Source organism: Homo sapiens, chromosome 16 (assembly GCF_000001405.40).
Source record: "Homo sapiens chromosome 16, GRCh38.p14 Primary Assembly".
NCBI lineage: Eukaryota > Metazoa > Chordata > Mammalia > Primates > Hominidae > Homo > Homo sapiens.
This window is the reverse complement of record NC_000016.10, coordinates 27,118,203-27,190,291: the sequence shown is the minus strand read 5'-3', so window position 1 is coordinate 27,190,291 and position 72,089 is coordinate 27,118,203. Positions and strand designations below refer to the sequence as shown.

General features: G+C 45.9%; 2 long non-coding RNA genes and 1 pseudogene across 2 annotated transcripts; all 3 read left to right on the top strand.

Annotated features, from left to right (window-relative positions):
- The first annotated feature begins 13,704 nt into the window (after positions 1-13,704).
- On the top strand, positions 13,705-31,681 carry LINC02129 (long intergenic non-protein coding RNA 2129). The gene is made up of 4 exons (NR_170200.1): positions 13,705-13,729; positions 18,313-18,462; positions 28,620-28,894; positions 31,600-31,681. It is a non-coding gene; the product is annotated as a long intergenic non-protein coding RNA 2129 (long non-coding RNA).
- Positions 31,682-36,160: 4,479 nt separating this feature from the next.
- On the top strand, positions 36,161-38,982 carry LOC105371155 (uncharacterized). The gene is made up of 3 exons (XR_950956.2): positions 36,161-36,772; positions 36,877-37,062; positions 37,589-38,982. It is a non-coding gene; the product is annotated as an uncharacterized LOC105371155 (long non-coding RNA).
- Positions 55,052-56,988, top strand: EEF1A1P38 (eukaryotic translation elongation factor 1 alpha 1 pseudogene 38; annotated as a pseudogene).

The following is a 72,089-nucleotide window of genomic DNA, read 5'->3' as shown; positions in this document are numbered from 1 at the left end:
ACGGGGGCATGTTTCAACCCTGTTTGTGTTACAGCTCTTTCAGTCCTGCCATTTGCTGGGTCCTGAGTTCTTGTCCTGCGTCCAGGAAGAATGAGGTACGAGGACAACTGGAGGGTGAGCAAGGTGAAGAGGTGCTTTATTGAGCGACAGTACAGCTCTCAGGAGACCAGAAGTGGGTAGCGCCTATCCACAGGCAGGTTGTCCTGACATCTCTGCGAGTCCGGGGTTTTTAACGGGCTTCAGAAGGGAGGAAGTGTGTTCCTCCCATGGATGGGCCCAGAAAAAGCCCATAAGTTCTCACTCTGGGCTGCAGACTCCACCTGGAACTGACAGCCCAGCCCCCAGGTTTCAGGCCAGCCTGTCCCTGGCTTGAAGGTGGGGCTTCACTGGAGACCCACCCCTTTCTGCCCGGGAGCCTGTCTGCCTCCTGCTGCCACCTGTTTAATACATGTCATCCACGGTGCCCAGGCTGTTTATGCAAAGGGGCTCCTGCAGGCCTGTGCCAAGCTGCCCTCAGCTCCCCCTTGGCCTCCCTCCCATGTTTGTCAGTGACCAAAGTCTGGAGGGGCTGAGATGGCAGGAGGCTGGTATGTCAGCACTGCTCTGCGTGTGCAACACCTGGCCGGGTTGAGACAGTCCCCAGGCTTGGCCACAGCTTTGCTCTGAAATCGAAGTGAGTGCTGGGAGCAGGGAGAGGCCAGACAGTTGGAGCAGGAACTTCTGAGCCTGTCGTGGCGGGGGCTTCCCCGACCCCTGAGAACTTAGGGATGCCCTGGTCTGGAGCCATGGCTGGGCAGCTGCAGCTGTACCGGAAGAGCACGGGGCTCCCACTCCACCAACTCACAACAGGGCAGGCAGGAGCCCTGCCTGTTCCTGGCTCCCACCAGCTCCGTGGAGTGCACAGCCCTGGCTGCTTCTCCCCCACTGCAGCCAGCGTCTTCACAGCGGCTGCTCCAAACGGGCGCCACTGGCATCAGTATCCCCAGGATCCCCTAGAGCCATCCACTCATTTCTCCGTCTCTGAAGTGCTGTATTGATCCCTGTAATCCAGTATTGTCATTGTTTGCCGTCACTGTCATGGCACTCGATTTCTTCTACTTGAATGTGAGTTCTTCAAGGGCAGGGACCATATCCTGTGAATCTTGTGTCGCCAGTGCCCAGCACGTAGCAGAAGTCAGTACAGAAGACACATCAACCACTGAAGTCGGTTTGCAGACCAGTTGTCCCATGTATCTAATGCTGAGTAACAACCATAAAATTTGGTGGCTTAAAACACCATTTATTTTGAGCAATAATCTATAATGTGAACAGGGATTGGTGGAGACAGCTTGTCTGTGTTCCACTTGGTATCAACTGGGGAGCTAGAAGTCCAGGGGCTGAAGTTATCTGAAAGGCCCCCATCACATGCATGTCTGGCACCTGGGCTGGGAAGACTCAAATATCTGGGGGCTGGAACAGCTGGGGGTCCTTGTGCATTTGTTTCCCTCCCCTTCCCTCCCCTCCCCCGTCCCTTCTCCTTCCCTTCCCTTCCTTCCCTCCCCTTCCCTCCCCTCCCCTCCCCTCCCGCTTCCCTTCCCCTTCCCTTCCCTTCCCTTCCCTTCCCTTCCCTTCCCCTCCCTTCCCCTCCACTCCCCTCCACTCCCCTCCCCTTCCCTTCCCTTCCCTTCCCCTCCCTTCCCCTCCACTCCCCTCCACTCCCCTCCCCTCCCCTTCCCTCCCCTTTCCTTTCTTTTCTTTTTGAAAACAGGGTCTCACTCTGTTGCCCAGGCTGGAGTGCACTGGCGTGAACAAGGCTCACTACAGCCTTGACCTCCTGGGCTCAAGCCATCCTCTCACCTTAGCCTCCTGAGTAACTGGGACCACAGGGCCACGCCACCACACCCAGCTAATTTTTTTTCTATTTTGTAGAAACGGTGTCTCTCTATGTTGCCCAGGCTGGTCTCAAACTCCTGGACTCAAGCGATCCTCCTGCCTCAGTCTCCCAAGTAGCTGGGATTACAGGCATGAGCCACCATGCCCAGCTAATTAATTTTTTTTTTTTTTGTAAAGAAAAGGTCTTGCTGTGTTGCCCAGGCTGGTCTCGAACTCCTGGGCTCAGGCGATCCTCCCACCCCAGCCTCCCAAAGTGTTGGGATTACAGGTGTGAGCCATCACACCCAGCGGGGCATCTCTGTTTCCACTGTGTTCTCTCTGTGTGGTCTGTTCAACAGGATGGCTTCAGACTGTATGACTTTTTTAAATTAAAAAATTAATTTCAGAATACATTTAGATTGACAGAAAAATCAGAAAGCTAGTACAGAAATTTCCCATATATCCTGCATCCAGTTTTCCCTATGATTACTATCTTAGATGGTATAGTGCATCTCCCACCATTAATGAACCAATATTGATACTTTTTTAAAATAACTAAAGCTCATACTTTATTCAAATTTCCTGAGTTGTTATCTCATGTCCTTTCTGTCTTCTGGGATCCCATCCAGAACACCACATTACCTTGGTGGCCATGTCTCCTTAGACTTCTCTTGGCAGTGAGAGTTTCTCAGACTTTCCTTGGTTTTCATACCTTGATGGTCTTGAGTACTAGGCAGGTATTTTGTAGCGAGTCCCTTGGCTGGGTTTTTCTGATGTTCTAATGGTTAGGCTGGGGTTATGCATTTTGGGGTGAAGTACCCTTCTCATCACATCATATCAAGGGTACATACTATCTGGCTGGGTGCAGTGGCTCACGCCTGTAATCCCAGCACTTTGGGAGGCCGAGGTGGGCAGATTACTTGAGGCCAGGAGTTCAAGACTCGCCCGGCCAACATGGTGAAACCCCATCTCTACTAAAAATACAAAAATCAGCCAGATGTGATGATGCACACCTGTAATCCCAGCTACTCAGGAGGCTGAGGCAGGGGAATCACTCGAAGCCAGGAGACAGAGGTTGCAGTGAGCCGAGATCATACCACTGCACTCCATCCTGGGCAACAGAGCGAGACTCCGTCTCAAAAAAAAAAAAAAGGGTACATACTATCAACATGACTTACCACTGTTGATGTTAGCCTTTTTAAAATTATTTTATTTTTAATTAAATTCTTTTTAACTTTTAAGTTTAGGTGTACATATGCAGGTTTGTTATATAGGTAAACGTGTGACGGGGATTTGTTGTGCAGATTATTTCATCACCCAGGTATTAAGCTTGGTACTCACTAGTTATTTTCTCTGATCTTCTCTCTCTTCCCCCTTTCCTCCCTCCAATAGGCTCCAGTGTGTGTTGTTTCCCTCTATGTATCCATGTGTTCTCATTATTTAGCTGACATAAAATTTTTTTTTAGTAGAGACAGGGTCTTACTATGTTGCCCAGGCTGGTCTTCCAACTCCTTGGCTCAAGTGTTCCTCCTGCCTCAGCCTCCTAAAGCGCTGAGGTTATAGGTGTGAGCCACTGCACCTGACTGATGTTATTTTCAGTCTCCTCAGGGGTGGAGGGTGGGGTATCTAAAAAATTACTTGGAATTATTCAGCATGGAAGATTTCTCCATTCTCTTTCCCATTTATTTATTTACGTAATCATTTATTAATGCCTGTATTGACTCATGGTTATTTATTTTACACTCTGGGTTATAATCCAAGACTACTTCTTTTTTTTTTTTTTCTTTGAGACAGTCTCGCGCTGTTGCCCAGGCTGGTGTGCAGTGGTGTGATCTCAGCTCACTGAAACCTCTGCCTCCCGGGTTCAAGTGATTCTTGTGCCTCAGCCCCCCTAGTAGCTGGGATTACAGGCATGCACCATCATGCCTGGCTAATTTTTATATTTTTGGTAGAGATGGGGTTTCACCTTGTTGGCCAGGCTGGTCTTGAACTCCTGACCTCAAGTGATCTCCCTGCCTTGGCCTTCCAAAGTGCTGGGATTACAGGCATGAGCCACCACGCCCAGCCAAGACTTATAATTTTGTTGTTTGAATTGTTCTAGCTTTGGCCATTGGAAGCTTCTTCACACTGGCACCTGTGGTGTGTGTGTGCATGTATGTGTGTACTTCCTTACTTTTTGATGCTACAATATGCTCCAGGCTCATCATGTATATTTCCTGCCCCAGTCCTGGAATCAGCCATTTTTTTCAAGAAGTCTGGTTTCTTTTATTGGAGAATGGTATCAGAAATCAAGATCTAGGCTTTAGGTGTGTTCATTACTCTTGGGGTATACTCTTGGGGTATATGACCTTTTAAAACATTGCCTTGAAAGTTATGGGGTTCTCTTCTGCCATAATCTCAGGCCCACTCAGAATCAAGGGGAGAGGATGCAGACTGCTCCTTCCCTTTTGAAGGAGGCCTGTCATTGTCACATTGCAAGAGCTTGTGAGATGGGATAGGTTGGTGTTGTCATCTTTGGATAATACCATCTGTCACACCAGTGATGTTGTTGTCCACCCAAGAATTCTTACTTTACGTAACACATCTTTCCTCCCTGTCTGGTTTCTGTTTTGCCTCAGAGACTTTCTTTCCATGGTTTAGTTTTTCCTGCAGGTAATTTTAGTTGATACAGGGACATACATTAAATAACATTGAGTCATATTGTGAAAGTAATTTCCTTTTCAATTCTCTCCTAATCCCTTCGCTGGAGTCAAGGAGAAGGTCTCAGCTTGGTGCTACAAATGTCTTTACCATGTTTATAACTCTTGCTAATTTCTTTTTTAATGTTCTGGCTCAGAGCAGTCTTACAGCACAGCATCCTAGGTGGAATTTAATTATATGGCTTTATGTGCTTTTGCAGTTACACTCTGCAGCAGAGACGTTTGCCACTTCCCAGGATGCATGTGCACCCCCACATCTCCCAGTCACCTGGGAGTTAGGCAGGGCCACGTGACGACTATTCTTGGCCCGTGGACTCTGGGTGGAAGATTTAAACGTCAGCGAGTGGCCCTCCAGCTCTGTCATCTCCTGTTCAGTGACCAAGGAGTCCAGGCGTTCTGAGAGGGCATTGCTTCCTGATGGCTTGGGTCTGTGTCCCCGCCCAGATCTCATGTCAAGTTGTAATCCCCAGTGCTGGAAGTGAGGCCTGGTGGAAGATGATTGGCTCATGGGGGCGGATTTCCCCCTTCTCTACTGTTCTCGTGATAGAGTTCTCACGAGAGCTGGTTGTTTAAAGGGTGTGGCACCTCCCCCTGCCGCTTCCTCCTGCTCTGGCTACGTAAGACCTGCTTGTTTCCAGGCCGGGCGCGGTGGCTCATGCCTGTAATCCCAGCACTTTGGGAGGCTGAGGCAGGTGGATCACTTGATGTCAGGAGTTCGAGACCAGCCTGGCCAACATGGTGAAACCCCGTCTCTACTAAAAAAATACAAAAATTAGCCAGGCACGGTGGCATGCGCCTGTAATCCCAGTTGCTCAGGAGGCTGAGGTGAGAGAATAGCTTGAACTCAGGAGGCAGCAGTTACAGTGAGCCGAGATCACGCCATTGCACTCCAGCCTGGGACAAAGTGAGACTCTGTCTCAAAATAAAAAAAAGAAAAAGAAAAAAATGGCATGCCTGTTTTCCCTTCACTTTCTGCCATGATTGAAAGTTTCCTGAGGCCTCTCCAGAAGCTGTCATGCTTCCTGTATGTCCTGTGGAACCATGAGCCAATTAAACCTCTTTTCCTTATAAATTACCCAGTCTCAGGACATCTCCCTCTGCCCGAGTCTCTGAGTGAAGCAGAGCCTTCCGTCAGCCCATGCTGGATGCACAACATTTGCTATGTTAAACCTTTGAACTCTTGGGATCATTTTTTATTTCATTTTTTAGAGTTGGGGGTCTCACTCTGCTGTCCAGGCTGGAGTGCATGGCTTGATTATAGCTTGCTGCGGCCTTGAACTCCTGGACTCAAGCAATCCTCCCGCCTCAGCTTCCCAATTAGGTGAGACTACAGGCATGCACCACCATGCCCTGCTAATTTTTAAATTGTTTTGTAGAGTCAGGCTCTTGCTGTTTTGCCTAGGCTGGAGTGAAGTGGTGTGATCCACAGCTCACTGCACCCTCAAACTCCTGGTCTCAAGCAGCCCTCTCGCCATGGCCTCCCCAAATGTTGGGATTATATTTATGAGCCACCACACCTGGCTGGGGTCAGTGGTCTTTGTTGCATTGACTAAACTTTCCTAATATATATATACATTTTTTTGACAGGATCTCACTCTGTCGCCCAGGCTGGAGTGCAGTGGTGAGATTTCAGCTCACTGCAACCTCCACCTCCTGGGCTTAAGTGATCCTCGTACCTCAGCCTCCTATGTATGTGGGACTACATGCATGAGCCACCACACGTGGCTAATTTTTGTACTTTTTGTAGAGTTGGGGTTTCGCCATGTTGGCCAGGCTGGTTTCGAACTTCTGACCTGAAGTGATCCGCCCGCCTCAGCCTCCCAAAGTGCTGGGATTACAGGCATGAGCCACCGTGCCTGGCCACTAATATACCTTCTAAACAGGGCAAGTGATACTGAATTCATATTTACATAATAACGCAAAATTTACCAAAAATAAACATAAAGGGAGTTGGTTCAAAGAGAAATATCAGGTGCATAATTTGCTCGGTGATACTTAGACATGGTAAGAATCCTGGGGGCAAAAATCCAAATGATCAACCAAGAGCCAAATGACCAGTGTTTTTGGAAAATACTGCTCTTGTATTCTCATCTTGCGCTCTGCAGGGGAACACGGGCCTTTATGGAAATTGGCCAGAAAATCAATCTCTATTAATTCCCATTTGTTCACTCTATGTCCTGTGGCTTAAACAACATCACCAAAATCTTTACATTAACGTTGATTAGGTCAGAGATTACATTAAAAGATCTGAATTTTACATTTGATTTTAGAACCAAATAGCTTGCCTTTGCTCATAGTATTCCCCAAACACTAATCCAGGGTATAACCTGGTGAGAAGGAGGGTTTTCAAGTCTTTCTGTTCTTAGGGTGCTATTTAAAGGCAGAAGCAAATGATAAGTGACTCAGGATTAGAAGCCACCCAGACACTGCAGCCAGTGGGGAAAGGATGGAGTGTTGTTCCAGTCCAGGGCACCAAAAGCCGGGCACGTGCCGATTAACGAGTAATTGGGTCCTGGCATGGTGATTTGCATGCTGGAAACTGCTGAAATATTCATGTACTTGACTGTGTCTCTTCCAATTAGATATAATAAATGCAGATTTGGTGGCCATATGTTTTATTTTGATGTAATGGTTTTAACCTTTATGGAGCACGTGCGTGTGTGTGTGTGTGTATGTAGTTCTCCAGTTCTCTAAGGCTGGCCTGATTTGAAACACGCTGGTATTTTTGAGATGCAATTTGATTAGATTATTATTAGAGACTCCTTCTTGGGATTGGAAGAACAAGCAGTATTAGCTTTCTGTTTTGACTTCTGCATTTATTTATTCCTTCCTTCTCTCCTGTGTCCCCCTTTTCTTTCTGCCCCCTTTCTGCCCTCCTTCTCTTGCCTTCCCTCCCTTTCTCCCTCCCTACCCCCATCTCTTGAGCAACTGGATTAATCTCTCTAAGCCTCAGTTTCCCTACCTGTAAAATGGGGATGACAATACCTTTTTATGAGGAGTAAAGAAGATACTGTATATGAAGCATTTAGCACAGTATTTGGCACATAGTAAATGCTCAGTAAGTGGCAGGTGTTGTGATTAGTTATCAGCAGCATAAATCTCAGCAGGTTACCTAACCTTTCTGAACCTCAGTTTCTCCATCTGAAAAATAGGCTCATGCTATTCGTTTCCCCAGATTGTTGTGATGTCTGCTATTTTTATCAGATGCTCAGAGTGAATAAAGAACAAATGAATGAATTTTGGAACTAATTGTGTATTAGAGTAGAAACCCCACAGTAACAGATTATTCCAAAATTTCAGTGGCCTGACATATTACATTTATTTCTCCCTCCCATCACATCCTGATGTGGATGGAAAGGAGGCTCTGCTCCATGCAGTCATTCAGGGATCTGCACTTTTTCCATCTGAGGGTTTAACCCCTGCAGAAGTCTCCAAGTCCTCTTCCTTCAGCCCATGATTGAGGTAAGACAATGGCAGATCTCATGTGGGAGGTTATTATGCGACAGACCAGGCAATGGTGACTTCTGTTCCCATTCCATTTGTCTCTCAGTACATTGCTGACCACAAGCAAGGCTGGGAGCTGTGTGCCTAGGACAGCAAGGAGGACAAGCAGGACTTCATTCTGGATTTAGGTTTCTAGAAACCATAAGGTGGGCAAAAACTTTGCCACCTGCTTCTGAGACTCACAAAAAAGATAACAAATGAGTCTGATTTGATGTCATAAACAGGTTGAAGAGGCAAAGGAAGGCTGAACAAGGGAGAAAGTGAGAAGCAGGTAGGGGACAGAGAGGGAAACTTGCCTGTCTTCTATGGCCTGGGGTCCTGGCCATCGGAGCCACACAGTGTGTCTGTACTTCTTCTCTCTCTCTGTCCTTGTCCATTTTCTCTTTTGGAATCTATTGTTAGTGAGCTCTGCCATTGTTTTTTCTGATTTCATTAAAATGCCACCAAGACACATGCTCTGCAGTATGCCACTTCAGTCTTAAGTGGGGCATTTTTGCTAGATGGATTGATTTTTTTAAATGACAGCATCTGTTTGCTTATACACATTTATTTATAATTCTTCCCCTGACAATCAGAGCAGGGGAATCGGTGAGCAGTAACCAGCTGTTGGGATTAGTGGGGAAGGGAGGCGGTGATTTGATCTGTGAAGGAGTACCAAAGCCCCGGCCAAAAGCAGTAAAAATGGAGCAGATGCCCCCAAATACACTAGCTCGGGGAGGGACGAGTAAATCACATGCGCTGCCAGCTGCAGCCCCACAGAGACACCAGATGAGCTGGGTGAGCTGGAGAAGCTCCTGAGAGTCAGGGGCTGTGTCTGGCCCTCCCTGGGACTTGAGGGGCTTGGTAGATGGGATGGAGGGCAGTGGAGTAGCGGAGAGTAGTGGACCTTGGTGAGCTGGACCCTCTGATGAGTCCCCATGTCGCTCAGGATGAAATCCAGAGAGCTCACCATGGTCTACAAGGCAATACCAATGTGGCCTCTGTTATTCCTCCACCCTCTATCCCTGCTCTCTGCTGCCTCTCCAGGTGTGCACCAGCAGCTCCACCTCCAGCTGCTTCTGGAACATGCCAGGTGCTCCCCCTCCTTGGGGTCCCTCAGGCTCTTCTCTCCTCATCCATCTTCCATTTCCATGGGGCTCACTCTTCAAATCCATGCTCAAATGTCACTTCTTAGAACTATTTCTTATAACCTCCCTCTCCAACCCACTGCCCTCTGGTCTCAATCTGTTTGTGCTGCTGTAACAAAATACCCCTGGCTGGGCAATTTATAAAGAATAGAAGTTTATTTTTCATGGTTCTGGAGGCTGGGAAGTCCAAGATCAAGGCGCTGGCAGATTCAGTGCCTGGTGAAGGCTCACTCTGATTCTAGACGGTGCCTTCTTACTATGTTCTTACATGGTGGAAGGGGACAAAAGGGGACGAATGCTCTGTCCTCACATAGCAAGAGAGGTGGGAGAGCCAGGCAGCTGTCTGAAGCCTCTTTTATGAGGGTATTACGGTAGCCCCCGCCTTATCCTAGGGGGATACTTTCCAAGACCCCCAGTGGATACCTAAAACCACGGATAGCACTGAAGCCTATATATACTACATTTTTTCCTATACATACATACTTGTGATGAAGTTTAATTTATAAATTAGGCACAGTAAAAGATTAACAACAATAACTAATAATAAGATAGAACAATTATAACACTATAGTGTAATAAAAATCCGATGAATATTTATTTCTGGAATTTTCCATTTAATATTTTGGGATGGTGGTTGACCACAGGGAGCTGAAACCGTGGATGGGGGCATTCACTACTGTAATCCCGTGCAAGAGGGTGGGACCCTCCTGATGTAATCCCCTCCTCCAGACCCTACCTTCTAATGCCATTACCTTGGGGGTTAGGTGTCAACATAGGAAGTTTGGGGGAACACATACATTCAAACCCTAGCACCTCCTCTCTTGTTTTCTTTTTCTCCCTAACAGAACCCTTCTAACAAAACACATAGATATTTTAAATGTTTGTTTTCTGTCTGTTCCATAGGAGCTTCATGATGGCAGGGGCCTTGTCTGTCTCGTTTGCCCCTGAACTGTACTTGCTGCATAGTAGATGCTCAGTAAATGTTTGCTGAATCAATGCAGAATTTTTCATTTGAGGGAACAAGTTGTCCCTTTTGACTCTCCCTATATGCAGCTCGGGGGTCACAGAAAGCCCAGGTCACTGAAGGGTTGCTCTCTGGGGCCATCAACCCTGTATTCCTGATCTCTGTAGCTCCCCAGGATCCAGCCCAATGCCTCATACGTAGTAGGCATTCAATAAATATTTGCTGAATAAAGAGATGAGTGAATGACACAAGTTGACACTCTACAATATTCAAGGCAAGAAACAAGGACTCGTCGCTGAATCCTTTTTTTCCATGCCCTCCATCAGCGGGTCCAACCAGCAGCATTTCCAAAATACGCCTTACAACTGAGCACTAGGCTCCAGTTCCTGCTTTAGTGTCAGGGTCTGAACCAACGCCACCTCCCGCCCAGACAACTCCCACAGCTCCTAACTGGGTCCCAGCTGCCGCTCTCGCGCCCCCTACAGTATACTCTCCACACTGCAGCCAGCATGATCTCATAAAACTATGAAATAATCAGTTCATGCCCTTTGCAGGCTCACCACCCTCCAAATGGCATTACATCAAAACCCAAACCCCCTACCATGACTGGCTGCTCCCTGCCTCACCTGCCGTCCCTCTCCCGTCTCGTGCTGGGCCTCCTTGCTCCCTTTGAAAATGCCTTGGGATCTTTGCACTTTCTGTTCCTGGAAGAGAGTCTGGGGTCCCAGGTGAGCTCTCAGAGCAGCAGAGAGCGTCTGCTTGGGAAGGAAGCAGAGGAACGGGCCTTCTCCCGGGTTGGTTGCATGGCTGGCTCCTTTATCCTTCAGGTTTCGGCTCAAATGTCACTTCCCAACCATCCCATCTAACCCAGTTCTCCCTCCATCTTCCCATCTCCACAGAGAGCCCCAGGACTCGGAGGAATGGCCTCAATCCTATCTGTGGTCCCGTGACCTAACTTCCCTGTGCTCTGTCCCCCTCCCTCCCCTCCTCCTATCTGCTTTTGTGCACAAAGCATCATAATGCTTTGATATATTATTTTATCTTTTTCGGTTGTTTTTCTTTCCTCTTGTTCTTCCTTTTCCTTCTCATCAAAACAGGCAGCTGTTGCCTCAGGGGAGGGATATAGCAGAAGGGGAACAAGAAATAGCTCATACATCTTTCTGGCTTTTCTTCTCTTTTAGGAGAATTTAGAGAGTCCTCAGAAGAACTAAGGGGTTGGAGGGGATTTGAGGTACCACCAAGGGTTTTGGAGCCACAGTGGGGAGAACAGAACTCCTCTCCCAGTTGCAGAGAGACTTCCTGTGGCTGGGGGAGAGAGAAGAGAGAGAGGGAGTAGTGGGATCCTGGGCTGTGGGTCTTGGGGTTGTGCTTCCTGGCACCTCCCTGGGGAGGAAGCAGGACCCTGGAGAAGAGGCTGCCTCCAAGCCCGGAAACCCTAACTCATCCCCACTTGAGCTGAATCCTGCTCACAGCCGTTTGGTTTGGCCCATGTAGTGTTTTAATTTTTTCTGATGGATTTCCAAAATTTAAAAGACTGAGGCTGGGTGTGGTGGCTCACACCTGTAATCCCAGCACTTTGGGAGGCTGAGGTGGGAGGATTGCTTGAGGCCAGGTGTTTGAGGCTAGCCTGGACAGCATAGCAAGACCCCCATCTCTACGAAAATAAAAAATTAGCCAGGCGTGGTGGCACTCATCTGTAGTCCCAGCTACTTAGGAGGCTGAGGCGGGAGAATCACTTGAGCCCAGTGAGCTATGATCATGCCACTGCACTCCAGCCTGGGCAACAGAGAAAGACCCTGTCTCAGAAAACCAAAACAACAACAACAACAACATCGAAAATAAAAGATAGATTATTTCAAATTTCTCTTGAAAGTTCAGATTTAGATTTGCAGCTTGTCTGGATAAAGAGATCTGGTAGCGCTAGGCCTGTGTTTCCAGAGGCACGCCTGTGAGCCTGGCACAAACATGATACGTCCCCACAGTCCCCACCTCTTGCTGCTGGGTCACAGCCAGTCCACTTTGTTTGTTTTTGAGATGGAGTCTCGCTCTGTCACCCAGGCTGGAGTGCAGTGGCGCGATCTCAGCTCACTGCAGTCTCCACCTCCCGGGTTCATTCTCCTGCCTCGGCCTCCTGAGTAGCTGGGACTACAGCCGCGCGCCACCGTGCCTGGCTAATTTTTGTAGTAGAGACGGGGTTTCACCATGTTAGCCATGCGAGTCTTGAACTCCTGGCCTCAGGTGATCCGCCCGCCTCGGCCTTCCAAAGTGCTGAGATTACAGGCGTCAGCCACCGCACCTGGCCAGCCAGTCCACTTTGTCTCCTTGATGAACCTGGTCCCTTTGGGCATATGAGTCTGTGGCTCTGGATGATGGTGCTCAAGGCAGCTTCAGTGAAGAGCCTGGGGCCCCAAGCGAGCTCTGAGAGCAGCCGAGGCTTCTAATTTGGAAGGGGTCATGTGGACCGGAAGGATGAAGAGCTGAATGGTCACCCAAGTGGATGGAGGACCTAGACGCCTCTCAGCACTGTGTGAAACCCAAGAACCAACACCCAACCCCAGAAAGGCATGGAAAAGTCAAGAAGGACTGAAGTTTACTTTTATGCCAGCGCAGCAACGTGGAGGATATGAGTCGGAGATTCAGTGAGTCACCGAACATTTTTAAGAAGTGATGTATTTCTGAGCAACTCAAATTTGTGGATGAGATGCAAAGATGCTGCCATATTTTACTTACTCTTCAGGGTCCAGCTTATCCCCTCCAAAGACGAAAGACAATTTTTAGGAGGGCTTCTCACGTGCACAGGACAAGCACAGTGGTAAGCCCTTCATGTCAGCCCTTTATATTCTCAAACTCGAGTGTGCATCAGCGTTATCTGAAGGCCTGTTAACACACAGATTGCTGGGCCCAGCCCCAGAGTTTCTGATTCAGCAGGTCTGGAGTGGGGCCCAAGAGTCTGCATTTCTAGCAAGTTACCAAGTGAGGCTGATGCTGCATGTCTGGAGACCATGCTTTGAGAAACACTGATTTAGAGAATTACCCTGATCAGTTGTCACAATCTTATGTAGAGTCTAGCATCTCTCTCTCTCTCTCTTTTTTAAAGAGAGGATCTCACGTTGTTGCCCAGGCTAGGGTGCAGTGGCATGATCTCAGCTCACTGCAGCCTCCGCCTCCTGGGTTCATTCTCCTGCCTCAGCCTCCTGAGTAGCTTGGACTACAGGCGTGTGCCACCACGCCCTGCTAATTTTTGTATTTTTAGTAGAGACAGGGTTTCACCATGTTGGCCAGGCTGGTCTCGAACTCCTGGCCTCAGGTGATCTGCCTGCCTCGGCCTTCCAAAGTGCTGGGATTACAGGCGTGAGCCACCGTGCCTGGGCAGCAAGTCCACTGCTGCCTCCCTGCAGCCTCAACCTCCAGGGCTCAAGCAGTCCTCTTGCCTCAGCCTCCTGGGTAGCTGGGATTACATGTGCCACCATGCCCAGATAAGTTTTAATTTTTTTTGTACAGATGGAGTCTTGCTATGGCTGGTCTCAAACTCCTGGCCTCAAGTGATCCTCCCACCTTGGCCTCCCGAAGCACTGGGATTACAGGTATGAGCCACCACACCTGGTCTATCATTTCTCTCTCTCTCTTTTCAAGAAGAAGAAGGAAAGGCCAAACAGGTTAATTTGCCCACAGTCACCACTGCCTGCTCTGTTTGCCTTTCCCGGGAAGCCAGTCCCATTCACAAGCACATCCCTGGCCCTACAGAGTTGCTGTATCTGAGGAGGAGGGATAGTGGGGGCATGGGAGGAGAGAGTGTCCATCCTTGCTTCCTCTGTCAGGTGGAGAGAATAATAGCTCATGCTTTTACCTTGTTGACTGTGCAGGGCACTGCGAACAAGTGCTTCACATGATCCACTCGTTCCTGCCTCACCGTGTGTGTGATCCTCATCATCCCATTTTACAGATGAGGAAAGTGAATCCACTTCATCCAACCAGCAGAGTCTGGAAGAGAGGGAGCTCATGTGGGAGGCTCTAATGGGCGGGGTCTGGAAGCGATGATGTCACTTCTGCTCACTTCCACTGGCCGTAACTTGGTCACATGATCACGCCTGACTGCAAGGAAGGCTGGGAGATGTGTAGTCTATCTGGGTCCCTGGAGGAAACTGGAAATGAGATTCGCTGACCACATGGTGGCCTCCACCTAGGCTCTTTGCATGCACTGATGCCCTTTAAACCCCAGAAGGAGATGTTATTAACATAGTTGCAAAGCTGTGGAACTGGCATTCAATCCCAGGCCTCCTAATTCCTCAGCACAGTGTTTCCTGGGCTTCCACAGAAGAAGAGGGGAGAAGCAGAATGGAAAAACCTGAGGACAGTAAGGTGAACATTGTCAATCAGGCTCCCATACTCTAGGCGTGGGAAGCTAAGTTAGAGGTGACAGGGGACCCTGAAGGTGGAGTTTTAAGACTATTGCTGCTGCTTTTGGCTGTGTGACCTTGGTGTTGTGCCAGACTTCAATTGATTTCAGTAAGGATGGCACCGTGTTCAAGAGGCCCAAGGGCTGGGTGCGGTGGCTTGCATGCTAATCCTAGCATGTTGGGAGGCCAAGGTGGGCGGATCACTTGAGGTCAGGAGTTCAAGACCAGCCTGGCCAACATGGTGAAACCCGGTCTCTATTAAAAATACAAAAATTAGCTGGGTGTGTTGGCGGGCACCTCTCATCCCCGCTACTCAGAAGGCTGAGGCAGGAGAATGGCTTGAACCTGGGAGGCGAAGTTGCAGTGAGCCGAGATCTTGCCACTGCACTCCAGCCTGGGCGACAGAGTGAGATTCCGTCTCAAAAAAATAAAATAAAATAAAAAGAGGCTGAAGAAGAGAACTGGAACCAGCAAACAAGATATAGGGTTTATTAAGGGGACTTACATACTGGGCAGTCCAGTAGTGGCGGGCTAGACAGGAGAACCACTACCATTTGTAAAAAGCTTGCAGATTATATAGTATTTCCACTTAGCACTCTAGCAATTTCACTTAGTGCACTAGCACCCCTAACAGCCTCCTCCTGACAACCTTCATTTAACCCAAAACAAAGAGCCTCCATCCCCTGTATGGCCTATGTTTCATGGGATGGGCTGGGTTTCAGATGTTCCTCGTAGATAAGGAATGAATCTGCACGTTGGCCACTCCCAGATTCCTTAGCGTGGAACTCTGAACACACATTCTTCTTAGACCATAGCGTCATTCTCAGGGTATTGCTCCAGTTAAGCGCTTGCTCTCAGGTGCATCTGCTGAATCGCTTCTCTTCTGAGCCTTGGTTTATTGTAATACCAAGATGATAAGACCCATCTTGTCAGATTATCTGTGAGGATGAAATAAAATACCACAGCCTGGCCAGAGCAGGTATATGATAGTGAAGGTTTAATCAGAATTAAAATCTAGGTCCAAGGCTTTCACCCGTGACTGCGCATTTGAATCACCTGGTGAGATTTTAAAAATGACCAATGTCAGGTCCCCACCCTAAGAGGGTCTGATTCACTTTCATGGAGTAAGGTCAGAACACAAGCACTTTATAAAAATCTCCCAGGTCATTTTAATATGCAGCCCTGCCTGAGAACCACCTGATCTATGACATTGACCTTCAACCAGAATGGACCAATTAATATCTCCTCCTTACTTGAGGAGTGATGGGGTCCAGGGTCTGGAATCTGGGGGAGGATTTTAGGGTTGGACTGAGGCTGAGGTTGACCTTGAGCCCCTTCCTGGGTCGCCTCCTGCCCATCTCTTTCCATTCACCAGAAGCTGAATGAGACAGAAGAGATAATATACTCCATCCGTTGCGCCCCTCCTCAGCCAGGCGCGGGAGGGCAGGTGGATCCGTCTGCAGGCAGGAAAGAGCTGATGCATTTCAACCGCATCCTGTGTAATGAAGGCCAGCTCTTTATCAGCCTGCCTGGCCCTGGATTTTTATCTCTGCCATCTGCTTTGCCTAGAGTGGCAGGTGCCAAAGCTTACAAATAGCCCCAGCCTGTACTTTCGTGTAGAACAGCAAAGCATCATAATTTCTGGGCTATTACCAGGTGGAACAACTTCTGCCAGCTAAGGTGACATGTGGCAGTTGGCATTTGAACAGGTTGCTTTGCAGGACCAGCAAGAGACAGTAACTGCCACCTCAGGGCTATGACTTTCAGAGAGAGAAGAAATGCCACAAGCTGATGACATTGGTTACTCACTTGATGTTGCCCTCCAGATGAACGGAGAGGCTGGGATCTGCAGCAGCGGGCTGGGCAGGGGGCAATTTATTTATTTAACAGAACCTTTACTCATGCCAGGCACAATTCTAAGTGCTTTTCAAATTATTATTATTTTGTTAGGACAAGGTCTTGCTCTGTCTGCCAGATTGAAGAAACTCCTGGGCTCAAGCAATCCTCCATCCTCAGCCTCCTAGTAGCTGGGACTACAGGGTGCGCCACCACCTGGCTAATTTTTTAATATTTTATAGAGACAGGGGTCTTGCCGTGTTGCCCAGGCTGGTCTTGAACTCCTAAGCTCAAGTGATTCTCTCACCTTGGCCTCCCAAAGTGCTGCGATTACAGGCATGAGCCACCATGCCGGGTCGCTTTTCAAATTTTAACTCAGTTAAATCCCCACCACAACCCTATGAGGTTAGAACTGTTATTATCTCCATTTTAACATGGGGAAACTGAGACAAAAGGGCTAAGTAAATTACTCGAGAGCCCACAGCTGGGCAGTGGCAGAGCTGAGGTTCAGATCCAGGTGGTCTGGCTTCAGGGTCACTGCCTTGTGCCTGGGGGCACCAAGAGCAACCCTCAACCCCACTCTTGGCAGGTTGAGGCTTGTGTGTAAATGGAGGTTCACATACCCTGTGTGCAATATTTACAAGTTATATATCAAGCTAACAACACTATGACATGAAATCCGTTCTGTCCTCCTGCCCTGAGAAATCTCTCTTCATAGTGACCTGAAAGGCCAGGTTTGCATCAGGTCTTTTCTGACTTCCCTGGGTTCTGTGCTAGGATGTGGGGGTCTGGGGGGAGCCGCCCAGTGTCCTCCAAGGTGTGGGGACCCTCTTGCCTGGATTTACAAGCTGTATTAGGTGAGGGACAGGGAAAAATCAGCACAGCACCTAGGTTTGTGGCTTAGGCAGGTTTTAGCCCAAACTCATGGTCCTTTGTGGAGTTCCCCTCCCCTAAGATTGAGTTACTTGCCATTTTTTTTTTTTTTTTTGAGACAGAGCCTTGCTTTGTCACTGTCAGCCAGGCTGGGGTACAGTGGTGTGATCTCGGCTCACTGCAGCCTCTGACTCCCAGGTTCAAGTGATTCTTCTGCCCCAGCCTCCCAAGTACCTGGGACTGCAGGCACGCACCACCATGCCCAGCTAATTTTTGTATTTTTAGTAGAGACAGGGTTTCACCATATTGGCCAGGCTGGTCTTGAACTCCTGACCTCGTGATCCACCTGCCTCGGCCTCTCAAAGTGCTGGGATTACAGGGGTGAGCCACTGTGCCCAGCCCGAGTTACGTGCCTTTTTATCTTCACCCTCAAGACTCTGCTTGTGGAGGTTAATTATAGACAGACATTTCCACTGACTCTGTGACCCCAGCTAGTCTCTAGGCCTCCTCAAGCCTCAATATGCTCACCTGTATAATGGGGCCACTTATAACTTCTTCCTTCCTATCTCTTAGTGAGTGAGAGGATGTATTAATACATAAAGTGTGCATGGCAGGGACTCCTGTGCATTCACCAAAGTCCCTTTCCTTTTCCTCCTGGGTACATAATCTATATTTTCCAGCCCACGTTGCTGTCATATGTGGCTATGTGACCAAGTTCTGGCCAGCAGAATGCAGGCGTGAGTAATGTCATTACTTCCAGACTTGATCTACTGAAACCTTCCCCACGAGTCCCCTTCTACTCTTCCCCTGACTGCTGGCTGGATGTGAGGATTCGGCAGAAGACTCTAATACCCAAGACAGGGTTGGCACACTATGGTGCATGAGCTAGATTCTGCCTGTGGTCTGATTTCATAAGTAAAGTTCTACTGGAACACAGCCACATCCATTCATTTGTGTATTCCCTGTTGGTGCATTTGTGCCGTAAGGGCAGAGTACACTCACTGTGTCAGAGACCCTGTGACCTACAAAGGCAAAAACTTCTATTATCTGGCTCTTTATAGAACAGTTTGCTGATGCTTGCCCTCAAAGATGGCAGATCCACAGATAGAAGGAGCCTGGTTTGTGAGTAGCAGCATCGGAAGCTCAACATGGATGGCTGCTGGGAATCTCCACGTGGGACTCTTCATAAGGGAGAAATCAACAGTTAGCACGTAAATCTTTGACATTTTGTGATTTGTTTGTTACAGCAGCTAGTATTACTTATCCTCACTAATATGCACATAGTAAGTTTGTTTGTTACAGCAGCTAGTATTACTTATCCTGACTAATACACACATAGTAAGCAAAAAAGAAAAGACAGCTTCCCTTGTGATCTATATTTTTCTTTTTCTTTTTTCTTTCTTTCTTTCTTTCTTTTTTTTTTTTTTTTGAGATGAGGTCTCACTACGTTGCCCAGGCTGACCTTGAACTCCTGGGCTCAGGCGATCTCCCAGCCTTAGCCTTCTGAGTAGTTGGAACTACAGGTGCATGTCACCATACCCAGCTTATATTTTTATACTCTCCATAAACTTTCATATTTGAAACAGCTCAGAAAAATGAGTGGTGCTAGCTGTAGCTTTCTCTCACCTCCAGGCCTTTGTACATCCTGTTCCCTCTGCCAAGATCATTCTTTTCCCATCTCTTCACCTCATTGTCTCTTACTGATCTTTTAGGCCTTAAGGTAGACAACAGTGCTTCCAGGCAAACTTCCCTTGCTCCTCTGTCCCCCAAGACCAGGTTAGGTGCCTCTATTACGTGCCACTAAATAGCCTTAGAGAAACAGTATACTTGAGTGGTTAAGAGCTGAACCCAGTTAGACTGCTTGGCCTCAATCTTGGCCTATCACAAATAAGCCATGAGACTTTGGGAAAGTAGCTTAACCTCCCTCTGCCTCAATTTCCTCATCTGTAAAATGAGAATAATAATATTGTTTATCTCATAATGAAGTGGGAATTAAGTATAGTGGAAATTAAGTGAATTAAAGTACAGTTGAGGCTGGGTGTGGTGGCTCATAGCTGTAATCCCAGCACTTTGGGAGGCTGAGGTAGGAGGAGTGCGTGAGCCTAGGAGTTTGAGACTGACCTGGACAACTAAGTGAGACCCTGTCTCTACAAAAAGTAAAAAGAATTAGCCGGGGTTGGTGGTATCAGCCTGTAATTCCAGCTACTTGGGAGGCTGAGACTAGAGGATTCCTTGAGCCCAGGAATTGGAGGCTGTAGTAAGCTGGGATTGTGCCACTGCACTCCAGCCTCGGTGATAGAGTGAGACACCATTTCTGGGGAAAAAAAGTTATACTAAGACTTCAACTGTGTGGGGATTTTGTGTCCCAACACCTGCATTGTTTAAGAGTCAAATGTACTTAGAATTACATGGGAGGAACTAAATAAGTGTCAGGTGACATTATCACATTATCACTATTCTTTCTGTGGCTCCTGTCACAGCATGCACCATACACGAATGCCATAGTGACACTTTTCCAGTGGACTGTGGGGTACTTGAAGCGTAACAGGCTTTCCATACATTTTGGTTGATTGAAAATGAATGAAGCAGTAACTACTGCCCAGTCCTCTGGGGCTTGGCCTACCAAGGCTCTCCAGACAGTGCCACCCCCTTGCAGAGGGTTTAGGGCTAAATGAAACTGCAGCTTGAACAAGGACAGTTTCTGATCAAGGGAGACAGACTAGAAGCCCTAGAACTCAGCCTTTTTTTTTTTTTTTGGTTGGGGTGGACAAAATCTCACTCTGTTGCCCAGGCTGGAGCGCAGTGGTGTGATCATAGCTCACCACAGCCTTGCTCTCCTAGGCTCAAGTGATCTTCCCACCTCTGCTTCCCAAGTCGCTGGGACTACTGGCATGCACCACCGTGCCTGGCCAATTTTTGTGTTTTTTTTATTTGTGGAGACAGAATCTTGCTATGTTGCCCAGCCTGGTCTTGAACTACTGGCCTCAAGCAATACCTCCTGCCTTAGACTTCCCAAATGCTGAGATTACAGGCATGAGCCACCATGCCTGGCCAGAACTCAGCTTTATCAGTCAGGCTAGAACTCAGCTTTATCACTCAAGATTCTTTGTTGCAAACCACAGAAACCACACCAGCAAGCTTAAGTACAGGAAGAATACGACATGATTCAATAGATCACAGAACTTCCAGAGGGCTATGATCAGATTTGGAGACTATGTATGCAAGCGGGGCACTTAAATTACACCACCAGACTGCTCTAGTGGAGAGCCTGTCCCTACTGTTTCCAGCCAGAGGCAAACCAGCTTGACTCATTGATGCCCGTTGTGATGGGGTTCCGGCCTAACTTCTGCAGCGGCTGCTGTGCAAGCAGCCTGCCTCTTGTGACCTGCTGAGTGTGTTTGCACAGACAGATGGCACTGAAGAGCTTGCAGAGTCTGGGAAAAGGGGACTTTTGATGCCAACTCCCTCATCTCCCAGAATCCTGGAGATCAGATTCTATTGTATCCCCTTCCCTTCCCTTCCCATCCCGTCCCTTCCCTTCCCTTCCCTCCCCTCCCCTCCCCTCCCCTCCCCTTCCCTTTCTTTTTGAGACAGTCTCGCTCTGTTGCCCAGGCTGGAGTGCAGTGGCATGATCTCAGCTCACTGAAACTTCTGCCTCCCGAGTTCAAGTGATTCTCCTACCTCAGCTTCCTGAGTAGAGAGTAGCTGGGATTACAGGCACATGCCACCATGCCCGGCTAATTTTTGTATTTGTAGTAGAGATGGGGTTTCACCATATTGGTCAGGCTGGTCTCGAACTCCTGACCTCAGGTGATCCACCCATCTCAGTGTCCCAAAGTGCTGGGAGTACAGGCATGAGCCACCGCACCCAGCCTCCCTCCTGCTTTTCCAAAAGCAGTGGTAGATGATAACAATGGTAACCAACATCATTGACTCCCCATGGGGCACTGAGCCATGACTCCTGATGGGCCACGTGTTTTGCAGCATCGTCTCCCATCCTTCTCACTACAATCCTGGGTGGCAGGTGCTGTTATGAGCTTCATTATACATATGAACTGAGGCTCAGAGAGGTTAAGCAACTCATCCAAGGTCACACAGCACAATTGAGAATTTAAATCGAAGAGGACTCCAGAGCCCAGATTCTTAACTACCACACGGTACTGCTGTCTTTACTCCCCGGGGAACTTAATTGATGGTTTAGACAATAGCGAGAGGGAGGGTGTGTATGCATTCATGAAACCCGGTCTGTGCCAATCTTCCCACCAGGAAGGGTGTTGTTGCAGGGCAGGATTGTGCATTTCAGCCGAAGTGGTGGCAGGGGAAGGGTCCCTGTCCTGGCAGACAATGAGCTTTTTGACTTCTAGTGACCAAAGGGTAAGAAATGGAACTAAGCTCTTGTCCATAGCCTGATGACGCCGATGCTCCAGGATCCTTCTTCCCTCCCTCCCTTCTCCATCCTCCTTCATCTTTCTTCCCCTACCATTGTCACCATCCCTATCACCACCACCCTATTATCACCATCCTCATTCAGCATGGGCCGCTATGCACCACTGTCCTCTTCATATTATGTCACCACCAGCCCATCACCAGCCCACCGTCCTTTATTATGACCATGACAATAACCATCACCCTGGGCACTACCACCACCACCGAGCCATCACCAAACTGTCAATGTCACCATGTCTACCGTCTTCCTGACACCCTCATCACCACCGCTATCAGCATCATCAACCCTTCCATCCCCCTGCCATGACTGCCTCTCTGCTGCCACTATCTCCACCTGCACTGTCAGCATCACCACCCGACTCTATGAGCCTGTTCACATCACCATTCACATCACCATTCAGTGATCGACTTCATTCACCACCCCCAGCCCTGTCACGATCATTCCACTGTGCTTGCCATCACTGTTGTCCCCCCAACTATCTTTTTTATCTTTTTTTAAGGTAGAGGTTCTTGCTCTGTCGCCCAGGCTGGAGTGCAGTGGCACGATCATAGCTTACTAGAACCTCAAACACCCAGGCAACAGGCATGTGTGATGACCATGCATGGCTAATTTTTATTTTTTTTTAATTTTTGTAACCTGGGAGCATACATTCAAGTTGCCCCGAATATACACTCCCCCAGCTAATTAAAAAACTTTTTTTTGTAGAGATGGGGTCTCTCTATGTTGCCCAGGCTGGTCTCGAATTCCTGGCCTCAAGCGATGCTCCCCGCCTCGGCCTCCCAAAGTGCTGGGATTACAGGTGTGTGCCATGGTTCCTGGCCGCCATCACCAATATTTTCACCAGCACCAATACAACCCTGCACAAGTCACGAACACTTTCTGAGTCTCTCCTGGGCTTTAGGCTAGTGTTAAATGCCAAAGATGAAAACATGCTGATGAAAGGGACTGTGATTTGTGTTTTCCGTCATTGCTATCATCAGCGATTACTGGGCTCTCTCATTCATGCCTTATTCACCACCATTCCCTGCCTAAACAGTTGCTTTGAGCAGAAGTGCATCCTGTAAAACGTGTGAGTTTCTCCAATATCAAAACACGCCCCAGAGCCCAGCTTTTGCCTTTCCCCTTCCCTTATCCCACAGGCAAATCCCACTCACCGTTCCCTTACTGGTTTTGGTTTGGTGTCACCAGAGAGTACATTTTCCCCTCTCTCCCATCCCTCTCCAGGCCTCTGCATGCCTGTCTTTGACCAACTTGTAACTGGGCTTTAAAGCTTCCCAGCCCCAATATGCTGATATAATTATGATCATATGTTAGGCGGGTTTTGTGAGCCTTAATTAAATGTCCCTTGGCTAAAAGAAGAAAATGGCAAAAATCTGCTTCCCATCGCCAAGGCTGTGCGGGGCCTCTGGAAACCCGTTGTCTTTTGGGTCTGGGTGGCGATTCTGAAGAAAACAACCTGTCCTCCCGGCCAGGCCACAGAGAGGAAAGAGAGGCTGAGCCTGGAGGCTTGAATCTGGCCCCAGATGACCGGTCAGAAGCAGGCAGATTTCAGCTCATTTCAAGAGCCTGTGGTTGGTGGAGTGGGTGGGCTTGGTGGGCTCCGGCGTCACCGTCTTGGTAATAGAATGAGCCCTTACACTAATGCCATTGATTGTAACTGTAATTAGCGGATTTAAGGGCCGAGGATTCAATAGCTCCACAGTCATTCTAACATGCCACGAGTGGGTTAACACTTGTCATTTCCACTGTTTCCTTGGCTTTCAAAGACAGGCAGCTGCTTTCCTTGAAGGGGCTTCATAGGGGCAGTGGGGAGATTTGGGTCCAAATCCTGGTTCTGTTCCTTGCTGTGTGATCTTGGCAAGCCCCTTCACCTGTCTGTGCCTCAGAAGGTGGAAAACAGAGATAATGGTAGTGAATACTGCCTAGAGCTGTGGTGTTGATGAAACACCTGCGTGCTTGGCACAAGGTAAGTGTGCAAGAAGTGTTTTCTGTTAACATTGTTAATTTTTTATTTTATTTTGTTTTTATCTTTTTTAGAGACACGGTCTTGCTCTGTTACCCAGGCTGGAGTGCAGTGGTGCAATCTTAGCTCACTGTAGCCTCAACCTCCTGGGCTCAAGTGATCCTCCCACCTCAGCCTCCTGAATAGCTGGGACTACAGGCATGTGCCATCTTGCCCACATTACTACCTCTTATCTCTGTTTCTCTCTGTCCACCCACACAGATATGCTTTCTCAGATTTTCTGTTCATGTGGGGACCATGTTTCAGAGCTCCCAAGGTTACAAGTTACTATGCCCAGGTAATTAAAAAATTCTTTTTGGTAGCAATGCGGGTCTCACTATGTTGTCCAGGTTTGTCTCCAACTCCTGGGCTTAAGTGATCTTCCCGCCTCAGCCTCCCAAAGTGCTGGGATTACAGGTGTGAGCCACTGTGTCTGGCCCATTATTAACTAATTAGTGCATCAAACAAATGTGTCAGAAATTCCAGTGGATTCTAAGTGGACATGGGCATGTTGGGATATCCCCAGAACACTAGTAGGTGTGGGCCTACCATCTGCGTTTGCAGGAGGACTGAGAAATATCCAGAAAGCAAAGGCCTTTAGGAGCAGCAAGAAGCAGGGCCTGGAGGAGGATAAGGCAAGTGAGGCATTCAGGGCACAACATTTAAGGAGACCCCACTCTCAGGAGCTGACCCTGCACTTTCACGAGCCTGAGAGTGAGGGCCTCCTTAAATTTTCCATTCTGGGCACCTCCTTGGTCTCACCCTGGCAAGAAAATGGACCTATCCAGCTTGTTCCAGTGATCAGAGCTGGGGCACAGAGTTTTATCATAAGACTCTGTTGCAGCCAGAAGTTACCACAATGATGTTGCAGACATTTGTAATGCAATGTGGTTATGTTGTTTCTTTTTTTCTTTCTTCCTTTTTTTTTTTGAAATGGGATCTTGCTATGTTGCCCAGGCTAGACTTGAACTCCTGGGCTCTAGCGATCCTCCTGCCTCAGCTGCCCGAGTAGCTGGGACTATAGGCATGCATTGCTGCTTCTGGCCAGTGTGGTTTCTTTTGAATAGCTATGAGAAGTCTCTTTATTTAGGAGCTCTGCCTCTCCATGTCAGAAGTCAGGAGTGCTGCTTTGTAGCTTTCCTTGCAGCAGGAGTACAGGACCCAGTTCTCAGGAACAGCGTGAGGAGGGGCCTGGCACTAGCAGTGGGCAGGATAGCTGTAGGGGCCTGGTTGCAGTATTCTTGCAGTGTAATTTGGGGACTTCTGGCTTTGTGGGGTCCAAGCTTGATTCTCTGGTTCTTCTGGAGACTTGATGAATGTCCTTTGATGAATGCCTTTGTGACCTAAAGCCGCCATAGTGGAGTCTGTTGCTGGCAACCAACGACTCTGACTAGGATATGGAGGTGTCTCACGAAAGTTAAGGCAGGAATATCCCTAAGTCTTAAGAAAGGCCTGGAGCTGGGAAGTGGAAAGGTATCAGCATGCCATTTCTCTCTCTTTTTTTGGGGTTGTGGTTGTTGCTGTTTCTTCATTCATCTTTCTTAGGTTGAAAATAAATTTAAAAAAGAAGCACAAGATTTCTTTTTCTTTTTTGAGGGACAGCTTTTGCTATGTTGCCCAGTCTGGTCTTGAATTCTTGGGCTCAAGGAATCTTTTTGCTTCAGCCTCCTGAGTAGCTGTGACTACAGGTGCATGCCACTGTGTCTGGCTTTCTACATCTCATCTCTGTTTCTCTCTGTCCATCCACACAGATACACTTTCTCAGATTTTCTGTTCATATGGAGGCCATATTTCACAGCCCCCAAGGCTACAAGCTTCAACCATTACAGAAATTAGCCCCGTTTATCTTGGCCTCAGCACTAAATTCTTATGAGAAATAAATCTGGTTGGCTCAATTTGGGTCAGTTGGCCATGCCTGGTCTAATCACTGTGTCCAGGGAGTAGAATTACACAGTGCAAATATTTCTGATAAGGTCCCTCCCATTGGCAGTTTCCAGGGAAGGAGAATTGATCCTGAGCTGGAACAGATATCCCCAAGGGTCTACCATAATCAAGAAAATTTCTATAGTTAAAGCCAAAGAGGCTACTCAGCTCTTTCTGGCAGCTCCACCCTGTGGGAGGCTGTCTCATTCCAGGGTTGGAGAGAGCTGAAATTAAAGACAGAAAGAGCAGTTTCAGCAAACACTGGAACACATGGGGCCCAAGTGGCTCTGATATGAGGCCACTGTGACATAGTACATTTTAAAAAATCTGGCTGGGTGCAGTGGCTCATACCTCAAATCCCAGTTATGCAGGAGGCTGAGGTGGGAGGATCATGTGAGGCCAGGAGTTCAGGATCAGCCTGGGCAACACAGAGAGACCCTGTCTCTAAAAACATAAAAAAATTAGTTAGGTGTGGTGTCACACGCCTGTAGTCCTTGCTACTCAGGGAGGCTGAGGCAGGAGGATCAAGTGAGCCCAGGAGTTCAAGGCTGCAGTGGGCTATGATTGCAGTGGGAAGACTCTATCTCTAAAAAAGAAAAACAAACAAACAAACAAATGGTTTTCCTCCCCTACTTCCCTTCCCTGCTGCAGAGCACCACACAGCAGTGATGTCGGGAGGTATGGGGTGATGGGGGGTACCTGGTGAGGTAGCAGCTGATCCCAGGGGGCTCACTTTTCACTTTGTGAGTACATGCAGGTACCCTTTGGGTAATCTCCTAAATACTGATGGTGGAAAAATAGGACTCTTGAGGCCAAAGATTCTTTTAAAAGCAGGGAAATCCAAGTCACTACTGAGAACAAGGCAAGTAGGCCCGGGAGCCCACCCCAGGTGTGATGATCATTTACTCAACATCTGCTGTTTCCCAGGCATGCAGCAGGGATGCTCCACTCTCCTCAAACACCAGGATCCCAGTGCAACTTGCCATTTTGCTTTATCCACAGTAGCGTACAGAGCTGTAAATAGCTGCAGAATTCAAAGCAAGAAGAACAAGAAAATCTTTGGGTCAGTTTTGTAGAAACAAAGTGAAACATAATGTTTCATAGAATACAGGCTACTCTGAGGAAGAAATGCCATGCCCTTTTGAATAAGAGGCTTAACCCATGGGGAGCTCAACACATCAGTGTGGGGGTGGCTCATCCATATGTTACTCAATACTACGGTTTTGTTCTAGGTCTCATTGTCTGCTGCACAGAAAGCCAATCACTGAGACAACAAGTATTGCCATGGAAGAAGGCTTTATTATATTCAATGTTTATACTATTATATTTATCATATATTATTTATATTACATATTACAGGCGATGTCAGCTGGAGAGAGGGAGACAAACCTCAAGTCCATCTCTCCCCTCCAACTAAAGTTAGGGGTTTATATAGTGGGGAAGAAAAACAAGTGGGATAAGGAAGAGAAGCTGGTCAACAGGCAGCAGGCATTTTTTTTTTTTTTTTTGAGACAGTGTTTCCATCTGTTGCCCAGGCTGGAGTGCAATGGCACGATCTCGGCTCACCACCACCTTCGCTTCCTGGGTTCAAAAGAATCTCCTGCCTCAGCCTCCCAAGTAGCTGGGATTACAGGCACCTGCCACCATGTTTGGCTAATTTTTTGTATTTTTTGTAGAGATGGGGTTTCATCATGTTGGCCAGGCTGGTCTCAAACTCCTGACCTCAGGTGATCCACCTGCCTTGGCCTCCCAAAGTGCTGAGATTACAGGCATGAGCCACCATGCCCGGCCCAGACACATCTTATTATACAAATGTCAGTTTATTAAGCTTCAGTTCTATGGGCATCCAGATTGTTGGAAAATGGGGCCAGTTTTGCATATGCAAAGTCCATGCATGTGCAGTGAGAAGCACTGACCCTTCCCTCTTACCTATCTGGGGACCTGCCTGCTGGGAATGGGAGGGTCTGGTGATGTTTCCTCCTGGCAGGTGCCCAGGAGCCTTGGCTTCCATCCTGATGTCTGCCTGCAGCTCTCAGTCACTCCACTTTCTTCTCTGAGTCTCCAAAGTCAACACACACCTTCTATTCCTGGAATTTTAACTGTGCTGACCCTTTGGCTTTTCCCACACTCTTGTTCAACTTCTTCCCACTCATTCTTCAAGACTCCTCCTCCAGCATTCTTTCTGTGGCAGACACTTGAAATTACCTACCCAATATTCATTTCTTCCTTCCAATATTAATTTTGTAATTTTTGATTTTTAAATTTAAATTTAATTTTTATTTTATTTTAAATTAATTTTTTTGAGACAGTGTCTTGCTCTGTTGCCCAGGCTGGAGTGCGCTGGCATGATCACGGGTCACTGCAGCCTTGATCTCCTGGGTTTCAGTGAGTCTCTAGCTTTAGTCTCCCCAAATACTGTGATGATGGGCATGAGCCACAGCACTTGACTAATTTTTTTATTTTTTGTAGAGATAAGGTCTCTCTATGTTGCCCACACTGGTCTTGAATTCCTGGGCTCAAGAGATCCTCCTGCCTTGGCCTCCCAAAGTGCTGGGATTAGAGGTGTGAGCCACTGTGCCCAGCCCCTTATGATATACCCAGTTCACAGGGTGAACACCCCTAATCCAAAAAGTCAAGATCCAAAATACTCCAAAACCTAAAACTTTTTGAGCGCTGACATGATGGCACATGTGGAAAATTCCAGACCTGACCTCATGCGACTGGTCACAGTCAAAACACAGTCTGAGCTTTGTTTCCTGCATAAAATTATTTAAAATACTATATAAAATTACCTTCAGGCTATGTGTACAAGGTGTGTATGAAACATACATGAATTTCCTGTTTAGGCTTGGGTCCCAGCCCCAAGATATCTCATTATATATTTGTAAATATTCCAAAATCTGAAAAAATCTGAAATACTTCTGGTTCTAAGCATGTCAGATAAAGGCTGTTCAACCTGTATATGTTTTTGTTTGTTTGTTTGTTTGTTTTTGCAGAGTCATGGAAGACAGTCAAATGGGTACTCAGCAAGTACCTTCCCAAGCTCCCTTGCAGGGATGGTGGTCATGTGACACAGATCTGACCAATGAGATGTGAGCATTGCTCTCCTCTCCCAGTGCATTACCAGAAATGGGATCACATTTGCAGAGCTGCACAGAGGGATGCTTCAAGGAGAGGGGACGATACTCGTCCAGGATCTGGGATTCCCAAACATCCTTCTGGTCAGCCAGTATATGGAGCCGTTGTTAAGCTTTGGAATCAGACTTCCTAGGTTCGTATCTGGCTTCTGCACAACTTACTGGTTGTGTAATCTCAGCCTGAGCCTCAGTTTCCTCATGTTGAAATAGGAACAGTAATCATACTATATTCTCAGGTTGTTGGGGCAACTAGATCAGTGTGTAAGCCCCATGAGGGGAGGATCCTGTTCATCTTACCATGACATATTCACATTCCAGTGTGAGTACCTAACAGTAGGCACCTAACAGATTTGTATAGAGAAAATAGATGTACAGGTCTTAGCAGAGTGACCAGTTCAAGAAATCTTACCTAAAAAACTAAATTGACTGGGCATAGTGGTTCATGCCTGTAATCCCAGCGCTTTGGGAGGCCGAGGGGGGTGGATCACCTGAGGTCAGGAGTTTGAGTGCAGCCTGGCCAACATGGTGAAAACCCGTGTCTACTAAAAATACAAAAAAATTAGCCAGACACAGTGGCACGCACCTGTACTCCCAGCTACTTGGGAGGCTGAAGCTGGAGAATCGCTCGAACCTGGGAGGCAGAGGTTGCAGTGAGCTGAGATCATGCCATTGCACTCTAGCCTGGGCGACAGAGTGAGAATCCGTCTCAAAAAGACAAAACAAACAAACAAAAAAACCCTAAATGAATGCCAGGCATGGTGGCTCACATCTGTAATCCCAGCACTTTGGGAGGCTGAGGTAGGAGGATTGCTTGAGGTCAGGAGTTCAAGACCAGCCTGGGCAACATAGTGAGACCCCGTCTCTATAAAAAATTAGCTGGGCATGGTGGCGTGTGCCTGTAGTCCCATCTACTCAGGAAGCTGAGGCAGGAGGATCACTTGAATCCAGGAGTTCAGGGAAGCAGTGAGCTATGATCCCACCACTGTACTCCAGAGCCTGGGCAACAGAGTGAGACCCTGTCTCTAAAACAAAGAAACAAACAAAACACCCAATTCTTACTGAGGCCATAGATTCCTGCAGAAGATTCCAGGGCAGCAGAGGGAGGGGGAAGACATGGTTAGCTGGTGCCCCTTCCACCTCTCTCCATTGAATAGATCAGCTTTTATCAGATTTATGCAAGGGATTCATTCCTGAAGCTATGCATTATTTAAGACTAAATTTCCCAGAGGGATGCATGTAAAGCAAGACGTGCATTATTTCAAAATTGGAGCATACGGCATGTCTTTATTAATATTTTTAAATTGCCTCGTATCTAAGTCACACAATGCAAATTTGCATAAAATGAGATGCACTGTTTTAGGATTCTCGACAAGGTTGAGTGGGCAAGAAAGTTTCTGAAGGTTAAAAAGCTCACACCGTAGTACTGGCCTCCCAAATTTGTGGTGGGGGCTGCAATTAGTGGTGAGGGTGGTCATCATCATTTGACATTAAAAGTAGCTTAATACATGTTGAGGAACAATTTACTTTAATGACATTTAAACTGATTCAAAGTTATTGCGGGAAACTGAATTATTGAAAATTAATTGGTCTTCCCCCCCCTTTTTTTCTCACTGCTTTTGGTTTATCAGAAAGAAGCGAGAGAAATCTTTCCTTCCATTTCCCTAGGACCCTGCTCCAAACTCAGTGGTTTTTAAATCCCAGTATGCATATTAATAACCCAAGGAACTGGCTGGGCTCCTGCCCCCTAGAAGTTGAGGTGGACCCAGGACTCTGCATTTTTAATGGACACTTTAGGAGACTCTGATGTGGGTGATAAGAACACTGGGTGTTTGCGGCTACAAGGTGCAGGAGAATTAGCTGGCTTGTCTGGGAAGCAGAGGCAGAGGGAATGGGGATGTGGATGGGCTTTGTTGCAAAGGGCCCTTCAAGGTGGCAGGTCTCAGGTGGGAGTGGCTCTGTGAGGGCTGTGCAAGCTGAACTTTCAGTCCTGAAGCCTTGGGAATATTGTTCACGGTGCCTGAAACAGGGTTGTGCCAGTGGAGAGGACCTTTGAGGGGCGTATATCATCCATCTCAAAGGGTGATTTTTAAGAGAGGTATTGTGCATCAATCAGGGTGACAATATCTGTAGCAAATATGATAATCACTCACTAAGCGCCAGGCCCTAGTCTCACTGTCTTAAATACACTAACTCATAGGTCTTGTTATGCTATTACCCCCATTTTACAAATGAGGAAACTGGGAGCACAGAGAAGTTCAGCGACTTGCCCAAGGTCACTCAGCCGGTGAACGGCAGAGCCAGCGTTTGAATTTAGGCAGTAAGCTATAATGTCTATTCTTGGCCCTGTGCCCTTTGGCCTCAACAGAGACTGTGAGGATGGTGACCACACAAACTGAAGACTGAATCCTTTTTAATTTGAACCAAATCCTGAGATGCTTGTAAGATCCACAGAGAGAGGAGGACTCTGGAAATTGACCATTGTTGAACTCATTGTCTAGGCTAACTGATACGGTTTGGCTGTGTCCCCACCCAAATCTCATCTTGAATTGTAGCTTCCATAATTCCCATGTGTCATGGGACGGACTGGTGGGAGGTAATTGAATTATGGGGGTGGATCCCCCGCTACCGCTCTCGTAGTGGTGAATAAGTCTCATGAGATCTGATGGTTTTGCTTGGCTCTTTTGCTTGGCTCTCATTCTGTCTTGTCTGCTGCCGTGGAAGAAGTGCCTTTTGCCTTCTGCCATGATTGTGAGGCCTCCCTAACTATGTGAAACTGTGAGTCCATTAAATCTCTTTTTCTTTATACATTACTCAGTCTTGGGTATGTCTTTATCAACAGCATGAGAACAGACGAATACACTAACTAATGGAGGAATGACTTGATTCAGAAATGTAAAGAAATGGGACGGCTTGCACCTCAGGAGTTCTAGAGCAGTTCCTGCCTGTGGCTCCAATAAGAATGTCAAGGTCACTGGATTGCATTTTATGTGTTTTCTTTCCTAATTTGATTTTTGGAATAGATGCTGTGCTATATTTACATCGCTCGAAAATCAAAATAACATAAAAAGATATTTCCAAAAAGCACTAATCTATGTCATCTCTCTGTCCATTGTGTTCTCCTTCTGCTCGTAGATGGTCACATTTAGTACTTTGCTGTATCTTCTTCCAGTGTTTTTTTTGTTTTGTTTTGTTTTATTTTTTGACAGAGTTTTTGCTCGTTGTTCAGCCCTGAATGCAATGGTGTGATCTTGGCTCACTGCAACCTCTGCCTCCTGGGTTCAGGTGATTCCCCTGCCTTAGCTTTCTGAGTAGCTGGGATTACAGGCGCCCGCCACCACAGCCGGCTAATTTTTGTAATTTTAGTGGAGACGAGGTTTCACCATGTTGGCCAGGCTGGTCTCGAACTCTTGACCTCAGGTGATACACCCACCTCAGCCTCCCAAAGTCCTAGGATTACAGGCATGAGCCACTGCACCTGGCCTTCCAGTTTTTGTTTTGTTTTGTTTTTATTCAAATACAAGCAACCGTGTGTGTGTGTGTGTGTGTGTGTGTGTGTGTGTGTGTGTGTGTGTGTGTATTTATGTTCCCCCTCCTTAATTACACAACAGGTAGCAAACCCTACATACTCTTCTATAAGCTGTGTTGACGAAAAGAGTCAAACTGTAAAATATTTAAAGAGATTTATTCTGAGCCAAATATGAGTGACCAATGGCCCATGACACAGTCCCCAGAAGATCCTGAGAACATGTGCCTAATGGGTGCCTAAGGTGGTTAGACTACAACTTGGTTTTATACATTTTAAGGAGACTTAAGGCATCAATCAATACACATAAGATGTACATTGGTTGGATCCGGAAAGACAGGACAACTGGAGGTGGGGGCTTCCAAGTCATAGGCAGATTCAAAGTCTGATTGGCAATTAGTTGAAGAGTTATTATCAATAGAAAGGAATGTCTGGGTTACAATAAGGGGTTGTAGAGAACAAAGTTTTTTTTTGTTTTGTTTTTTGTTTTTGAGACGGAGTCTCACTCTGTTGCCAGGCTGGAGTGCAGCAGAATGATTTCAGCTCACTACAACCTCCGCCTCCCAGGTTCAAGCAGTTCTTCTGCCTCAGCCTCCCCAGTAGCTGGGACTACAGGCGCGCACTACCATGCCCAGCTAATTTTAGTATTTTTAATAGAGACAGGGTTTCACCATATTGGCCAGGCTGGTCTTGAACTCCTGACCTTGTGATGCACCCGCCTTGGCCTCCCAAAGTGCTGGGATTACAGGTGTGAGCCACCGAGCCTGGCCCAGACCAAAGTTTTGTTATGCAGATGCAGCCTCCTGGTAGCAGGCTTCAGAGAGAATAGATTACAAATGTTTCTTATCAGACTTAAAGAGCCTGTCTATCCATAATTCCAAAAGGGAGGAGGATATAACGAGGAGTGTCTCGCTCCCTCTTTCCATCACGGCCTTGAACTAGTTTTTTGGGTTAGTTTTGGAATGCTCTGGCCGAGAGAAGGGGTCCATTCAGATGGTTCGGAGGGGGCCTTAGAATTTAATTTTGGTTTACATCTGCTTTCTTCCCCCCACTTTACAGTGTACTGTATTGTGAAGATCTTTCCATATCAGTGCAGAGACAGCTTCCTCACTGTTGTTTATGTTATTTATGGCTGTAGAGTGGGGTGTGCTGGCACCAGCTGGCTGATGGTGTGCTGGCTCCGAAGAACTGATTGCTAAACCTTCAGCGATTTTGTGAACCAATTGATTTCACATAGGTGGCTTGAAATAGGCCACAGTGGTAGTATTTGCACAACAGAAATGGGCAAACTGTCTACCTCAGGGCTTCCCACTCAGACAGCTGGTTGTTAAACGTTTATTGCACACCTCCCATTGTATAGATATACCAAGGTTCAGGTAGCCAGTCTCCCATACATGGATACTTGAATTATTTTAAATATTGTTTTTTATGGCCGGGCATGGTGGCTCCTGCCTGTAATCCCAGCACTTTAGGAAGCTGAGGTGGGCGGATCACTTGAGGTCAGGAGTTTGAAACCAGCCTGGCCAACATGGCAAAACCCCATCTCTACTAAAAGTACACACACACACAAAAACCTAGCTAGGCCTGGTGGCAGACGCCTGTAATCCCAGCTACTCGGGAGGCTGAGGCAGGAGAAACACTTGAACCTGGAAGGTGGAGATTGCAGTGAGCCAAGATTGCACCACTGCACTCCAGCCTGGGCGACAGTGAGACCCTGTCTCAAAAACAAACAAACAAACAAACAAACACAAAAAACAACAACAAAGTATTGTTTTTTTATAAATGATGCTTCAATACGTGACAGATATCTGACCTGAGAAGGAAGAGAAAGGGGATTGTGACAGCCACTAGGATAGAAATTACAATAAGCCCCTAGCCTTACCACTATAAAGAGTGGGATTCTTGGAGCAGCTGCCTTGACATCCAGGAGCTTGTCAGAAATGCAGACTCCCAGGCCCCATGACAGAACTGCTGAATTCGACCAGGACATTAATGTGTGCTACAAAGATTGAGAAGCACTTCCCTGACAATCTGCGTGTGTGTGTGTGTGTGTGTGTGTGTGTGTGTGTGGTTGATTCTATTCTTTTTCTTTGTAGAGATGGGGTTTTGCCATGTTGCCCAGGCTAGTCTCAAACTCTTGGCCTCAAGTGATCCACCTGCCTCAGCCTCCCAAAGTGCTGGGATTACAGGCGTGAGCCATCGCACCCAGCGTATTGATTATATTCTATTTTATACTTTATTTAATTCCTTTTTGTTGTTCTGAGGTCTTATTTATTTTTAAGAATATAATTTTATCTTTACATGTTTAGAAAAATTAGAAAATGTGGATAACACATAACTAAGAAAATAATAGCTTCCTTTCCTTCTGTCCAGAGTCTATCACTATTAACCCCTTTGAGCATCATTTCCAGGTCTTTTCCTGTGCATGCCTTCATACGTGTTAAATCAAGTTTAGCCTAAAGCTGCCTCCTTACGTATTTTAAGTTTGGCCTAAAGGGTTCTCCGTACATGGTGAACTGTAACCTAAACGGAGGTGTAAAGAGACTGTAACCGGTTCTTGTGCCAATCACCGAGTTTTGGCCCATCAGAGATGGTTTGAATGGTTTGCCCGGCTAATTTTTAATTTTTTTTTGGAGCGATGGGGGACTTGCTGTGTTGGCCAGGCTGGTCTGGAAGTCCTGGCCTCAAGCGACCCTCCTGCCTCTAAGGTGGCGCTTTTAACCCTTTGTGTACCACCACCACAAACCGCGGCCCAGTGCGTTAATGGGTGGAGGGAGGGGGAAGGGGAACGCTGAGAGCCCCCTTGTGGCCGACCAGGGTATTGCGTGTGCCCAGGCTGAGTGGGAACAAGGAGCGTTAAGAGTAGATAATTGTAGCATTGCAGGTGGGCTACAGATTTAGAGACAGGAGACCACGTGCCTACATGCACGAGCGTGCACACGCACTTACACACATACACACACGCCTGCACACATACACACATGCATGCACACCCTGATAAGTGACCCATTCCTTAGCCAAGGCTGCACAAGCGTGGTTCCCCAGAGCAGGAGCAAAGTCCGTTTATTTGCCATGAACTTCCCCTGACTCCCTCCCTGGTTGTCAGCTTTCTGTATCCTTTTCCTTGTAGCTATGGCCCTTCCAGAGCCGAGAGAGCAGCAGAGCTCTTGCTGTGGCCTAAACCTTACATGCTTGAACCTGACAGTGGAGGAACTTCCCTAGCAACCTGGGCACTAACTTTGACCACTAATGGCTTTGGAACCAGGTTCCCTAGCAGTGAGGCTGCACCCTTACCCCGGGAAAGAAAGCAGGGCCAGGACCCAGGTTCTCCTGAGCAGTGTCTATGCTGCCACCTGCCCAGAGTGCAGGGGCGTCCTCTTCTAATAGGTGACATGTATTGAGCACTTACTGTATGCTGGGAGCTGCCTGTGCTTTCGCTTTATCTGATTTAATCCTCACAGCAACTCTCTGACATGGATTAAGCACTTAGTGAATACTAGTTGAGTGGATGCATGATTATCCCTTCGAATTAGATCTTATTCTTATTCTCCTGTTAGCTCCCTGACCTCCTTTTTTGTTTTTGTTTTTGTTTTGAGATGGAGTCTCACTCTTGTCTCCCAGGCTGGAGTGCAGTGGCACAATCTTGGTTCACTGCAACCTCCGCCTCCTGGGTTCAAGTGATTCTTCTGCCTCAACCTCCTGAAAAGTTGGGATTATAAGTGTGCGCCACCACACCCGGCTAATTTTTGTATTTTTAGTAGAGACAGGGTTTCACCATGTTGGCTAGGTGGGTCTTGAACTCCTGACCTCAAGTGATCCACCTGCCTCAGCCTCCTAAAGTGCTGGGATTACAGGTGTGAGCTACCACATCTGGCCTCAGACTTCACTTTCTACCAGTCTCTGTGCTTCTGGCGCCCCGGCTTCCTTGCTGTTCCTGGACTACTCTTGGTGCACTCCTGCCTCAGGGCCTTTGCACTTTTCCTTTGCCTGAACTCTGCACCCAGATATCCACGTGGCTGGCTTCCTTCCCTACTTCATCAGGCCATTATTCCAACCTCCCCTTCTCTGTGAGGCTTTCCCCAAACGCCTTATTTAAAATTACAACACTCCTTCCCTCCCTCCTTATTCTCTTTCCCTACTTTATTTTCCCCAAGCAAGCATTATCTTCTCCCATTCTATACACAGTACGTCCTGGTCTTGCTCATTGTTGATCTCCGCTACTTGGATCTACACCTCTTCTCCCCTTCTGGCAGGGATCTCTGCCTTCGCTGCTATCTCCTGGCTACCTGTGCCAGGGCCTAGTTCAGAGTAGATGCTCAGTACATATATATTGAATATATCTTGAATGTATGAAAGAACAAATGAGTTTCCTTTCTACAAAGGAGGGGACTGAGGCGCAGAGAAATGAGCTGATCACTTGTCCAAAGTGACATGGCAAATAAATGACAGCTGTGGGATTCAAGTCCTGCCAGACTCCTAAGCTTGGAAGGTAGGGTTGCCTGGGAGAAATGCTGGATGGGTCTTTTTTGATGATCACTAAAGTAAGTTGCCTTTGAGTGAAAAGGATTCAGTAGCTGAAGTTTGCAAACACAGTGCCACGAAGCCCTTGCCGCCCTGCCTTCCTGTCCGGGAGATGGCTCCAGGTAGCTCCAGGCAACCAGAAGATGTGCTGGGATGGAGGCTGTGGATATCATCTTTGGTGTTATTTTGCTTCTAGAGATGGGAGCTCTTTTCTGAGCCTATTTGTAGGGACATCTGCATATACGAGCCACCTATCTGGTAAGTCCTTCCCATGGTCCGAGGCCTGTACAGCAGAACCCGGGCATGAGCTCAGGACTTTGTCTATACTACTGCAATTATGTAGTTAATTGTGCCAGTGTGTCCATTAGCTGACATAATCAGGGAGTGAATTAACTTCTGCTTTTCTGGCTATATTTCAAAGGCATTTTTAAATGCTTATTTTTTTTGGAGCCTATGCACTCTTCAGAAATTAAATTTAGGCTGTGATTTTATTACCCTTTTTATTTAATTTATCCTAACGGTTGCATTCAAGCTGTGAACCAGCTGTTGACTTTGAAAAAACATTGTTCAATTTGAAGGGAACATTTTAAAACTTAATGTAATGGCTGTAAGTAATCACTACAGCAATTACACTTCCCAGCGTTGTGCGTCACATGGGGGCATAGTGGGGATTTGGAGTAATGCTCCCAGTTGGGCCAGGTGTTGCTAGGGCAAGAGACAGGCAGCAGGGATCCGGGGCAGAGGGACCAGCTGACCACACTGACATGTTTCCTCTCCCACTTAGTTGGGGCCAGGCCCTGGGGAAGAGAGTTTGCAAGAGGCCCAGGTTTAGTTGAACACGTGGAACCATTGGTGAGCTCCTAGCTCCTGCAGTCCTCTTTCCAGCCACTGAGTCTCATTGGAAGGCTTTGCTCTTTTCTCTGCCTCCTGCCATGGATAGAGGAATCTAAGAGGTTCTGAGATTGGATGGAATTCTGGGGCTCAACTTGCACAGAACCTTTTCATGAGTCACTTTCTGTCCTTGTATTCATTCATTGACTCATTTACTCCATCACTTTGGTAGACTGCAATGAAAATGGCACAAATGCTTCCTATGCCTGTTGTGTGCAATGCACCTCTCCCATGGAGAAGTGAAGTCCAGTTCTCCAAATCTGAAATTTCAGCTTGATTACATGATGACATTTAGTCACTGGGATCTTAGCAAATGCATTGCCAGCAGAGGCTGGGCAAGCACTCGCACACTGAGGCTGGTCCTCTCTTGCTGCCCTTTGACCTCCATGTGAAGAGACCCGGGATAGCCTGCTGGATGACAAGAGACCTTGTGGAGCACAGTTAAGCTGGCCCAACTGGTGTGTCCCCTGGAACCAGCCTGCTAACCTGTGAGTGAACCACCTTAGACCATCCAGCTCCAGTGAGCCAGCCCAGCAAACCTATTGAATCATGAGCTAAATAAAGTGACAGTTGTTTTAAGCCACTATGCTTTGGGTGGTTCACTATGCAGTAAGAGTAAACTGAAATAATAGGCAAGTATTCAGTGAGTGCCTAATCTGTGCCAAGCATTGAACTTGGCCTTGGGGATGTGTAGCCCCGTGATGGGCATGAAATCCAGGCTGGTCAATGAGAGCACTCCATCCCCTGATCACAGCTTCCTGCTGGCTGGTCTGCCTTTTGCTTGGGGTGGGCAATCCGTGCTCTTGTCTTGCCCTGGTCTGCAAACCTGCATGATCTCTGGCTCCCAGGTTCAGCTCCAAGTCTCTCCTTATCATCACCCTGAGGTGGGCAAAGGCCTTGCCAGAAGGGTTAGTAGAGATTAGTAATTGATGACTTCAGGCTAACAGAGAGTTCAAATACTGACTTCTCTGTTTATTACCATTTACTGTTGTGAAAATAAGTAATTCAAATCTAAGCTGTTGGAACTTTAAAGCATTTTGAGCCTTAAGGGAATGTGATTATAGGGCCTGAACCACATGAGAGGCAGCTGTAACTTGGGCACCTGTCACCTTTGTTTCTCTGGTTAGATTAGCCTTTCTCCTGCCTATATTGTATTGTAAATGTTGTAAAGGACTAAAGGGCTCCAGAGAAGACCCTTTCCCTCTTAACTGTTGATCTTCACTTTAGATAAACTTCCCTTTCTGTAGTCCTAGCCACACAAAAGGCTGAGGTGGGAGGATTGCTTGAGCATGGGAGTTTGAGGCTGCAGTGAGCTATGATTGCACCACTGCACTCCAGCCTGGGTGACAGAGTAGGACCCTGTCTCAGTAAGAAGAAAAAAGAAACTTGTGACTTAGTGAGGATGCGTCCATTGGCCTAAGCTCACAAAAGTGGGATTGGAATCACACAAAGACCTCTTGGCTATCATTGTCTAAAGTGGACTGTCAAATACAGCCTCTTAAATTGGAAAGGAAAAGAAAACAAGCTGGATGGAAAAGAAAACAAACTATAAATAATACAATTGTTGTACCTCATGAACCAGCCTTGTATAGAAAATGTTATAATCCTACTAAATTTCTTTGTTTTCTGCCTGTATAAGCAAGATCTTAACTTTTCATCCTGAATCACTGAACCCAGTTCTTTGGAGTCTATGTTACTCAAATGACCATTCTCAGCTTTGTGCTTGAATAAACGCTTTTAAACTGGTTTTTGATCCTTTTGATTATTTCAGGTTGACACTGTCATGATCATGAATGGTTGCTATAGATTGAGTGTTAGTTCCTCCTTACCCCATTCATATGTTGAAGCCCTAACCCGCAAAGTGATGGGATTAGGAGGTGGGGCCTTTGGGAGGTAATTAGGTCATGAAGATGGAGCCCTCATTAATGAGGTTAGTGACCTTATAAGAAGAGTCATAAGGCTGGGCGTGGTGGCCCAGGCTGGGCACCGTGGCTCATGCCTGTAATCCCAGCACTTTGGGAGGCCGAGGCAGGCAGATCCTGAGGTCAGGAGTTTGAGACCAGCCTGGCCAGCATGGTGAAACCCCGTCTCTACTAAAAACACAAAAATTAGCCAGGCATGGTGGCGCGCACCTGTAGTCCCAGCTGCTTGGGAGGCTGAGGCAGGAGAATTGCTTGAACCCAGGAGGTGGAGGTTCAGTGAGCTGAGACTGTACCACTGCACTCCAGCCTGGGTGACAGAGCAAGACTCCGCCTCCAAAAAAAGTCATAAGAAAGGTGATGTATCTCTCTGCCATGTCAGAATTCAGTAAGAAGGTGGCTATCTGCAAACCAGGAAGAGAAGCCTCACCGGACACCAAATCTGTAGGCACATGGTTTTGGATTTGGCCACACAGCTGACACTGACCTTGATCTGAAACTTCTCAGTTTCAGAAGTGTGAGGACTAAATGTTGTTTGAGTCACCAGTCCATGGTATTTGTTATAGCAGCCTGAACTAAGACAATGGTAGAGTCAGGCTGTCTGGATTCCAATCCCACTTTAATGAGCTTAGGCCAATGGATACATCCTCACTGAGTCTCAGGTTTCTTTTTTCTTTTTATTGGGACAGGGTCTCACTCCATCACTGAAGCTGGAGTGCAGTGGTGTGATCACAGCTTACTGCAGCCTTGAACTCCTGTGCTCAAGCGATCCTCTCACCTCAGCCTCTTGAGTAACTGAGACTATAGGCATGTGATACCACACCCAGCTAATTTTTTATTTTTGGTGGAGATAGGTGTCTCACTATGTTGCCCACACTGGTCTGGAACTCCTGGCCTCAAGTTATCCTCCCGTCTCAGCCTTTAAAAGTGCTGGGATTACAGGCATGAGCCACTGTCTCCGGGCTTAAGTTTCTTATCTGTAGCATGAGAATGATACCACCCCATTCATAGGACTATTGTGAGGATTAAAAGAGATAAAGCATCCCTTAGTTGAGGACTTGGCACATAGTAAACATTTATTCAGTGAAACCAATATCATCACTGCTGGCTGTGTGATATTGGGCAAATTATTTTATGTCTCTGAGTCTTGGTTTTCTGTCTTTCAAATGGACAGACATCATATCACCTATCACTAACCACCTTGGGAATTTTTTTTTTTTTTGAGAGCTCTGTCACCCAGGCTGGAGTGCAGTGGTGCGATCTTGGCTTACTGCAAGCTCCGCCTCCCGGGTTCACGCCATTCTCCTGTCTCAGCCTCCCAAGTAGCTGGGACTACAGGTGCCTGCCACCATGCCCGGCTAATTTTTTGTATTTTTGGTACAGACTGGGTTTCACCATGTTAGCTAGGATGGTCTCAATCTCTTGACGTCGTGATCCACCGACCTCAGCCTCCCAAAGTGCTGGGATTACAGGTGTGAGCCACTGTGCCCGGTCTTTTTTTTTTTTTTTTTTTTTTTTTTGATACAGGGTCTCATTCTGTTGCCCAGGCTGGAGTGCAATGGCACGACTGTGGCTCACTGCAACCTCTGCTTCCCCAGCTCCAGGGATCCTCCTGCCTTTGCCTCTCAAGTAGCTGGGACTACCGGCATGCACCATGACACCTGGCTAATTTTTGTATTTTTTTGTAGAAATGGAGCTTTGCCATGTTGCCCAGGGTGGTCTGAAACTCCTGGGCTCAAGTGATCTGCCTGCCTTAGCCTCCCAGTGGGATGGTTTAAGGAGGAGAAGTGACAAGTGCCTTTAAGGCACTTAACACTGGGCCTCACACCTGGAAGTTGCCCTATAAGTGGCAAATATTGTTTTTTGTTATGAATATTATTATCACCTAATCAAGGTGGATTACTTGGGAGAGAGCTCCTGGGCTGAGGCTGGCTTTCCTCCTCCCAAGAGTGAACACTCTGGGGGTTTAAGGAAGACTGCCTTTTGCCCTACCTGCACATATATCTTTGCTGCAGTGTCAGCTACGTGGCCAAACTGACTTACCATGTGGTTTATGGCCTCCATTTTCCCATATATGAAATGAGGGGTTTCCAAATGACAAATAGTTTTCAAATTATGCACTTTCTCTGATTGATTGCTAATGTCTGTTGGGAGCTGTGACTCCTGATTCTTGCCCCATCCAGGCTCATCAGGAGAAAGTGTCATAGTTGATTAATGATGACTGCAGTGTATGTGAGACAGGAGAATGAAGTGTATTTTTTGACACCAACGAGGGGTCTTTTAGGGGTATCCTGGGGATACTAAGATTCAGTCAGTTTGTGGATTTCTGACCTGACAAGTCTATATATTAGCTTTAGTGTTGTGGGTGTTTCAGGGTGGAGCTCAGGATGGGGAATGAACATTATTCATCTTCATATTCTCAAGACCTAGTGAGGAATCTCCAACCCTGGGCTCAGGAGATCCTCCCACCTCAGCCTCCCAAGTAGCTGGGATTATAGGTGCGTGCCACTGTGACCAGTCCAAGTGAGAGTCTCAATTCTCAAATGGTGTGTAAGGAGAGGAGCATAGATTTGTGGTCACAGAGACCTGGAATTCCACCCCAGAGCTGTTGTTGGCCAGCTGTGTGATTGTGCAGCAGTGATCACTATTGAGTGCTGTGTGTGCTGAGTATTCTGGCTGTATTAGTCCATTCTCATATTGCTACAAAGAAATACCCAGAGCTGGGTAATTTATAAAGAAAAGAGGTTTATTTGGCTCACGGTTCTGTGGCAGTACAGGAAGCATAATGCTGACATCTGCTCAGCTTCTAGGGAGGCCTCGGAGTTTTACTCATGGCAGAAGGTGAAGGGGCAGCAGGCACGTCACACAGTGAGAGCAGAAGCAAAAAGCCAGGGTGCTACACACTTTTATGACCAGATCTCACGAGAACTCACTGTCACGAATACAGCACCAAGCCATGAGGGATCTGCCCCCCGTGATCCAAATGCCTCCCACCAGGCCCCACCTCCAGCATCGGGGATTACAATTCAACATGAGATTTGGACAGGGACAAATTTCCAAACTATATCACTGGCTCTCCCACTTCTGGAGAATTAGGAAGGATGGTTGGGTAGGATCATATGACTAGCTCTGACCAATGAGGATGGAGCAGAAGTGAGCTCCTTCAGAGGTCTCTTTCCTACTCTGGTAATGACCGAATAACTGCTCCAGACAGAGCTGCTCCATCAGCCTGGAGCCTGGAGTGGCAGCGTTGTGGGGGCTCCTTGGGAAGAACACTCTAGACGGAGACTAACGTGTGAAGTTTACCAGGCTGTGTTCTCAGTACCTGCACTCACGTGGGAGGAAGAAAGCCCAACTGGGCAGACAGAGGAGTGGGCTCCACAAAGAGCTCTGAGACTTGTGGTCCTTCAGTCATGTCCCAAGTTGCAGCAATAATCTGGGCTTTTATACCCTCATGTCAACAGCTCACTGGATGTGAGCTACCCCTATGGAAGGGGAGAGGTAATTCCAGCACTTTGGGAGGCTGAGGTGGGTGAATCGCTTGAGCCCAGGAGTTTGAGACCAGCCTGGGCAACAGGGCGAAACCCCATCTCTATAAAAAATACAAAAAAATTAGCTGGTGGTGCAAGCCTGTAGTCCCAGTTACTTGGGAGGCTGAGCTGGGAGGATCACTTGAGCCTGGGAGTTCGAGACTGCAGTGAGCTGTGATTGTGCCACTGCACTCCAGCCTGAACAATACAGCAAGACCCTATCTCAAAAAAAAAAAAAAAAAAAAAAAAAAGGAAAGAAAGAAAGAAAAAGAAAGAAAGGGAGGTGATCTTGGGTGAGAGGGAGCTCTTCATCCGAGGGTAATTCCTACAGAGGGCTGACAGCTGAGGGCCATGGGGGAACTCTAGCAGCTGGGGGAATATAACAGAGGCATGCAGGAGTTTTCTAAGCCAGCGATTAACTGCAGCCATCATTAAAAATTAAATTATGTAAATTTATAGCTAAACACATTTTATTAAAAACAAAGGAAAGAAATACCCCAAACCCACCACTTCTTGTTTTATTGCATTTTACTACTCTCTAAGTTTTTGAATGTATTTATGTCCATTGTATCTGTAAGATGGAAATATTACATAACAGTGTGTGAACACACACTTCTTTCCCTGTTCTGCATGCAGTGACCTCACTGTGCAAGCTTGACATTGGCCATTTCGGAAGCATTTATACCACCAAAAATGGGCAAACACTACAAATCAGGTCTCTATGAATTGTTTGGGTTCTTGTATAGACGTGAGAAAGCAATAGAAGAAAAAGCAAATTAAACTGAAAAGTGTCATATTGGTAGCTGTTACATTGTGAATAGCAAAAAAACATTATAGAGTCATTCATTGGAACTCTAGGTGGGCTATGGATGTCAGAGTTGTATAATAAAAATCAACAAAAGCTTTCCGTGAGAATCATTTGGCTATAGACAATTTTCAATAAAGAGTTTGTATATTTTATTACTATTTATAAACTGTGTACAATACATCTTTTATCAGTAAAATTTATAATAAAGATATGTATACACACATGCGTGTTCGTGCACACACACACACACACACACACAGACACTGTCTACCCTCACAGAACTGTTATTAATCATTCACCAACACATCACTGGGGACTATATTGGTCCTTCTTCCTTATGGGGTTGTCTCAGCAGTGGAGGAACCTGTCCACTAGAGAAGGTGGCCTGGAACAGAGTCACTGTCAAGCCCTGATGGACATTTAGTTTGAGTGAGAGCTAATCTTATGGTCTCTGTTATTTCACCCCACTGAGATTTTTGGGATTGTTTGTTATAGCAGCATAACCTAGCCTATGCTGACTGATACACTTAAGTAAAGGCACTTAATTCACTGGGTCATAGTTTCTTCACAATAGTTCCTTGTAGGGTTTCAGAGAGAACCAGAGGTGATGTCTATGTTTTCTTTGGCATTCAGTGGGCACTAATAATCTCAGCTGTTTTCATCGATAGCAGTGTCTTAGTACATGACTCATATTGATTTGTTTACCTGATGGGAAATTCCTACAAGCCATCTTTGTACAGTTGGACATGAGGACACAGCTCTTTGTCTCTATCTCTCTCTCTCTCTCCTCTGTCTACATTCTCTCCACCGTTCTCTGTGTCTTTCTCTGCATTTATGTCTGGGTCCAAATCACAATCCAGAGGACTGAACCAAAGGCCACCAGTCTCAGCTGGGATGGGCAGCTCTTCGGGATCCTGGGGTGTTCACTGCCCAGTTATTGTGGCTGCAGTGGCTCTGTCCCTTGGTCTCCTGAGTGGAATAAAATTCAACCCCAAGGAACAGTGGTAGAGGAGGACTATAAAGGTTAATGTCCTGAGAAATAGCCTGGAGGTAGCGGCAGCAGGCAGGAATAACAATTTTAATACAAAATAAAAACGGGTGGATGAATTGCTGCAAGGCCTGGTGGTGCCTTGCACAGGTCTGAGCAGCACACACAGCAGCTGGGGCCAGAGGCTGGGGGAGAGTCGGTCACTGAACCTCAGCCTCTGACGGGCACACTGGCACCCTGGGTGATTGTACGCTGCAGCCAGCATAGAATTGAGGATTCTATTCTAATTCCTATTGAATTAGAATAGAGGATTGAGGATTCCTATTCTAATCATTTTAGTTGGTACAATAGGCATAATATGTGTGTCTCAAGAGGCTGCTGTGAGGATGAGGTATGGCGTTTAATAACTTATTAAAGGCCTGTCAGGAGGGGACCCATTAAATAATGATGCATCCATAACTGTTAACAATTATGAGACAGATTTATACCTATTGTTATGGCACAATGGCCAATAAATATTAAGGGGCAAAGCAAGATGGTGCAAGTCCTCATGGTGTGTCTCCTTTGAGGAGGGGAGTTTGAGGGTATATTAACGTATGCTCTGTTACAGTGGGGACGAGAAATGGGAACTGGTGGCCGAGTGAGGTGGGAAGTTAATCTTTTGACTATATGTCCTCTGATGCTGCTTCAAATTGTTACTATACACATCTCTCTCTCTCTTTTTTTTTTACCTTTTTGAGACAGGGTCTGGCTCTGTTGCCCAAGCTGGAGTGCAGTGGCACAATCTCGACTCAACGCGACCTCCACCTCCTGGGCTCAAGTCATTCTTCTGCCTCACCCTCCCGAGTAGCTGGGATTACAGGCACGCACCACCACGCCTGGCTAATTTTTGTATTTTTAGTAGAGACGGGATTTCGCCATGTTGGCTAGGCTGATCTTGAACTCCTGACCTCAAATGATCCTCCCACCTTGGCTTCCCAAAGTGCTGGTATTACTGGCGTGAGCCACTGCACCAAGCTGCACATCTCTTATGTATACTTTTTTGTATAATAGCAGAAAAAAAAATTCCACCAGGTTTTGGAAGCACTGCCATCATCTATGCCACCAACCCAGGGACGTGGGAGGTGGGATTTGATCCTGGAGGCGGGGCTCGGACTCTGGACCAGATCGAAGATTGGCTGAAACAGGGAAGAGGCCAAAGCGCCTCTCCATAAGACATGCCCGCCAGTGCCATGTCAGTTTACCACTGCCATGGCAACACCTGGAAGTTAATCCCCATTTCCATGGCAATGACCTGACAACCTGGAAGTTATCATCCTATTTCTGGGACTGTCGGCATAAGCCACCCCTTAATTTGCATTTAATTAAAAGTGGGTATAACATGACTGCAGACCAGTCTCTGAGCTGCTACTCTGGACACACTGCCTGTAGGGTAGCCCTGCTCCACAGGGAAGCAGTCCCTCTGCTGCTGCTGTTCATTGGGACTTCAATAAAAGTTGCTGTCTAACACCACCAGCTAGCCCTCTGATTCTTTCCTGGGTGAAGCCAGCAATCCTCCTGGGATAAGCTCTAATTTTGGGGCTCACTCGTCCGGAATCACCAGGTCAAGGGCAACTTTAGCATTGAGTTTGCGGAGGTCCCAGTTATCGACATATTATTTTTGAGGTTATGGGGCTGGATTCCCATAGGAGGACTCCAGAATCTTACGTGCAGTAATGACTTGGGGAAATAGCTGAGGTGGAGTGTTTTAAAGAAACTGGCCCAGCACTTTGGGAGGCCAAGACGGGCGGATCACGAGGTCAGGAGTTCAAGACCAGCCTGACCAACATGGTGAAACCCCGTCTCTACTAAAAATGCAAAAATTAGCCAGGCGTGGTGGCACATACCTGTAGTCCCAGCTACTCGGGAGGCTGAGGCAGGAGAATCGCTTGAACCCGGGAGGCGGAGGTTGCAGTGAGCTGAGATCGGGCCACTGCACTCTAGCCTGGGAGACAGAGGGAGACTCCATCTCAAAAAAAAAAAAAAAAAAAAAACAACTTGTTGCACATCAAAACGACGAAAGGAACCTGATGATGCATATCAGACTATTCAGGCTCATTCTGTGTGGAAAAGTCAGGGAGTGAGAGGTTTAGACACAAAGTGGATTTGAATGCTCTCTTGCCATGGCTGTGCCTTGTCCCTGCCAATGCTATTAACTATTAGACCTCCCTGTGATTATTATCAGGCCCCTGCAATCTTAACTTGTCAAAAATTCCCCCCAAGAACAGACCCCCGTAGCTGTCTGGATGCCATCCCAGATGGGTTTCTCAGTTTCTGGAGGGTCCTGGTTTTGGGTGCCACGATCTTTAGGGCCTTCCAGGATGGAAGCTGCATTGGGGTTGCTTGAGGTCCCAGTGGCCATGTTGAGGAATCCCATGGGCTTAGGGGTCAGAGGCATTAGAACCAGAGCAACTCCATCATTGAGTAGGGGCTGGGTAAATTAAGGCTGAAACGTGATGGGCTGCATTCCCATGAGGCTAGGCATTCTTAGTCAAAGGATGAGGTGGGAGGTCCGCAGGACCGGTATCACAAGATACACATCATAAAAACCCTGCTAATAATACAGGTTGCAGTAAAGAAGCTGGCCAAAACCCACCAAAAACAAGATGGTGAAGAAAGTGACCTGTGGTCATCCTCACTGCTCATTATGTGTTAATTATAACGCATTAACTTCTAAAATACACTCCCTCAAGTACCATGACAATTTACAAATGCCATGTCAATGTCTGGAAGTTACCCTCTATGGTCTAAAAAGGGGAGGAATCCTTAGTTAGGGAATTGCCCACCCTTTTCCTGGGAAGACTCATGAATAATCCACCCCTTCTTTAGTATATGATCAAGAAATAACTATAAAAATAGCCAACCAGCAGCCCTCTGGTTAGAGCCAGAGAAAGGTTGAAAAACCCAATCAGTGCAACTCCCAGCCTGCACTCTCACCACTCCACAAGGAACATCACCCTGCTCCCGGCCCAGAGGGGCAAGAAAGCCACATTCACCATGAGGACGGTGGGCATGATGAACGCTGCGAAAGAGAGAGGCAGTAAGTGCTGTGGGAATGCCCAGGAGGAAGCGGCTCTGCCTGGACAGCTGGAAAAGGTTGGGTTATGAAGCAGGGGTGCATTGCTAGATGGGTCGGGGAGGGTTGGTGCACCAAGAAATTTGGAAGGGGGCAGCATATTCAGCAAATGGGGCTGGGCTGATGGCATCAAAGGATGGGGTGTAGACAGTGAGGGATTGGAATGAGATGAGAGGCAGGCAGTCTCTCGAGACTCCCTTAAATCTCAGGCTGAGGAGTTGGGTTTTTCTTTACTTAACAAGGGCTTTAAAGCAGGAGAGCTCATCAATAGTGATCATAGTCTGTGTTTGGGAGCTGCCTCAGTTAAATAGAACCAAGGGCACATCCACAGATATAGAAGAGGAGATTTATTTTGGGAACTGGCTCCTGGGATTGTGGAGGTTAGGAAGTCCTCCACGGTTTGCTGTCTGTGTGCTGGAGAACCAGGAAAGCTAGTGGTGTAATTCAATCCAAAGCCAAAGGCTTGAGATCCAAGAGTCCCAAAGTCCAAATGCCTGGGAGAACTGGGAGCTCTAATGTCGAAGGTAAGAGAAGGTTGGGGTTTTCAACCCTTCTCTGGCTCTATCCCTGCACAAGGAGAGAGAGAGAGAATTCACCCTTCCTTTTCCTTTTTGTTTTCTCTGGGTCCTCAAGGGATCGGGTGGTGCCTACCCCCTTTGGGGAGGGTGGGTCTTCTTCACTCCATCCACTGATTCAAATGCTATTCTCTTCCAGAAACACCCTCACAGACACACCCAGAAATCATGCTTTACCAGCTGTCTGGGCATCTCTTAGACCAGTCAAGATGGCACATAAAATTAACCATCACATGATATGACCTGCAGGTGGCTATAAAGGATAAATAAGAGCTGGGTGCAGTGGCTCATGCCTGTAATCCCAACAGTTTGGGAAGCCAAGGTGGGAGGATCACTTGAGCCCAGGAGTTCAAGACCAGCCTGGGCAACATAGTGAGACCCTGTCTCTAAAAATAAATAAATAAATAAATAAATAAATAGAATAAACAAGAGGAAGGCAAAGGTGGAGGTAGAGAGACCAGTTAGGAAGCTACTGTGGTCATCCATGCTGGAGGGAATGTCGGTAGCAGTGGGAAGGGAGAGGTATGGTCACAGTTTAGAGATGTTGAACAGGTCAAATCAACAGAACTTGGCAACTAGATGTAGGGAAAGAAGGGGAGGGGTGAGTCAAGAATAGTCCTGCTTGACCAGGCACAGTGGTTCATACTTGTTATCCCAGTTCTTTGGGAGGCTGAGGGAGGAGGATCACTTGAGGCCAGGAGTTCAAAATTAGCCTGGACAACATAGTGAGACTTTGTCTCTATAAAAAATAAAAAATTAGCGGGACATGGTGCTGTGTGCCTGTAGCTCCAGCTACTCTGGAGGCTGAGGCAGGAGGATCACTTGAGCCCAGGAGTTTGAGGCTGCAGTGAGCTATTATTGCACAACAGCACTCCAACCTGGGCAATAGAGCAAGACCTTGTCTCCAAAAAAATTGTTTTAAAAGAATATTCCTGACTGATCCTTGGGTAACTGTATGGATGTAGGTGCCAAAGTAGGAATACACGGGGAGAAGTGGGAGAAGGGGATGGAGAGATTTTGAGGTTAGTTGAACCCAAGGTACCCAAGGGAACTCCAGGTAGAAGTGCCCAGTGGGCAGTTGTATATGGAGTTCAGGGGAGAGGTAAGGCTAGAGGTATCACTGTAGCAAGTGACAGAAGAAACCTCCCCTAATTGAGTCTGGGGAGGCTGCAGGAAGAACAGCCCTCTCTGAGCACTGAGTCTGTACCAGTGTGGCCCCTGGGCATCTGGATATGTCCTTGGCCAGCTGAAACCCTTAGGAAACTTTTGTGGCACCAAATGCTGAGGGATTCAGCCAGGAGTGTCTTGGAGACTTACAAGACAGAAACCATGGACAAACCCTTCAGATCCTGGAAGTCACTACAACCCAGTTTGGCCCCACCGCCTTCCTTAGACTGAGGCCTTTTCTTCTGGCTGCAAGTTCTGGACCAGCTTCCACTGGGTATGTGATCCTGGTTCTTGCTGATATCATGAAAACCCTGTAAGAATTTAGGATGGCATACAGAAAGCGCTGCAACCTTGAGGTAGTCTTAGCCCCTTCCTGGGTTCGGTGGTCAGAGTGGACTAAAAGCTGATTTCCTCCTTTCTAGTTCCTTCAAGCTCCATGACCTTTAGGCCCCTTCAGTGCTCCTGCATGTGAATCAGTTCCTAAATGGGAAGACTGTCCCCCAGACAATCCCCTTAATTGGGTAGACCTGATTTAGAAGGACGAATCTGGAAAAGCTCAGAGCAGAACCACGTTTGAGATGGACTCTGTAGTTCTACCTTTTCCAAAGCCTCTGGAACAGAAGATGAGTTGAGTAACTTCCCTGCAACTGTCTCCTCAAGCAGCAGGAGAGAGAGCAACACCTTAGTCTCACCCAGCAGGAACCACCTCATTTACATGCATCAGAAACAATTTTTGCAAATTTAATTAATCACAGTTTACATGCTAATAATCCTTGAAATATTTTTATGGGTAAATAATGGATATTCTCTGCTGTGAGGGGAATTCATTGGTTCCAGCATTCACTTATAATTTATTTTCCATTGAGTGAGGAGGGAGTGAGAGTGATACCTACAGTCGCCATAGGAAGAAAAAGCCATGATAGTTATTTCTTGGATGAGGCCTGAAGAAGGTTGGATATCTCCAGTAGGTGCTTGGTGTCAAGGTGGGGCAGGAGAAGCGACCAATCCCCAGTATGACTACTTTTACTTCTAGGCCTCCTGGTTAAAACACCATGATGATTATTCTGCTATATTAATCATCATGACCACCCCCACTACCACCAATCATTATCACCCTTATCACTACCATCACCACTACCATCACCACCATCACCATCACCACCATCATCACCACCACCACCACCATCACCACCACCACCACCACCACCACCACCACCACCACCACCACCATCACCACCACCACCACATCACCACCACCATCACCACCACCACCACCACCATCACCACCACCACCACCACCACCACCACCACCACCACCACCACCATCACCACCACCACCACCACCACCACCACCACCACCACCACCATCATCACCACCACCACCACCACCACCACCATCACCACCACCACCATCACCACCACCACCACCACATCACCACCACCACCACCACCACCACCACCACCATCATCACCACCACCACCACCACCACCATCATCACCACCACCACCACCACCACCACCACCACCACCACCACCACATCACCACACCACCACATCGCCGCCACTGCCGCCACTGCCGCCACCACCACACCACCACAACACCGCCACCACTGCCACCACTGCCACCACCACCACCACCACCACCACCATCACCACCACATCACCACACCACCACACCGCTGCTGCCGCCGCCACTGCCGCCACCACCACAACACCGCCACCACCGCCACCACCGCCACCACCACCACCACCACCACCATCACCACCACCACCACCATCACCACTACGTTTATCAAAATGCAAGCCAGTTTTATTACCACCACATCATCACCACTACCACTATCACCTCCACCATCACCATTTCCATCATCTCCACCACTAACATCACCACCATTACCACCCACCACCATTTTTATTACCATCACTATCGTCACCACTCACTACCATCACCGCCACTATCACCACTATTTTCTTTACCACTGTCATCACCTCCGTCATCATTACCATCACCACCCAACGTCACCAACATTTTTATTACCACCATCATCACACATCACCGCCACCATTATCATCACCTCTATAACCACTAACACCATCACTACCATCACCACCATGACCACCCATCATCACCAACACTATTATCACCACCCATCACAGCCTTCAATACCAGTATCACTATCACCATGATTATGGTTATAATCATATCATCTCAACCTTCACTGCCTTTCTGTACCTTGGAGATGCCACTCCCTTCCATCCAGAAACCCAGCATCATCCCTGGATCCTCCTTCTCCTTCTTTCTCCTCTCCACACATGCTTGCTTTCACACATCTAATCAATCACTAAATCTTGTTGAGTCTGCCTCCTGCATAGATCTTCAAGTTATGTCTTCATCTTTCCTTATGTTTCCTAAGTTTAGGTCTTCTCTTGCTTTACTGCAAAACTTGTCTTTTTCTTGCCAGTGTGGTGCTAGATTATCTTCCTCATGTGGTAATCTGATCATCTTACTCCTGTGATGAAAACTTCATCTCATTGCCTCATTGTCATCAACGATACTCCAACTGCAGTAGTATGTAAAATGTTTGAAGGGAAAACATTCTATAGACCCCATATTGACTTCAAAATTTGAATTTTTAATGTTACTTACTTATTTCCAAACAAAACTAGGTATTAACTCATTTTGCACATACTGTGCTTCATTGAATCTGAAACACCATCAATTGTAAGATGCATTATTATTTTATGTAGCATTAAAAAGGGAAAAAGTGCTGTCATTTGAAATTGTAAGAGGCTGTAGATTTTAAGATGCATCGCAATTTCAGAGTCAAAATGAGAGGAAAATTATGTTTTAGTATCAATGACAAAAGAAGTTTATAAACAAGACTAAACAAATTAGAAACTGAACACTAAAAGTGATAAAATTCAAATTAGCATTATTTATTTAATATGATAGATGATGTGGTTTTGCTGAAACTAAACTGCCACTTACTCAAAATGAATTGCTGTTCTAGCCCAGGTTATTTTGAGCTTTGCTTCCTTTATTACTTTAGGTGGCATGGAAACTCAATTCTCCCACCATTTTTGTCTCTGAGAATCTTTAACTGAGATAGAGCAGGGATCCCCCTTTTTTAGGCGCCTGCAGACCCCAAGTATGGAAATAAAGGAAAATCCTGAGATCCTTCAAGGGAAATTCCAGGCACCTAGCTAGCCCTGAGAACTAAATAAGTAACTTGTTAAATAAGAAGGTAATAGCCTAAAACAATAGCTAAGGAAGTTAAACTCCCAGAGATGTCCATTTTCCTTATAGAAACTAAATGTAACATCTTAACATAGCTTCCCGAATTGTCTTTCAGATGCTCAGATCCCCACAGATGACCCTCCACCAAACAGCTGGAGCCACTGACCGTAGACCACAGATAAGGGGGAAGGGAAGACTAAACTTTAACTGTCGCCCTTTGTTCTAAGTTTCTTCCTGCGGGTGCTTGGAGAAAGTCACTCCCCCTAGCCAGTTAACATTATTCTACTGACCTCAAAATTTTAAACAAATCTTCTTTTCCTTAACCAATTGCAAATCAGAAGATCTTTGAATCTACCTGATATGGTTTGCTTCTGTGTCCAAATCTCATCTTGAATTGTAATCCTCATGTGTTGAGGGAGGGACCTGTTGGGAGGTGATTGGATTATGGGGACAGTTTTCCCCATGCTGTTCTCTTGACAGTGAGTGAGTTCTCATGAGCGCTGGTCGTTTTAAAGTATGTCATTCCCCTTTGCTTGCTCTCTCTCTCTCCTGCCACATTGTGAAGAAGGTACCTGCTTCCCCTTTACCTTCTGCCATGATTGTAAGTTTCCTGAGGCCTCCCCAGCCATGCAGAACTGTGAGTCAATTAAACCTCTTTTGTTTATAAATTACCCAGTCTCAGGTAGTATCTTTATAGCAGTGTGAGAATGGAATAATACACTACCTATGACCTGTAAGGCTTCACTTCAAGACACTTCAAGATATCTCCTCCTTTTAATCTTAAACCAATGTGTAACCTTCATGCATTGATTTACGATTTTGCCTGTAGTTTCTGCTTTCCTGAAGTTTACCCTTGTCTTTAAAAACCCTTACCTGCCCCAGGGGTTGTGGCTCATGCCTTTAATCCCAGAACTTTGGGAGGACAAGGTGGGAAGACTGCTTGAGCCCAGGGGTTCAAGACCAGCCTGGGCAACATATCAGACCTCATCTCTACTAAAAATAAAAAAATTAGCCGGGTGTGGTGGCAGGCACCTTTAGTTCCAGCTACTTGGGAGGCTGAGGCTAGAGGATCACTTGAGCCCAGGAGATTGAGGCTACAGTGAGCTATATGATCATGCCACTGCACTCTAGGCTTGGCAACAGAGGGCAGAGCAAGACCCTGTCTAAAGAAATCCACCATCACTACCAACGAAAAAAGCCCTTACCTTGCAGGTACTTGGCTTGTAGACACTGGGGAGTTTGGGTCTTAAGCATGACCTGACCTGATTCTCCTTGCTGGGCACCCTGCAATAAGTGCCTTTCTTTCTATCACTGCAAACACCTCTGGGTAGGTATCTGGATTTACTGCTCTGGGTGAGTGAACCTCAGTTTGGTTCTAGAACATAACTGGCATCGCAAGCCATTCAGTTGGTCTTCTTGGGAATAATGCTTAAAAGTTGAAGGAAATTGAACACTCAAACAATGGATTTTTAACAAAGCAATTTTACTTCTGTGCAGAGGGGTGCTTCTTTGGCCAGTTGCCACGAGAGCACACCTGAACAAAGGGGCACAAGTCTTTATTTTTGATGCAAGTCCTGTCCCTGTACCCTTTCCCCATTGGCCAGGGTCGAGTCACACAATTTAAACTAATTTCAATTGGCTAAGCACTTGAATTTTTTTAGATAAGGTGGGCACGTAAAAGAAAGTGGAGAGGAAGGGGAAGGGATGTTGTAATGAGCTAGAAAGTTAGTTTTTTTTTTTTTTTTTTAAATAAGGAAAGGAATGTGAGTTGGTATTGATAATGCCTGGTATTGTGGCGTGCCTGGTCATTTAACAAAGGAAAAAGGAGAAAAAGGAAAAGCAGGGGGTGGTGGGTACTATGAATTAAAGAATAAAAGATTTATTAGATTATTTGAAGAGAAACCTCATCATATCTCACAGTCTTTATCTGGCACAAACACATCATTTATGTATAAAGTCCAGCCCGGCCTTTTCCCCCTTGTTCTGGGACAATTAAAACATTATTACTTCTTTTTTTTTTTTGCAATGGTTTTGCCACCAGAACACAGGTGTTATGAAAACTACTCCTAAAGCCAAAATGGGAAAGGAAAATACTCACATCAACATTGTCATCATTGGACATGTAGATTCAGGCAAGTCAACCTCCACTGCCCATCTGATCTACGAATGTGGTGGCATTGACAAAAGAACCATTGTAAAATTTGAGAAAGAGGCTGCTGAGATGGGAAAGGGCTCCTTCAAGTATGCCTGGGACTTAGATAGACTGAAAGCTGAGCATGAATGTGGTATCACCATTGATATCTCCCTGTGGAATTTTGAGACCAGCCAGTGCTACGTGACTATCATTGATGCCCCTGGACACAGAGACTTCATCAAAAACATGATTACAGGGACATCTCAGGCTGACTGTGCTGTCCTGATTGTTGCTGCTGGTGTTGGTGAATTTGAAGCTGGTATTTCCAAGTATGGGCAGACCTGTGAGCATGCCCGCTGGCTTACACACTAGGTGTGAAACAACTAATTGTTGGTGTTCACAAAATGGATTCCACCGAGCCACCCTATGGCCAGAAGAGATACAAGGAAATCGTTAAGGAAGTCAGCACTTACATTAAGAAAATTTGGCAGGACACAGTGGCTCATGCCTGTAATCCCAGTACTTTGGGAGGCTGAAGCGGGTGGATCACCTGAGGTCAGGAGTTCGAGACCCATCTGGCCAACATGGTGAAACCCAGTCTCTACTAATAATACAAAAATTAGCTGGGCGTGGTGGCATACACCTGTAATCCCAGGTACTCAGGAAGCTGAGGCGGGAGAATTGCTTCAACCCAGGAGGTGGAGGTTGCAGTGAGTCAAGATTGCACCATTGCACTCTAGCCTGGGCCACAAGAGTGAAACTCCATCTCAAAAAAAAAAAAAAAAAAAAATTGGCTACAACTCTGACACAGCAGCATTTGTGCCAATTTCTGGTTGGAATGGTGACAACATGCTGGAGTCAAGTGCTAATATGCCTTGGTTCAAGGGATGGAAAGCAACCTGTAAGGATGGCAATGCCAGTGGAACCACACTGCTTGAGGTTCTTGACTGCATCCTACCACCAACTTGTCTAATTGACAAGCCCTTGCGCCTGCCTTTCCAGGATGTCTACAAAATTGGTGGTATTGGTACTGTTCCTGTTGGCCGAATGGACACTGGTGTTCTCAAACCCAGCATGGAGGTCACCTTTGCTCTTGTCAGTGTTACAACTGAAGTAAATTGTGTTGAAAAGCACCATGAAGCTTTGAGTGAAGCTCTTCCTGGGCACAATGTGGGCTTCAATGTCAAGAACATGTCCGTCAAGGAGATTCGTCATAGCAACGATGCTGGTGACAGCAAAAAGAAAACCCACAAATGGAAGCAGCTGGCTTCCCCGCTTAGGTGATTATCCTGAACCACCCAGGCCAAATAAGTGTGGACTATGCCCCTGTACTGGACTGCCACACGGCTCATATTGCCTGCAAGTTTGCTAAGCTGAAGGAAAAGATTGATCTCCATTCTGGTAAAAATCTGGAAGACGGCCCTAAATTCTTGAAATCTGGTGATGCTGCCATCGTTGATATGGTTCCTAGAAAGCTCATGTGTATTGAGAGCTTCTCAGACTATTCACCTCTGGGTCGCTTTGCTATTCGTGATATGAGACAGACAGTTGCTGTGGGTGTCATCAAATCAGTGGACAAGAAGGCTGCTGAAGCTGGCAAGGTCACCAAGTCTGCCCAGAAAGCTCAGAAGGCTAAATGAATATTATCCCTAATACCTGCTACCCTGGTCTTAATTGGTGGAAGAACAGTCTCAGAACTGTTTGTTTCAATTGCCCATTTAAGTTTAATGGTAAAAGACTGGTTAATGATAACAATGCATCATAAAACCTTCAGAAGGAAAGGAGAATGTTTTGTGGACCACTTTGATTTTTTGTTTTGTTTTGTTTTTTCGTGTGGCAGTTTTAAATTATTAGTTTTTAAAATCAGTACTTTTCAATGGAAGCAACTTGACCAAAAATCTGTCACAGAATTTTGAGACCCATTAAAACAAAATTTAATGAGAAAAAACACACATTATTACTAGACCCCAAAATGATCACAAATCAAATCATTGCATGGATTCCATTCTGGTTGTCAGGGAGATGATCCAGAATGTGCTAGTATTTGTGAACACACTAAAATTTTAATAAGTTATTGCTGAGCACTTATAAATCCCTAAGTGTAATCTGCAAACTTTCAGGGAGACTTTAATGATAGTTTTAGACTCTTCAAGACAAGATCTGTCTTCTAGCATGCTCCAGCTTTGCCTTGTCTCTGGCCCTTTCCTGTTCCTTGCAGCAGCCTGAATTAGTTCATTTTCATACTGCTATGAAGAAATACCTGAGACTGGGTAATTTATAAAGAAAAAGTGGTTTAATGAACTCACATTTCCACATGGCTGGGGAAGCCTCACAATCGTGGTGGAAGGGGAAGGAGGAGCAAAGGCACATCTTACATGGCAGCAGGCATGAGGGTGTGTGCAGGAGAACTAGCTGCCCTTTATAAAACCATCAGATCTTGTGAGACTTATTCACTACCATGAGAACAGCATGGGAAAACCAGCCCTCATCATTCAATTTCCTCCCACTGGGTCCCTCCCACTACACATGGGATTATGGAAGCTACAACTCAATATGCGATTTGGGTTGGGACACAGCCAAACCATATCACAGACTTATAATCAAATGAACAATTGTAAAATTGTTCATTTACATGCTTGAGAGTCTGGACTTTATTTTTTTGATGTTTAGTACAGAGATGGATACCAATTAGGAACTGAGTATATTTAACAAATAACTTCAATTTTTCCTTTTATACCAAAGTTGTATATGTTTACACCCCTAATTCTATGGGAAAATTGGGCCAGTTTCACTCTTGGATGGAGCCAGCTGGTAAAGTTGGAGGTGAGGGAGTCTTTTTCAGGGACCCTGGAGTGTGCCCAGAATTTGTTTCCTGGGAAGAGTGGAGTGGTTCAGTGATGTTTCTGGAGAGTAGGAGTGAGGATGAGACTCCACCAGTCCCATTGGGCAGGGAGCTTCCTTCCTGGAAAAATGTCCTCTTTATGCTGAATCCCATCAGAGACTCCTGCTGTACAGTGATTCAGGGAAAGGTACCGCCTCTCTCTTTGTGCCTCCGTTTGACTAAAATGGGGGAAATGATACCACAGAGGCCTCATGGGACTGTGGAGAAGAGTAAATGAGCTGATATATGTAAACATGCCCAGCGTGGTGCCTGCCATCACAGATGTTCAAGAAACACAAGTTTTCTGTCTCCCTTTGCCCATTGTGTTTGAGAACACAAAGCCCTTAGTTAATGGAAGCACTAGTTGGGGAGCGGGAAATCTGAGTTCTAGTCCTGGTTCTACCATGGTGTGACTTTGGGCATATCATCTTCCCTTTCTGAACCTCCATTAAAAAAAATCGATAATGTGGGGATGAATGATAATGCTATCTACCTCACAGAATTTCAGATGGGATTACATTAAATACAGTGGTGTTTGAGTAAGAGACAATCATGGTCTCTGGCAAGTGACAACAACAATAAAAACTGAAAAAATGGCTGGATGTGGTGGCTTATGCCTGTAATACCAGCACTTTGGGAGGCCAAGGCAGATGGATCACTTGAGGTCAGGAGTTCGAGACTAGCCTAGCCTACACAGTGAAACCCCATCTCCAGTAATACAAAAAAAAAATAGCCAAGTGAGGTGGTGTGTACCTGTAGTCCTAGCTACTCAGGAGACTGAGGCAGAAAAGCCGCTTGAACCAAGGAGGTGGAGGTTGCAGTGAGCTGAGATCATACCACTGTACTCCAGCCTGGGTGACAGGGCAAGACCTTGTCTCAAAAAATTAAAAAAAAATTTAAAAGGGGAAAAAGTGCTGTTGACTGGAATTATAAAAGGCCAAATATTACTATATTCCTATATACCAGGAATGGTTCTTAGGAACCTAGATCCAGACTCTCATTTATTCCTTGTGTTGGCAGCAAGAACATCTCCACAAACTTGGGGCCTGAATGAGGCAGAGTGCTTTCATTTTCCCTACGAATTGCTTCCGCAACCACCTGCCTTATTAGTAGAATGTTCATCACTTTTCTTGTGGAGTTCTCTGTGCCCTCTTAAATGATCTGTGAACCATACAGGTGTTCTTAGTTCCAAGGGGAATGTCTGCCCATGGTTAACCTACAAGTGGCTAAGGACAGGGGTCTGATTAGTTCACTGCTGCAGTTGCCTCATGTTGCCAGAGGGGTTGCTGTTGAAGAAAGCTTTGCACAGTCTTGTGAATGCTTTGTTCTGTGATTATGTGAGACCCAGTTTCTGGATATCCATTGAGAGAGAATGATCCGACTCCTTCAGTGCTAAGTGTGGCCAAGAGCTACACACATTTGGCCCCAGAGTTACATCTCTACAATCAATTCTATCAGTTCGCATACACAGTCACTCCTTGGGGTATAAGCAGGAACCAGGAACACTGATTTGGGGTCAGGTCCAAAGTGTGACTACTCAAAAATGCTTACAGCAACTATACTTCCTGCCTCTCCTGTGACTTAATTGTTAGACAATTAGACAGCAATTATTTGACTCATTCAAACCCAAAAACTCTTGTTATATTCATCTTGAAGGAAGTCCTGGGCCACTTGAAGCAGGCTACCCTTGGTGGCTACAAAATGTCATCTGTTCCCAGTTGTGCTATGTTATAGTTTACAGAATCTTTTAATAAAATCGAGGGAAGAATCTGCAAGTTTGACATTCTATAGGACAGTCCTATTATCCTCCCAAGAATGGAGCAGAGGTCACTGTACTGTGCTCACAAGTCTAAAAATGTGGTCTGGAGATACTGTAGGAAGAGTAGAGGTGTTAGAAACAGACAGAAAGTGTTCAAATCTGTGGTGGAAATTAGTCGTGTTTACTCACCCAGTGTCTTATTGCTCCTTCAGCTCTCATGGGAACCTCAATTTTCTTTTCGTGAATTATCTCTTCCTCGCTCTCAGTCTCAGTTTGGGTGGGACTGGTCCTACCTTTGTTCTCAAGGGGTGGGAATCTGAACCAGGCCTGGCCAATGAAAGGACTGAAACTCCCTGGCTACAATTATTGGTTCACGGATCAGCACATGACCCAAGTTGGGCCAATGAAAGGCTGACTTGATATTTTTGCTAGAATGGTGGGAAAAGAAGCACTTCCTTTCTTTGGGGGAACACTAAGCTGATGGGATGTAAGCTTAAAGCTGCTAGGATTCTATGTTAGCCACCAGGTAGAGAATGCCTGATTGAAAATGAAGTCAACTTTGTGGAAAGAAGAGCCAAGTGATAGAGACTGAGAGATTCTACATGATGTTGAGCCCCTGGATCCAACTGTGCCTGAAACTAGAACTACAGATGGTCTGTCATGAACCAGAACATACCCATTTCCTAGTTAAGTCAGTTTGATTGTGTGGGGTTTTGGTCATTTGCCATAACACAGTATGCAATTAATCCCCTGAGGATCAGTATAAGTGGGTGCTCAGCAGAGCAAGATGTTAAACAAAAGACAGACAGACAGACAGGCAAACAGGCAGACAGATGTTCTCTGATGATTAGGCACTTCTTTCCACCTCTTTTCAGAGCAGAGCCACCCCACCCCTCCTCACTGGATGCTTTGCTTGTGTCTGGCACAGCCAGGGCAGGGTGCCAGTACCAGGCAGGCTGCAAATATTACAAAACGTCTGGGGAAAACGGCATTGTTTCCATTTATGTTTTTGCTTCCCCTCTTGTCTCCTGCATTTTTGCTTTTATTTAAGGCTGTGTTCAATGTTGTAATTACTTTTTTAATCGGTAATGTCTGTGTCTGGGGTGTGTGGTTACCCACCATTGCTGGGCCTGACACTGTAAACAAATGCTGGCACTTTGGCTGGGAAGTTCCTGCTGAAATATTGCCCTAAATAAATAAAAGGCAAATTAGATATTGGAAAATAACTTTAAATTACATTTGAATTCTTGGGGAATTACATCTTACATTTGTGTTAGGGACAAATGAGTTTGCCATAAATAATACGTCTAGAACAATTGACCAAGGAGGACAGCGGTGTTGGACAGTTTCTGGGAGGAGGGACGGGAATAGATCTTTCAAAGGGAAGTTGGGGGTGAAACAGAGGGGACTTCTTAAGGGATGGTCATGGGAATGGGGTGCAGAGAAGTGTAAATCTTAAGAAACCTTGGGTATATCTGCTGGATATGCCAAAGAGATTGGTACTCTTGAAAGGAAAGCCATTAGGTTGATTAACTGGGTTGTTCCCAGCAGATGGAAGGAGGAGCTGATGTTATCATGTACCTACTACCTACTGGATGCCTGACAAACATGGAGGTCGTATAGTCACCAGCTTTGGTGACAGGGACCTGGGTACAAATACTGGTGTTGTCACTACCACTGCTGACCAACAGGCAGACAGCTGATGTCAGGGAACTTTAGTTTCCTGACCTTGTTACTGAAGAAGCTCAAGGCAGGGAGGTTCATATGGCTTGCCAGTAGGGATGTTGGCACCAGCGTGACTTGGGTTGAAGTCCCTGTTTTTCTGGTTCCTAGTGTGTACCTTTGGGCAAGTCACTTACCTCTCTGACCCTCAGTTTCTTCATCTGTAAAATGAGGATCATAACAAAAGTAACTTGTCTCTCAGAGTTGCTATGATAATTAAATATAATAATGAATGCTATTTGCCCAGCACAACTTAATGCATGGAATGGTAATTAATACTATTCAGTCTTGTTATTTGCACAACGGTCTTGTGTAATAGTATGTTAAAATTGAAGTTTCACTTAGGCACGAAGATAAGATAGAAGGGAAATTTTGAACTGAGGTGCCAATTCACTGTATACAGATTTTTTTCTTTTCTTTTCTTTTTTTTTTTTTGAGACAGAGTCTTGCTCTGTCACCCAGGCTGCAGTGCAGTGGCGTGATCTCAGCTCCTCTGTCTCCCGGAGTTCAAGTGCAACCTCCGTCTCCCAGGTTCAAGTGATTCTAGTGCCTCAGTCTCCCTAGTAGCTGGGATTACAGGTGCCTGTCCCCACACCTGGCTAATTTTTGTATTTTTAGTGGAGATGAGGCTTCACCATGTTGGCCAGGCTGGTCTCGAACTCCTGACCTCTAGTGATCTGCCAGCCTTGGCCTCTCAAAGTGCTGGGATTACAGACATGAGCCACTGCACCCAGCTATGTAGATTTTCGAATGAAATAGTTGGGCACATATACCACAATTCTCAATCCCCTTTTACCTGTTTCAGAAATAGAAAATAATTGGGAATGAAGAAGAGACAAATAATTTGTAAAGATGATATCTGTACAGAAAGCACTGCTGCAAACCTTATCCTCTCCCTACTTTAGGGAATATATGGTACCTGCTCTCTTTATCTCAAAGCTAGGGATGGGTGTGCAGAGTACAACCTTAAGACTAGAATATGGGATATATTAGTTGGGATAGGACAGGCTTTGTTGTAGTAACAAATAAACCCAGAAATCTCAGTTGCTTAATCCAAAAACAATTTATTTCAAGCTCAAGTTGAAGTCTGGTGCAGTTCAGGTTGTCCTCTTCCTGTTATGATAGTGCTGTCTGGAACTTACTGCCTTTAAGGGAGAAGAGAGAGGATGGAAACATCTGGCTCTCAAGTGCCTCTATCCAGAAGAGACATATGGCCATTCCATTCACTTTACTGGCCAGAACTTGTTTCATGGCCTCCATCCAAATGCAACAGAGACTGAGAAACAGAGGAGCACATAGCTATTTGGTGAGCACTATCAACTCTTAGAGACTCTTCTCCTAGATGAGCTTGAAATGTGTTTCCTGCATGCAGTTGGGAGACATGGAATACCAGTGCTTGAGTCACTTCCCCCCTTGCAAAAGGCAAAGCAGCCAGTGGTACCAGGAAAACTGTTGGGTTCAGTTTGCACTTGCAGAGGTTGTCAAGGCAAGGGATGTATGGCTGTTTCCTATGGACTAGCTAGGGGAGGGGGAGCTGATGTGGGATCGTCGTGGGACCCATCCAATAGGGCCTTCTGGAATGTGGAGGTGAATGCATAGGGACAAGGAAAGAACACCTGTAATAGAGATGCACCCAGATTTCAGATGGAAAGACTCCAGCAGGAAACTCTAAAGTGCTAACAAGTCCTCCATGAGAGGATCAGTATTCAACATCTGCCAGGTCTAGAGGCGACAAAGCCAGCGTGCACAGCATGAGTTCATGTAATTGCAACTCCTACTGCTTTGCCCTCTTTCCTTCCCATGTACCAGCCCCGGAAGGGAGAGGTGCTAGTTTCCCAATGGGGCCAGACAGATTGAAGGAAGAGAGAAGCCAATCACACCCGCCTTCCCAGTGCTAGCTTCCAGTCCGACATAGAGTGGATCTGGGAAACTGCAAGATCGATGGTTAAATTGAGTTCAGAGTTGGATGACTACTTTGGTCTGGACACACTATTTATTGAATTGAGACTCTATTTTAATCTTTCAACAAATATTTACTGCATACCACTCCTCTAGATGCTGCGTTACATTGTCAAACCAACACAGATGTCTGCTCTCGTGGGGCTGACATTTCTAGTGCTGGTGTCATCGGGCAGTCAAGAGCAGAAGAGTCTAGGGGAAGTTTCCAACGAAAGCAGAAGAAGATATGTCTTACTGAATGAAGTTTAAGGGCATGATGAACACAGGAATAAAGCTTCAGTTACATCTTGAGCCATTCTCATTAAAAAAATTTAAATTTTACTTTAAGTTCTGGGATACATGTGCAGAATGTGCAGGTTTGTTACATAGGTATACATGTGCCTTGGTGGTTTGCTGCACCTATCAACCTGTCATCTAGGTTTTAAGCCCATGATGAATTAGGTATTTGTCCTAATGCTCTCCCTCTCCTTGCTCCCAATCCCTGACAGGCCCTGGTGTGTGTTTCCCCACTGTGTCCATGTGTTCTCATTTTTCAACTCCCACTTATGAGTGAGAATATGCAGTATTTGGGTTTCTGTTCTTGTGTTAGTTTGCTGAGGATGATGGTTTCCAGCTTCATCCATGTCCCTGCAAAGGACATGAACCCATTCTTTTTTATGGCTGCATAGTATTCCCTGGTGTATATGTGCCACATTTTCTTTATCTGCTCTATCATTGATTGGCATTTGGGTTGACTCCAAGTTTTTGCTATTGTAAATAGTGCTGCAATAAACATATGTGTGCATGTGTCTTTATAGTAGAATGGTTTATAATCCTTTGGGTAAGTTTTGAAGAGAAGACAAGGGTTGAAGAAAGATGCAGAGAGAGAGAGAGCGTGGCTCAACAGCAAATGCAGGCATTTATGTCCAGCATAAACCTGCAGAGGTGGGGGTTCAGCTTAATATCAGTGTGTACCACTGCTTATAGGCGGGGGCAATTATAGGCCTGTGGGGAAGAGTCTGGAATGTGGGGGCATAGCCTGCTTCATGGGAGAATGTTCATAATGTGTTCCCAGGATGGGTGGTTCTGGCCCTTGTTCCAGCAGAATGTGGTTTTCCTTGAACTTTCCCTCAGCAGAATATGATAAGAGGCAGGCTGTTTCTCATGGCCTGAACCCCCATGGAATGTTTCACTTTGACCAAGGTCTGCGAAATGGTGGGGGGCTTACAAAATGGTGCAGTTTGGACTAACATCTACCACCCTTCTTTTTTGATGAAAGAACAGTTTTATTTATTTTTTTAATAAAGAGATGGGGTCTTGCTATGTTGTCCAGGCTGAACTCAAACTCCTGGGCTCAAGAGATCCTCTTGCCTCAGCCTCCCTAGTAGCTGAGACTACAGGAATGTGCCACTGTGCCAGGCTAAGAGACTTTCTTTTTTACTTAAATACACTGAGTAAATGGAAAGCCTGCATTCACTTACCATGAACAGAAGGTAAGCATGAAAATAAATGAATAATATCATAAAACAAATGATTCACATATGACTTCATATCATCTTGTGTCCTGTTAGTGGTAACACATTGGGAAACAGTGGTTGAGAACATCAGAGCAGGAAGGGCAAATAGTCAAAATCACAGGCTTATCTGAGTCAGGCAACACTGGGTATGGATCCAGGGTCCTTCCTTTCCTGCCTATGTGACCTTGGGCAAGTCACTTTACATCTCCAAGCTGTTCTCTCATATATAAAACAGTGATAATAGAATTGACTTCCCAGGTCTTTGTGATATGTAAAAGATATGATATATATGCAGCCCTTATACAATGTAATATAATCTTATTAATAGCTCACATTCGTCGACCTTTTCCACCTGCCAGTCAGTGTTCTAAGCACCTCACAAATGTTAAATTATTTGATCCTCAGAACAACCCAAGGAAGTGGGTCCTATTTCTGTCCCTAATTTGTGGAGGAGGAAGCTGAGGCAGAGAAGCAGTTACGGGCAGAGTTGGGATTCTAAGCAGGCAGCCTCCACGTTCCTAAACATTCTGCCATCCCACCCCTTTCTGCTTCTGTAAATGGGAGTTGTTGGGTCCACTCTGACCCTCTCATTTTTCTAATTTGGAAATGGAGGGCTTGAGAGGGGTGACACCCTGCCCAAAGTCCCATAGTCCATGAGTGTCCTGGCACCCAGGAGGATCCGCTTCTGGCACCCACTGCCTCTCCTTTGGGGTCAGATTAACCTCAGGAAGCTGGAGAGGAAGCCTGGGAAGGGTTTCCTGGCCAGTTGATGGAGTTACCTCTAAAAAGCTGCTATTGACCTTGTATGTACCGAGAAGCACATAGACACAAAGACCTTGTAGAGTGTGGAGAGGAATCTTCCGGAGGCTGGGCTCAGGGGGTGCTTGGCTGGGGAGACCCCTTGCTAGACCATACAGCACTTGCAGGGTCCAGTCTGTGGTTGCAAGTGACAGAGAGCAACACAGGCAGAAAACACAGGCTTTATGGCAAGGTTGTGGGGTGGATCAGCGTGTTGGAGGAACCACTGAACCACCACAGCTGGATGGGGGGCTGGGAGGCAGGGCCTGGTAGCACTCTGCTCACAGCTTCACCATCACGATGAAATAGCTGCAATCACTTTCCAGCACTGGGTCACTTCATTTAAGATTCAAATTCTTGGGAGAGAGAATCTTATTGGATCATTTTAGGTCACATGTTTGTCTTTGAACCAATCCCTGTGTTCAAGGGGATGGAGACCTCTGATTGGCTGGTCCTGGGTCATGTTTACTCCTGGACCAGGGCTGGGGTCAGCCCTAGCAGAGACTCATGGACCCAGACGTGGGAGGAACATGGTCTCACAGCTTTGTTAGAGCAGGAGTGAGTCAGCTTGGCAGGAGGGCCACGAGCCCCAAACAGGGCCTTAGTGTGAGTTATTAAAAACAGCCTGGGGGCAGGATCAGCCGTGTGGGCACGGGCTTGGTAAGCAGAGCCTGGGTAAATTCAGCCCCCATTCGCTCTTCTATAGGATGCCCTGGTGTGGGAACGTGCACGCCCATGAACAATGATCCTGTCCCTGTTCAGACAGACTCCCTTGCCCTGATGCTGCCTCCACTTGGTGGGCTCCTGATCCACCTTTGTTAACCTAATGATTCTCAGCTTCGCTCTGCTGACCTCTCTGTCGTCACCTATCTCCATTTCCTGCTCCCCATTTTGTAAGTCTAAGGAATGTAAGCCATTTTCTTACAATTCATTTGCTTTTCGTATATTCACACAATTGTGCGTCAATCATCTCCATCAATTTAAAAACATTTTCATTACTCCAATAACATATTCATCCCTCAGCCATCACCCCAAACTCTCCCACTCTCCCACATCCCATGGCCACAGCCCTAGACAACCGCTAATCTACGTTTTGCGTCTGTAGATTTGCCTATTCCGGACATTTCAAATAAATTGAATCCTATATGGTTTTTTGAGACTTGCTTCTTTTTTTAAATTAGAATAATGTTTTCAAGGTTCATTCATGTCGTAGCATGTATCAGTGCTCCATTTCTTTCTTTCTTTCTTTTTTTTTGAAACAGAGTCTCGCTCTGTCGCCCAGGCTGGAGTGCAGTCTCGGCTCACTGCAACTTCCGCCTCCCAGGTTCAAGTAATTCTCCTGTTTCAGCCTCCTGAGTAGCTGGGACTACAGGTGCCCACCATGACGCCCAGTTAATTTTTGTATTTTTAGTAGAGATGGGGTTTCATCCTATTGGTCAGGTTGGTCTCAAACTCCTAACCACAGGTGATCCACCCGCCTCGGCCTCCCAAAGTTCTGGGATTACAGGCGTGAGCCACGGTGACTGGCCGCTTCATTTCTTTTTATTGCTGAATAATATTCCATGGTATGGATAGACCACAATTTATTTATCTGTTCATCAGTTGATGGATGTTGGGTTGTTTCCACTTTTTGGCTATTATGAATAATGCCACCATAAATATTTTTGACAAGATGTTGTGTGGACATATGTTTTCATCCTTTGGGGCATATCCTTAGGAGGAGAATTGCTGATTCACATGATAACGCTATGTGATGGTTAATATTAGGTGTCAACTTGATTGAATTGAAGGATGCCTAGATGGCTGGTAAAGTATTGTTTCTGGGTGTTCCTATGAGGGTGTTGCCAGAGAAGATTGACATTTCAGTTAGTGAACTGGGAGAGGAAGACCCACCCTCAATGTGGGTGGGCACTATCCAATCGGCTGCCAGCACAGCCAGAACAAAGCGGGCAGAAGAAGGTGGGATAGACTTGTTTGCCTAGTCTTCTGGTTTCTTTCTTCTTCCCATGGGGAATGCTTGCTTCTGCTCCTCCTGCTCTTGGACATCAGACTCCAGGTTCTCCAGCCCTTCGGACTGCGACTTGCACCAGCAGCTTGCTGGGGGCTCTTGGGCCTCTGGCTGCAGACTGAAGGCTGCACTATCAGCTTCCCTGGTTTTGAGGCTTTTGGACTCAGATTGAGCCACTACTGGCTTTTCTCTTCCCCAGCTTGCAGACGGCCTATTGTGGGACTTTGCCTTGTAATTATGTGAGCTAATTCTCCCTAATGAACTCCCTTTCATATATACATATATCCTGTTTGTTCTCTGCCTCTGAGAACCTTGACAAATACACTCTATGTTCAACTTTTTGAGAAACTGCCAGACTGTTTTCCAAAGTGGTTGCACCATTTTCCATTCTCATCAGCAGTGTATGAGGGTTCCTATTTTCCCACATCCTTACCTTGTTATTATCTGTATTTTGATTGTAGCCATCTAGTGAGTGTAAAGTAGTATTTCATTGTGGTTTTGATTTGCATGTACTTGATGGATAATGATGTTAAACATCTTTTCCTGTGCTTATTGGCAATTTGTAGATTTTGTTTGGAGGCATGTGTATCAGATTTCGGCATGTCCATTTTCAAACTGCATTATTTGTGTTTTTAAATTTTAATTTGATTTTATTATTTATTTTTTTGACACAGAGTCTCACTCTGTCACCCAGGCTGGAGTGCAGTGGTGTGATCTCAGCTCACTGCAGCCTCCGCCTCCTGGGTTCAGATGATTCTCCTGCTTCAGCCTCCTGAGTAGCTGGGATTATGGGCATGTGACACCACCCCCAGCTAATTTTTTGTATTTGTAGTCGAGATGGGGTTTCACTTTGTTGTCCCAGCTGGTGTCAAACTCCTGACCTTGGGTGATCTGCCCCCCTCAGTCTCCCAAAGTGCTGGGATTACAGGTGTGAGCAACCAAGCCTGGCCTTATTTGTGCTTTTATTATGGATTTGTAGTAGTTTTATATGTTTGAGACTTAAATCCCTTACAAATATGATTTGCAAAATTTTTCTCCTATTCTTTGGATTATCTTTTCACTTTCTTAATGGTGTCCTCTGAAGTAAGTTTTAGATTGTGATGAAGTCTAATTTATCTAGTGTTATTTTTCTTGCTTATGATTTTGGTATCAGATCTAAGGTCCAAATTCAATTCTTTCTCTGATTTTTAAGAGTCTGATAGTTTTAGCTGTTAAAATTTAAACCTTTGATTCATTCTGAGTAATTTTTGTATATGGTGTGAGGTAGGGATTCAACATTATTCATTCTTTTACATGTAGATATCCAGTTGTCCCAGCACCTTTTATTGAAAAAACTATCCCTTTCCCATTGAATAGGCCCTTGCCCCAAATTAATCAACCATAGTTATACGGATTTATTTCTGGAATCTAATTTTTTCCACTGATACATATGCCAATACTGCACTGTCTTGATTACTGTAGTTTTGTAGTAAGTTTTGAAACTGAGAAGTGTGAATTCTTGAACTTTTACTTTTTTTAAGATTCAAGATGGAATTCTTGGATTTCTATAAGAATTTTGGGATAAGCTTGTCAATTCCTGAAAGGAGACAAGCTAGGATAAGAATGCTACAAGAAAAGAAAATCACAGGTCAATATCCCTGATGAGTAAAGGTAAGAAAACTGGATAGGCACATGCAAAAGAATAAAATTGGACACTTGGTTTACACCATATACAAAAGTTAATTCAAAATGTATTTAAATCTTAAATGTAAGATCTGAAACCATAAAACTCATGGAAGAAAACATAGGGGAAAAGCTCCTTGTCATTGATCTTGGCAATGAATTTTTTGATATAACATCAAAAGCACAGACAACAAAAGGAAAAACAAACAAGTGGGACTACATCAAGCTAAAAAGCTTCTGCACACCAAAGAAAACAATAAGTGAAATGCAAAGGCAAACTATGGAATGGGATAAAATATTTGTGAACTGTACATCTCATAAGGGGCTAATAACAAAAATATAGAAAGAACTCACATAACTTAATAGCAAAACCAATCAACCAAATAACCCCCCAAAACAAAACAACACAAAAAACTCCCAAACCCAAATAATGCTATTTAAAAATTGGCAGAGCATCAGGAAGAATAGCTAATGGATGCTGGGCTTAATACCAAAGTGATGGGTTGATCTGTGCAGCAAACCACCATGGTACACCTATGTAACAAACCTGCACATTCTGCACATGTACCCCAGAACTCAAAATAAAAGTAAAAGGAAAAAAAGTAAAGTAAGAGTATAGATTGGAAAAAAAAAATTGGCAAAGGATCTGAATAAACATTTTTCTAAGGAAGACATACAAATGGCCAACAGGTATATGAAAAAGTGCTCAATATCACTAATCATCAGATAAATGCAAACAAAACTACAGTGAGATATCTCGCACCTGTTAGGATGACTATTATCAAAAAGATAAGAGTTGGCAAGTGCTGGTGAGGGTGTAGAGAAAAAGAAATGCTTATACACTGTTGGTGGAAATGGAAATTAGTATAGCCATTAGGGCAAACAGTATGGGGGTTCCTCAAAAAGCCACAAATACAAGTACCACATGATCCAGCCATCTAACTTCTGGGTATATAGCTAAAGGCTGTGAAATTGCTATGTCGAAGAGGTATCTGCACCTCATGTTCATTGCAGCTGTATTCACGGTAGCCAAGATATGGAAACAACCTAAATATCCATGGATGGATGAATGGAGAATATTATTCAGCCATAAAAAGGAATGAAATCCTGTCTTTTGCAACAACATGGATGAACTTAGAGGAAATTATGGGAAGTGAAATAATCTAGACCCAGAAAGACAAATAATGTATGGTCTTATTTATATGTAGAATATTAAAAAGTTGAATTCATAGAAGTAGAGAGTAGAACAGTAGTTACTGGGTACATGGGGAAATGGTGGTCACAGGGCACAAACATTCAGTTATAACATGAACAAATTCTGGGGATCTGGTGTATGACATGGGTGATGATGGATATGTTAATGAATTTGATTGTGGTCATCATTAAACAATGTATATCAAATCATCAGTCATACACCTTAAAATATAAAATCTTTTTGTCAATTAAATACTAAACAAACACATAAAAAATCCAATATATGCACTGCTGAATTGGAGGTGGAACAGAATTTTACAAACTTCAATAACTCACACTGCATCATTAATGCTTTTTTGCCATATTCGGGTACCACCTATACTACTACTAACTTAATAGTCTTCTTTAAAGAGAGTCAATTTTAAAAAATAAATTTATTTAAAAGGAAACTTTACTTTGTCACCCTACATGGAAAATTGGCATCATTTTCCGTAAATAGGAGGTAATCATGAAAATGAATATGATGGGAACACACCAGTGTTTTGTAAGCTTAAGTAGAATATTCTCTTTTCTCTTGAAGGCTCTAAATCTGAGGTCAGTGCTTTATATATTGATAAAGACTAGCAGTGTTAGACTTTTAGGGAGGTGTTAAAGACATATTATCACCAAGCTGAGACTTTCTCATAATTATGAGGCTTTTGAGATAATTGATCTGGGAAGAATTTTCTCATTACGCAGCTCAATGTTTTTTAACGCTTTATTTATTTTCACCAAAAATTATCGTATTTACCATCTAAAATTGTGTTCCATTATGGGTCTGTGTCTGTGGTAGAGAAAATTATTGCTCTCAAAATATCCACCGTCTTCTCTAAGTTTCTCAACTTCCTTTGCAGATGGTTGGGATCATGTGACTTCTTCTGGGCACTGGCTGGTGAGTGCTACTATTGGGCTGTGGCAGTGAAGTGCCGTTTCACTGCTGGGCTGTGGCAGTGTAATGCTAGTGGGCTTTTTCCAGCTCCCTTTTGCATTCCATCCTCCTCCTTGCATTCCAGATATCACAGCCATAGGGACACCTGGACTCTACATGAGTGAGAAATACATTTACTGTGCCAAAGCACTGAGATTTCAGGTTAATTTGTTACTGCAGCATAGTCCAGGGGCACCCAATCTTTTGGCTTCCCTGGGCCACATTGGAAGAACTGTCTTGGGCCACACATAAAATACACTAACACTAATGATGGCTGATAAGCTAAAAAAAAAAAAAAAGCGCCATGCATAAATCTCATAATGTTTTATGAAAGTTTTTGAATTTGTGTTGGGCCACATTCAAAGCCATTCTGGGCTGCATGTGGCCTGCAGGCTGCAGGCTGGACAAGCTTGGTTTAAGCTATTCTGACTGTTGTGAACATGTGGCCCCCACTTGGGAAATATTATCTTTGAA